At 32.7% G+C, this 72,089-nt stretch overlaps 2 protein-coding genes across 2 annotated transcripts in view; one reads left to right on the top strand and one right to left on the bottom strand.

The window, feature by feature from the left end:
- LOC132279074 (mitochondrial uncoupling protein 5) overlaps positions 1-1,201 on the bottom strand; it is a 1,333-nt gene extending 132 nt beyond the window's left edge. Inside the window, exon 1 of the mRNA XM_059781006.1 lies at positions 1-1,201. This exon is cut by the window's left edge and continues 132 nt beyond it. Within this exon, the coding sequence (XP_059636989.1) occupies positions 42-1,010 (969 nt within the window). The 5' untranslated portion in view covers positions 1,011-1,201 and the 3' untranslated portion in view covers positions 1-41.
- Positions 1,202-56,465: 55,264 nt separating this feature from the next.
- Positions 56,466-58,395, top strand: LOC132279366 (uncharacterized). The gene has a single exon (XM_059781324.1). It carries the CDS (start codon positions 57,012-57,014, stop codon positions 58,242-58,244), a length of 1,233 nt encoding a protein of 410 aa, XP_059637307.1. The 5' UTR covers positions 56,466-57,011; the 3' UTR covers positions 58,245-58,395.
- Positions 58,396-72,089: the final 13,694 nt, after the last annotated feature.

The following is a 72,089-nucleotide window of genomic DNA, read 5'->3' as shown; positions in this document are numbered from 1 at the left end:
TAATTCCTTTATCATCATCATCATCATCAAATGGTTAAAAATCAAAAGTCCTTGAGGACCTTGCGGACCTGTTCAAGGGTCACAAACAGCACCACAGTAAAAGGACCCTGCCTAGAAATTGTAGGGATAAAGCCCTTGTAGAGGGCCATTGGCCCTTCAGACCTCACCGTCTTAAGGGCACAATCCAAAGCCCCGCTGTAAGGTGGAGTCATTCCTGGCTCCACCCTCATGTTCATCACTCTTGTCTTAATTACGTCAATGGGATTTGAGGCCACGGACGCCACGAACCCGGCTGCGAAACTCGCGGTCACGTGGGTCCCGAGTCCATCCTTCATCACACCCTTCTCCAAAATCGCCTCCTTTATCTGATCGTACGATGCCAATTGAGAAGCGGTCACGATCATAGCGCGGTTCACCGTAAGCGATGAGCCGCGCCACAGGCTAGCAACGCCCTCTTGTCTAGACATGCGCGTGATCGCGTCGAGTACGCTCTTATAGTTGCGTCGGTCGGAAGCCGGGAGCCGACCGTCGGCTTGCATTCGGACCATGGCGACGTCGGCTGGGTTGCCCACAGCCGCGCCGATGGCGCCGGCCACCAAGCCGGCGACTATTTTGCGCCCGAGTGGCAGGTTTCCAGTATCCGGGTCGGACCATTTCTGTTTGAAGACTTCATAGAGGCCCATTCGGGTGGTGGAGTAAAGGGTCTGGCGGAGGACGGTGGCGGATACGCCAGAGTACAGGGCGGCGATGCCCTCGGTTTGGAAGATCTTGACCCCGACGGAGACGGGACCCACCTTCGGCGGCGGAGGAGGAGGGATGTGCATGGTGTTTGGGGGGGCGATGGTGGTGCCGTTCAAGGCGAAGGCGGGGCGGAGAGAGTGAATGTGGGGGTTTTGGAGAGGGGTTTCGCCCTGTAATTGCATTCGGACTTTGATGAGGTCGAGCGGGTGGGTCGAACAACCCGCCACGATCGAGGCAATCCCTCCTTCAACGAAACCCTTCAAACCCATCACTGAGTTATGTAATTTGATTACAAAATTGAAGATGTGAGATGGGTTTTAGGGATTGAGAGAGAAAGAGACGGGGCGGCGTTTGGAGATGTCGATGTAGTGGAAGAAGAAGAGTGAGGGACTGTGTAGATGTGTGCTGGTGGTGAATAAAATGTGTTTGGGAGGAGAGATTTTATAGGGGGTGGTGTGGGAAAGAGAGGAAATCGGAAGGAAATCAGATGCTTTACTGGGTCTTGGGTTCAATTCAATACGCGGGATTGGTGGGTCCAACACGAAAAGGGTGGTGGGCAATAGGTTGGGTTTGGACCGGTCTTAGTTGGCATGCAAAAGAAAAATAAAAAATTTAGGAAGGTGTTTTGGTCAATAGGAACCCTAATGTTCCCACCAAAGCTTTCCATTTTGGTTTTTATTTTTATGAATTTCTATTTTGGGAAAATTAAAGTTGCACTAAACAAATACGTGGAATCAAGAAAGTTTATTTTAGTCGTATGGAAATTAATCATTTATTTATATATCTAAAATCCAATTTGCTATGAAAATTAATGTGTTCGTAAAAGGAAGGAAGGAATGATGGAATGTGGAGAGAAAATAGGAAGGAAAAAACGAATTTTTTCAGCAGAGATGATATAAAGAAAGAAAAGAAAATACGAATAATGATATAAGGGAAGAAAGGATGAAAGATAAGTAAACTCTTATAAAAGTTTTAAATTAAATACATACAAGTTTTAAATTACAATATAATAAATATTATTAAATATAATGGTAAAAACAACTAAAACTTTCTTTTTTATTATAAGTTTATTTATTTATTTATTTTTTTCTATCTCACATCTTCTTTAAGAATGTCTTATTCATCGTTATTTTGTCCCTTCATACAATTTTTTTCTTTCCTTTTGAAGAGAACATTAAGGAGTGAACTAAAAGTAATGTATTTATATCAACCAATCTATTACAACATTTTAAATATTCGGCAACAATATCTCACAACATCACACGGTGAGCTATCATAATAGTCCCATGCATTGCTGTGAATTGTAAAAAAAATCTCTAACTTGTGAACAATCACAGCAGTAAATGAAGATGGCATTAAAGAAAACCGTTAAATAGAACAAAACCATTACGTACCTTTAATAAATAATGTCAATGACTTTAAGACCTGTTGTTTGGACCAGGTGTTTGAATGATTTATGATATGAAGCACATTTATGTTAATAAATTATTAAATGATCACTTATTAATATTTTTTATATATAAAAAAAAATATTTATTAACACTTAAATTTTAAATTTGGCACTATAAATCTTTTCTTAATTTTTGAGATCACTTTAGAGTATTTTTTATTTTATTTTTTGAAGAGTAAACTTTAGAGTAATTTTATTTAAGTTTAATCACTAAAATCTATATATTTTTTTTTTGGTTGATAATTTAATATTTGAATTCCTTACTCTTTTTTTCCCTAAATTATTCCTTAGCTTTTGAGTAGAAACTAGTAAGGTAACGCAAATTGCTACTAGTGGACTAAATTGTTTCCTTTAACTTTTCAAAATAGGTTGACGGTTGAAGTACTTGCAACATTAATTCGCAAAAAAAATAATAATTAAATAAATAAAACAAAAGAAGTTTTAATTTGACTACGAGAGTCACGATTCAAATTGTGGAAATAGTCTTTTCAGTATCACTCGACCAAGAGTCGCGCAGGAGAGGAAATAGTCCAATTTGGCATACATCCCATATTAACAGACGAGTTTCCGCGTGATGGTGGGATCGATCTCCTATGTTATTGTTGGTGCCGCCACACGTCTTAAGCGGAGATGTTCTCTTTCTCTTTGTATATATATATATATATATATATATATATTTCAATATTTCACATAGGTTTCCTTTTAAGTTTCATACTTTTATTCACCTCCCTTATTTGTGATAGTTGTCAACTTGATAACAGTAACGTGTTATTTTATTATTTTATTGATAAAATATTTGCTGTTATTTTAGGTATTAGAATTGCAAAATTGATCTTTTATCTATTTTATGCTCACTAACACTAGCAGATTTCATTAGATGCCTAACGGAGAAATCTGTTATATACATAAGAACTTCTGACAAATTTCAGAAGAGGTAAGTGGAAATTATCTAATGAATATGCATAGAGAGAGAATGAGATATTCAAACTGCAAATATGAAAATAATAATAATAATAATAAAATAAAAAAAAATTATTGAAATTAATTTTGTTAGAATTTTTGAATGAAAATTGTTTCATTAGTAATCAATAGATGCCTTTGACTGAATAGGTGTGATCACTTGTTGGTTGTGGAATAAAAATATGTAACTCACAACCAACAGACATAACCTATTTAATGTGAACCATTGCAAATGGTTGTGTCCAGTGATGAATAGATGCATATAAATGGTTGTGTCCAGTGTGAAGAGATACATATAAATGGTGGTATCCAGTGATGAAATGGTTGTGTCTAGTGATGAAGAGACACATATAAATGGTTGTGTTCAATGATGAAAACACGCACCTAATCCGAAAAGGCATTTCTATTTCAATAAATATGAATGGCAGTGTCCAATGATGAAGAGACGGACCTACTTCGAAAAGGCATTTCTGTTTCTATAAATACCCCATGGGCTACCATTTGCAAATCGTTCAATTCAATTTTTTCTCTCTCCCTCTCTAGACTTGAACCCAACCCAAGTGGGTTCAAACCATAGGTCAAGTGGTCCGAGCCACTTAGACCCTAATCCAATTTCATCTAACCATATTAAGATTGGTCCGAACCATTTGGTTCGGATTGCTTCCAATTTAGCATTTATATAGTATAGATACATTTTTTAGTTAGAAAGAGTATTACACGGAGGAGGTTCACCGTATCCACGAGTTTGTAATACTGCTACTGGTGGATGTAAACCGTTATATCTTAGGAGATAGACGCTACTGAGTCCGTTAGCACCATAGCAGGGTGAATTTGTCTTAAGGACATCATATTCAATACTAGCCTCCGTCCAGATTCTTTATTTATTATTTATTTATTTATTACTTTATTTTTCATATTTTATTAAATATATAATTGCATATTTAATTAATCATTTTTTAGCATATTATTAATTATTTCATAGTATATTAGGATAAGGATTGTTATATCTTAAATGTCACATGAAACATATCTTTTTTTATAACAATCTTTAGACAGATTCATTCCTTGCGTAGATTTTATTATATACTTTTATTTAAGATATAAACAAGTAGATATTACACTAATAGTTAAGATATAATAAAATATTGCTATATACATTATTATATGATAATATACTAAATATTGATGTGTTTAATATTATGTGAAATTGAAGCATGTTATATAAGTAAATTATTGATATAATTCAATATTGGTTGGGTTATTTTTGTAATATGATATTATGTAGTTGTAATACCCCTAGATTTGAAAGAATTATTTAATTAAATAAATTGCTTTTAAATGGATTTAATGGATTTACTTGTTTAAATTGATTTATTTGTTTATTTGATTTATTAGAATGATGATTGTACGTGTGTTAGGTGCTTGATTGTTGATTGATTTGTTGATGTGTTGACCTTGGTTGTATAGAATGATTTTGTTGTTGTGATCCTTGTTTGTGTATGTGATGTGTGTAATTAGTTGTATAATTATTTGATTATTTATTTATTTTATTAAATAAACTGGACTTGAAAATGGATTAAAGGATTTGGTAATGGGCTATAATGGGAAGCCTTGAAGGATTTATAAGCTTTAGAGGTCCATGGATTTATGCATGAATATATATATATATATATATATATATATATATATATATATATATATTATGTATAATAGATGGATTGGATTATATAAGTATATATATATGTGTGTATGACGTAAATACATATAATTATCATTATTGTTAGATTTATTATATATATATATTAACTGAAATATATATATATATATATATATATATATATAGTAAGTATATATACATCATATATATTTACGTATCTTTATATTATAATTTAAGGAGGATTTAAATAGTTATATTTATATATATATGTTACGTATATATATATGGGGAGTTATCAGATTAGGGTTAGGAGACTGGGTATATCTCTATATATATACCTATTATATAACCCTTGAAGAGGGTTATTACGTGAGAAAGAAGGAAGCAGTGAGAGAGTTTGCCGAGAGAGAGAAAGAGAGAGAAATCAAGAAGGAGGCCAAGCAAGGAGCAAGGCCGAATCAAGGAGGAGGACGTCGACGACTAGGAAAGCTGTCGGAGACGAGGAAGACAACCGGAGAAGCTTGCGGCGCGTCAGTTTCGTTTTGAAACTTCAGGCAAGTTCTTCTCTACCTCTCCTCTTAGAACCCATGAGTTCTACACCTTGGGTATCATAATCTAAACTTTAATTGCATGCAGATCACCTAGACATAGGGTTAAAAGTATGGAAGGAAATTGGTTATGTGTATATATATATATTGTTTATATATATATTATGTTTGGATGAATTGATTGGAATGAAATTATGTTATATCATGTTTATAATGCGTATTTAGATGCTAAATCATGTATTAGATCATCCAAGAATTAATTAGGATTGTTCTTACACAAATCAGAGGCGAAATAGACAAGTTACAGAGGCCGGAAGCTGCTGTTGCAAGGAGGACGACGACCCAGGCTCAACCGAGTCGACTCAGTTGTAACTGAGCCGACTCGGTTGGGCAGAGAGCCGACTTAATTGGTAACTACGCCTACTCGATTGCCCTGCTACTTGGTTTCAAATTTTGGTTGTCCAGAATTGATCTAAGAGTGTTTTAATGGAGTTTTAGGGATTTAATGGACCTAATTAAATACTGTAACACGTATAAATATTAAGAACGCTAAATAGATTGACAAAGGAATGAGTAAATTAATTCATAAATTAATTTAAAGGAAAGTTTGGATGCTTATATGGCTATTGGTTTTGGAAGCATGTTTAAACAATTTATTAAATTGTTCTATCATATTTATCATGTGTTGATATACTGTAATTGGGATAGAAATCTTAGAGAATTATTTTATATCTTTTTGTATATACTTGTATTATACCTATGTTGCTTATTGTATGCTTTATTGTACTTTTAATTTATGCTTATGGGATATGGTTTATTTGGAAGCATGGATTGTTTGCCGAGGTATGAATATAATTGTTTAATTTATATGGAGAAAACATACTTCAGGAGAAATGGATTATTTGCCAAAGATTTGAATAAGTTGTCATTAACTAAGTATGGACAAAAACATACAATTGGAGGTATGGATTAAATGCCAGGATATAATTGGAATGTCAATTGGTTAAGTATAGATAAATATTATACTTGTGGAGGCATGGATGAGTTGCCAAAGCATAAATAAAATGCTATATGAATTAGATGATTAAATAAACATCTATGGTTATGGTTATGTGAATAGGAGCATATAAAATGCTCTTGGGATTGAGCATAGTATTATTAATGGTTAATTAACCATTTGGATTAATTTTGGGAAAGAGAAGTTTCATGTGATGGGAATGGTTTATGTTAAGGATGGTCATGTGTGTGTGTGTGTGTGTGTGTGTGTGTATATATATATATATATATATATATATATATATATATATATATATATATATAAATATTTATTAATCCATGGTTTGGGATTATGAAGGTATTAATTATTATTGGTGATGTTATGTATTATTACTTATCACTATATATTAAAGGCTAAAATTGGAATTAGGACGGTTGTGGTTAAAGATATATTATTCATCGGTTTTTAGGGGCTTGTTAGAGGGAACTTGTTCTTGGGTTTTGACCCATCTTATTTTATTTTTCAGGTTCGTAGAAGCTCAAGTCTCGAGGTTGAGGATCCGCAGGTTGGAGACTTATCTATCATCTACTCTCATTTATTTCAAAGTAGGATGTTGTTAAGTCATTTGACTTTAGTTTTACTTATGGATTTCAGATTAATGGATGTTGGTTAAGGGGTCCTTAAATTATGGGATTCCCGAGTTGTAACATTTGGAGGATTTTTATTTAATGGAATTATTATTTATTATTTTCTTCAACGGTTTATTTATTCTTTATTATTCATCTTTGTATTCTATGCTTGCTAAATATTAATTGTTTTGATATCCCCTGATTTTATAAGCGTGGACTTGATCAACCCGTGTCTTTGAAGTTAGGGGGTATTACAGTTGGTATTAAAGCACTCCAGGTTCAAGTGTCATTAGGAGTGTCTTTCGTTATGTGACTTCCGCGTTGCGTGTTTTTGTTTAGAGCCTAAGTAATAGGATTCTTTGTATTCCATATTCGGTCCGTTAGTGCGTTCTAATGTTGAATCATTATTGTTTTATCAAAAAATGGTAGGACACCGTTTTGGAAGGTATCAGAGGAGGCAAGAACGTTGGCATCAGAATCGTCTGCAAAACTAAACGGTTGTTCCAGAGCAGCAGGATCAGGATGATGACCAAGGGAGAGAATAAGAGATTTCTCCTAATATGGTTCATATCATCACTCAGGCTATTACTGCAGCCATGGCGGCTTCAATTTAGAATAAGCAATTTCTTTTGTAGGCACCCGCTCCTATACTAGTGGGACAATCAAGTGTTTGGGAGAAAGCGAGGAGTTCCTTTATTAAAGGGAGTCCACCAGAGTTTTTCGGGTCCACAGATGTTAAGACTGCACATCAGTGGAAGAAGGATATCGAGCGTTATCTTCGTATGGTGGAATGCACGGAAACTCAGAAACAGATGCTCGCCACTTTTAAGTTGGTGGGAGATGCGCTACAGTGGTAGGAGTCTATCACCACTACGGAGGAAAGGACCACACTGACATATGATCAATTCCAAGCTTGTTTTAACGACAAATATTTTTCATTTGCGGTTAAAGCAGCTAAAAAGAAAGAGTTCCTTAACATACAACAAGGGGATAGAACAATTCCAGAATATGAGCAGGAGTTTACAAACCTGTCTCTATTTGCATCAGAGGAGGTAAATACAGAGGAAAATAAGATGACTTTCTTTCTAAATGGGTTGACTTAGCCCATTAAAAAGGTTATTTTAGGGAGTCCTGCATACACCACATATTCGTAGGTGGTTGATGCAGCTTTGCAACATTGCCAGGCTAGGAAGGACTACAAGCGATCTAAGGATGAGAATCGGAGTGATAAAGACTCTATTAATCACTCTGTTGAGGGAGATGGAGCCAGAAACAAGGATAAGAACGGATTCCAGGGACCTTAGACGTAGCAAGAGGGCTAGAACGTCTAAATCTTTTGGTCCTGATTTTCTAGCATGTTTATTGGAGAATGAACCATAAAGCTTTAAGGAAACAAAGTCTTCTATTGAATATTATTATTTCTTAGATTAATCATATGATATAATATTAAACTATATTATTTATGTGAGTTCAATATTATTTATATAAGTGCTTACTTTTATTTGAGATTATAATATTGAGCTATGTAGTTGAATTACTTAGTGTGCATAATAATTCAATTTTATAATATAGTTTATTTAATGTGTGATATTATTAATTTTGTATAAGTTCATGACTGCTTTGTGTATTTAATACAACAAATAAAAATTTTAATTTTCCTGATGGTCAAGGGAAAAATATCTATACTAGTGTCTAAGACACATATACCTATGAATGGGCTGAATAAGAGAAGATTTTCCGATAACTCTAAAAAGTTTAATGGAAAATGTTATGGATACACTGTGAGTCATACACAGTAGAATGTACTTAGAAAGTTTTGATTATTTAAAAACAGATCTGTATCTTTTCCAACTTTACTTATTTTAGCAATTAAATAATTAATCATATGCAGATAAAATAAAGCAAAGTATAAAGATAAAATAATTAATCATATGCAGATGACACCAGGATTTTAGCGAGGAAACCCCAGTTGATAAAATACGTCAACTATTATGGGAAAAACCTCGTGAACTATGCAATCCAAAGTAAACCAATCCACTATGCTTGAAACAAATTATACCGAACTTTGACTTTGGCTCATATCCCATCGTTTTACCAAACACCAACTGCTGACAATCCTCTGGCTTTGCGACTCCCTGTCGAACAACAACTTGACATCAGGCTTATGCTTGATATTTGTAGAAGAGTAGCAGGTAGATTAGATAACACTCCACGAATGCTCCAACCCTTTCAAAGTGTGATTGCTTTTACTTATATTCAACTTCTGGATTTGATGTAGAAGTAGATCTGCTTTTGTCTGATCAATGTAGATGCAACTGTATGATCACGATCAGGATTCAAATAACACAACTCTAAACTCAAGTGTTTCTATGTATATGTTCTAGAAAGACAAACAGAAAATTCTCTAAGAATTTCTGAGACAAAAATCTTCCTAAGGTTTTTTGAGAATAACAAACTAATAATGCAAAAGCCGTGAATAAACTAATGTATATGATAAGGTTTATATAGAGTATAGAATGACCTAATCCCTCTGAAAATAAAGAAAAATTCGTGCATATGATTTGGTACAATTCTAGACCAACTGGGAAACAAATCAGGAAAGGAAATTGAAAGTTGTACTATGAACATGACACCTTGAACAGGTTCAGGGAGGCTGAACTGGTTCAATTTTGGCAGCAAGTAAATTCGAGGCTCGCTTGAGTTCTTGAATCGGTTCAGAGGGCTGAATCGGTTCAAGTTGGCCAAAACTTGATACTGGTTATTTTCAGCCTAAAAACATTCTACGGGCAGTTCTGAAAAATATAGAAAGTGTAGAATATTTCCTAACCTATTTAGAATCCTTTATAATGTGTTGTTCTTACCTTTTTCTTCAAAAGATCTTCAATCATGGTAAGTTTGAACAACTTTCCAGTTCTGTAGTCGCTGTCGAACTTGATAACTTGCAGACCAAGTAACTTGAATTACAACTCGACTTGGACTTGTTTTGTTTACGATAATTGCCAAAAATAAAATAATATCTCACATACACTAAGCTAGTATACTGAGACAAGCCAAATTAAGCTAGTTAGCTATAATATACAATTTAGCTAAAAGCTAAAATGTTTCTAAGTTGCAAACTAGTTAGCTTAGCTATAAGCTAAAATGATTAATGAGGTGCACAGAACCTAAGAGGAAGATGAAAATCTGTTAGTTGGTTCTAAATCTCAACTTGGTAGACAAAAAAACAAGAGGATGATGAATAGCCATTTTAGCTATAATCTATTTAAGCTATACATCATAGCTGCTCATGTAGGAGGCAATAATACTACTTGTAAAGTAATAGTTTTTTAAGAATATTCTTCAAAACAAATTACTCTACTACCACGGTAAACTATTTAGTTAAGTGTGTACTACAGTTAAGAGCTACTAGAATTGATAACTAAGCAAATTTAACTTCAAACTAGTGGTAATAGCAGAGAAGTGGGTGCTCATTATAAATTAGTAGTAATTAGTGAGAAGAATGTGTTTAATCTAAGCTAGTTAAAAACTCTTTTCTAATTAGTAATGATAGTTGAGAAATGAGTGTTCACTATGTGGTGATGTATCCAAAGTTTAAATAATAAGTGAGTTATTTGCTTAAATGATTGAGTTATACATGAAAGGTCATGACATGTTAATGTGACTGACTTAACATGAACTAAACATAAATAACTCAAATCATAAATATGAGAAATGTAGAAGCAAATACTAATTAGAGCCCAATCTAATTAATATCTTTAGTATTAATTCACGGTAATGTCGATAAATTATTATAAGAATATGCTAGAAATAAAGTGAGTACATATGCACTAGAGACTGTTATATATGCTTGTTGAGAAGCGAATATGGAACCTTGAAAAGGTAGATGAGGTGAAATATTTAATATATGGTATTTCAAGAGTTGGAAAATCATAATAAATACATCAGAAATAAAATTTCAATATTATCCTAAAGTTGTGGGGAGATATTATCCATAAATAAAATTTGCTACGAGTCACCTTATTTTAAGAGAAATACTTATAAATGTGGGGGGTTTCGAGTCTTAAGAATTTTAGGATAGAACCAAAAATCATTTATAGTATTATAACAATAGTGCATGTTGTCTCCTACGAGGAAAATATTATAGAACAATTAGAAGAGTTCTTTTTCCAACTAAAAAACTGGGTTATTTATTCCAATTAAAAAGTCAAGTGTGTAAGCTAATAAGTCCTTGAGTGGATTAAAGCTACTACCAAGACAATGACATAAATGTGATGCTTAAGTCATTGTATGCCTTAAAAAATTAATGATATACTAATTAGTATATTTGATATGAAAGATTTAACATCTGATAACATAGTATATTATCGATAGAGTAAGACTGAGATAATACTAGTTATGATAACAAAAACCTAACTAACTTTTATAGATGTAAATCTCAAATATAAATACTAGTCAAAGTATCTCACTGGTTGAGATTGCAAGGTATCTTAATAATCGTGTTTAATTACACACTTTCAATCCAAGATAGGATCACTAAGTCGAATATTGCATATATCGAGGTATCTAATTAAATTGGAGGTGTAACAGTGATGCAATCTGGATATGGGATATTAAAGACTTCAAATCCAAGAGTGGATATGTCTTTAATATTAAAGGTGTAGTTGTATATTCTTTTAACGAATCAAAGTTAGAAACTTTGAATAAATCAAATACAAAAGTCAATAAACTTAAGTTAGAGGATATTTTAAAATAAGTCTATACCTGTGCCACTAAAGAAAATGATATTGCTAACAATAAGCAATTTTAGGGCACAAAGTATATAGTTTCTCTCAACTGGAGAAATCTTGGCAGAGTGTAATATTTCTAAACATAACCTTGTGGCCACATATAAAATTGAGAGTTGTGCTAGAGAGCAATTGTACAGATCATCGATGGGAATGGGATTAAAAGCCAAAAGCTAACGAGTCATCTTAATGGAAACCCAACCTAGCTGATTGGAGATCCCAAGATCTAGGTTCAAAGGGACAACAGAAATTTGGAATGACTTACCAGAAACACTGAGAAGATATAAATCTTCTACCCATTTCTATAGTGAGACAGAGCCACCTACAATGAGGATTAGGATAAACTATACTTTTAATGACTCTTATACCGTGAAAATTCAAGTGGAGTATGGTAGGATACTTTTAATAAGAAGTCACCTATATGCGTGTAAAGTGGGGCCGTTTCTATGAGAACTATAAAGGCTAAGTTCTCTTAAGCACTCATTGAATACCAGGAGTTGTTCAGGGCCAAAATGAACACAACAATGAGAACTAACTCTGTAAGGAAGGGAACTGTGTGTTTGCTATTGTCTTGGTTTATATCAACAGCTGAACAGTTCAAGACAACATGTTCACTGGTTAGCCAGTAAATCCGATAGTAATACACTAGGGAAGGTTCAAGGCCAAAAGCTACCTATCCCGATGCAGTAACTTTTCGACTTTACTCTCTCTAGTGTCTATATGATCATCTTTTGTATTTAAGCAGCCAATTTCCATTCATGTGGGGGATTGCTAGAATTTTTGAATGAAAATTGTTTCATTAGTAATCAATAGATGTCTTTGATTAGGGGTGAGCAAATAATCCGTTAATCCGGTCCGAACCAATCCGATCCGAACCAATTCGGTTTTCAGATCTAATGGTTCGGTGATGGTTTGAAAAATCTGCAATCCGATATCCGCGGTTCGGTTAACGGATTGGACTTTGAAAAATCGGATCCGAACAGTTAACCGATCCGAACCGAACCGTTGTCAATCCGAACTGTTAGACAAACCGAACCGAACCGTTACTAAATAATATATTAATATATTATATATATATATACTGTATTTTTTTTTCTTTATTTTTTTTTCTATTAATGTTAACCTAACCCTAACTGAGCCTCGATTATTCATTACTCACTTTACTCCAAGCACCTCCCTCACTAACTCAACCTCTTTTCACCTCTTTAGGTCTCGCCTTTGTCTTCCTCTCGCCTCCCAATCTCTCGTCTCTCAATCCAACACCTCTCAACCATCGTTCACTAGATTCGAAGCAACGGCGACCTCTGCGTATCGAAGCAACGGCGACCTCTTCGACTGGATCTACCTCTTTTCCGGTGATTTTACAAGATTTTTGCATGGATCTTCTTATTCTCCTCTTCTCTGAACCAAATTTTTTGTATAGTTTTATATATATATATATATATATATATATATTACTTAATTTTCTCCAAATTTTGTTGATTTTTCCATTGTACTCCTTACCGGGGTTAATATTTTCAGTAGAATTGTCAAAAATATCATATCACGAGGTAGATCTAGATGGTTTGCTACTTTAACCATGAGCTAAAATTTTTTTGTTCAAAGGATTTTCATCTTGTCAGAGCCTGTTGGGTTCTACACAATCGTTCAACTTCACTTTTTGAAATCCAACTTCTCACTGTTCCACATAATCATATTATTAGGAATTTTGATATAATAATAGAAATGCAAAGGAAACTAATATTATTAGAAATCCACGTATCATGATTTTTTTCTTTTAGGGCTGAATTTTCCACTCCACTGATTTACAAACATGTTTAATTCTCGCTGCAATCTTCCACTAATTTTTGTAACAATTTCTTTTCTTGGCAGATGACAACCGGAGAAGATACTAATGTTTCAATGCCTGAAGCCCACAATCAGCCCAATCCGGGGAACCGATCTGAACTGATCCGTTAACTGACGGATCGGTTTGGTTCGGATTGAATACATCCACGGATCGGTTCGGTTTCAGTTTTAACCAATCCGTGGGGACCGGTTCGGCTTGGGATTTATCCCCAAACCGATCCGAACCGAACCGTGATTAGGCCTATCTTTGATTGAATAGGTGTGATCACTGGTTGGTTGTGGGATGAAAAGATGTAACTCACAACCAACAAACATAACCTATTTAATGTGAGCCATTGCAACCTATTGCAATGGTTATGTCCAGTGATGAATAGACACTTATAAATGGTTGTATCCAGTATGAAGAGACACATATGAATGATTGTGTCCAATGATGAAAAGACACACCCAATCCGAAAAGACATTTCTATTTCTATAAATATGAATGGTTGTGTCCAATGATGAAGAGATGCACCTACTCCGAAAAGGCATTTCTATTTCTATAAATAGCCTCTGGGCTACCATTTGCAAATCGTTCAATTCAATTTTTTCTCTCTCCCTCTCTAGACTTAAACCCAACCCAAGTGGGTTCAAACTATAGGTCAAGTGGTCCGAGTTACTTAAACCCTAATCCAATTTCATCGAACCATATTAAGATTGGTCCAAACCATTTGGTTCGAATTGCATCCAATTTAGCATTTATATAGTATAGATGCATTTTTGAATCAGAAAGAGTATTACACGGAGGAAATTCGCCGTATCCACGAGTTTGTAGTATTGGTGGATGTAGACTGTTGTATCCTGTAAGATAGACGTCACTGAGTCCGTTAGCACCATAGCAGGGGGAATATGTCTTAAGGACATAGTATTCAATACTAGCCTCCATCTAGGTTCTTTATTTATTATTTATTGCTTTATTTTGCATATTTAATTAAATATATAGTTGCATATTTAATTAATCATTTCTTAGCATATTGTTAATTATTTCATAGCATATTAGTATAAGGGTTGTTATATCTTAAATGTCACATGAAGCATATATTTTTTTCTAACAAATTTTAGTTGCCTTGTCAGTCTCTGTTGGTCATATTATTTGCTTCACACAAATGTGATTTAAGGGTCATGCATGTGTGTATACAGGGAAAAAATAGAGTAAATTAATTACACTGATTTTTGCTCAGGTTTTGGTAAATTACATATCAATAGAATATTTGACATTTATTACTTTGATTTCTCTTAAAAGTGTGAAACATCTTTCATACTCTTAGGATCCGTTTGGTATGTGATGTGTTTTAAGCTATATGTTTTTGGTCAATACCAAAATAATCATTTTATTGTAGGAGTGTTTTGAATAGTAATCAGAATCATGTTTAGTAACAAAAATTTGTTTTGGAAAATTCAAAATTTTGGTTTAGTTTTTCCACTATAATACCAAAACACACAATATCACCAATTGGGTAATATGGGTTTGAGCCAAAAAATCTGATATGTTATGAACTATTCCAAACCAATATCAGCCATCCCAAACATGTTATGGACCCAAATTTGAATACCAATATAAAAAAATAATAATATCATAACGCATGTTAAACGGGCCCTAACTAATTTAATAATAATTTAATATAAAAAATATATCAAACAAATACTCTATTACCCATGGGCGGAGCTTTTAATGGGATAACCTGGGCTATAACCCAGTTCCAATTTTTTTAAAAAATTTAGTACTACTATTCTTATCAGCCCAATCTATATGTAATTAATTTTTAGTACTACTTTTTCTCTTCCTATTAGCCCAATTCAGCCCAATCTATATGTGATATGTAATCAATTTTTATTACTCTTCAGCCACTTCCTCTCAACACGCGGTGGTGTTTTCCCTTATTGCCTTAATTGGGAATCTAACAAGAAAATTGCAGAGACTTGAGAGGGGGTCCAATTTCTCATCTTTTTGAACAAATATAGATAAAAAAAAAAAATCAATGAAAAGAATACATAGAAGAAGAAGAAAATCTCTGAGATCAGGAAACTTTATTTACAGTTGATTTTTAATTTTTATCCCCTGAAAAACTTGATTTTGATATATGAGAACATCATCATTTTTTGTGTTCATCTTCAAATTTTCTTATTATCTTTAGCCCTCCCTACTTTGCAATCTTGGCTCCGCCCATGTTATTACCCTTTTTTCCCTTCTTTCAAACACTACATTACCTTACCTATTTTTTCTGGAGGGAAAAAAAAAAAAAATCCATAAAAAGAAATCTAATCAAATGTCATTAACAAATATATATATATGTGTGTGTGTGTGTGTAAAATATAATATTATAAAAATTGATACTTTGCATTTCAATTACATTTCACGACATTTTTGTCATTTCATGTCAAAATATAAGGTTATTGTGGTCTTTTAACATAAGGAAATGATAACTTAGTCATATTTTAAATTTTTGTTAACGACATGGGGTGTCGTTGAGCACACGCTCCAAATCTCGGTGGGTAAAAGTAATAAAGATCAAATGGCTCTACTTGTGTGTAATTTGTCCAATCCTCAGGGGAAGTCAGTATAATTTACCCAAAAAAAGAATTAAGAGGGGTGAAATATTGATATTTATAAAATATTTTAATTATTTTTTAGTTGTTGTTCGTTTTGTAGTTTTATTTATTTATTATTAGTATAACATTGGCGCTTTGAACATGATAATTTTGACATTACTAATTAATCTTTTACCATTAATGATAAAAATTGGAAAAATAATGGCGTGGTTGTATGTTTCATAAGGATTATCAATGTTAGATAATATTATGGTTAGGGTTTCTCATGTACAACAACCATCTTATTTACCTATAGTTACCATGTAGAAGTTTACTTGGGCAACACTTACACACCTACCCGCCATCCTTATCTATATATACCTCTTTGTATTCTTGTATTTTGTATCACATATCAATACAATACATTGCATTACTCTCTCTTTATATACTTCTAACATGGTATCAGAGAAAAATTATTAAACCTCTTTTACTATTCCTTTTATCTTTCCTTTCTTCTATTCATTTCTTTTTCCAGCCACAATTCATCAATTGTTCAAGATCTTCCACTCAGTCTTTTGCATTCTGATCATATCAGACAAAAGAGCCAAAGATACCCTTCCATCACCGGAAAAATCATCCCAAAATGCCTTGCCACGCGGCCTCACGCGCTGTTAGAAGGTGCTGAGTTTCTATCCATTGCGCCACCATCTTCCGCTATGCGCGGCGACACGCCCTCAAGTGCTCTCACGCGCCCTGATTCTTTCTTTTTGCTCCACGTATGTCATATTACGCCAACTTTCCGTCATATCAGTAGACAATCTGTAACTTTTCCACGTCGGTTGCCATGTTAGCATAAATGGTTCCATTTTTGCCATGTAAGCACTCTGCCAGGTCAGCGCCATGTCAGCAGTTTAGCCATATCATCATATCTTGCACATTAACAAATACATCATCAGTCTACATAGCTCAATTCAAACTTTTTTGAAGGCACATTTCTAACCCAGTTTTTCGCACTGATGCTGAATTTGAAGCCTGTTTTTGTATTTGGAATTTCTAAATAGCAAAAAATGAGGTTACTCACCCTATCTTAATTGTCCATGATAATGATAATTTTTTCTTTTGGGGTCAATCTATGCATTATTTTCTCAAAGGTCACAAGTTATAGTCATATGTCACAGTCACTGGGGATCGTGATGTGCCTATTCAGACCAAAGAAAAGACATCAGACGCCTATGCAACAAGTGCTTGACTAAGATACTAACAACCACAAGACCATCACGTAGCGAGAGTAGGTGCTAGTTCTCAAGATGGGGCGAGTATGGTGTGAGGAATGAAAGGGCTTGTTTTAAGCCCAATAAAGAGCAATGAAGAGTAAAAATCAGAGGTTTGTTGCTTAGAGCCAGAAAAGCAATTGATGAGAATGAGCTTGAAGATTAGTGGGTTGTCATGCATGAGTAATTGAGCACTAATGGGAAAAGAGGAAAGAAGATGGAAGAAACGTGATGAAATTTGAGAATATATGGAGATTGCTAGAGTGTTTCTTAATTTCATAATAGTATTTTGTTCGAGGTGGAGAGATCTTCAGTTGAGTTGGAGCTATGAAGAGATCTTTGTTCGAGGTGGAGCTATAAAGGAACACATGAAGACCAAATTTGAGCAAAGGTGAAGATTGTTAGATTTGTGGCTCAATTTGAGTAAAGAATCCCATTTTGGAAAAGCTGAATTGGTTGAACTTTAAGGTGGAACCGGTTGTACTTGCCTGATATGTGCAGGAGATAGTTTCCTAATCCATTTTGGAAGCCAAAAAACTTGTGGAAAAAGACTAAAGATTTGGGAAAGAAGTTGTAACATATTAGGTTGCTATTTTAGAGTTAAACACTGATATGAAAACTCATTGTAGACAAGTTAAGAAATATTTGTCCAGCAAGATATTGGGTTTGACGACTCTATAAATAGAGATGGGTTGAGAGGTGTAAAGAGAGATAAAATATGTAAGGGGTTTAAGGGTGTGTGTGGTGAAGAGAGTGGAGAGTATATGTAATTTTTGAGTGCAAAAATATAGCCTCAAGAATGAGGAGTGAGAGCGAGTGGGGTTTTGGCTTCTGGTTGTATGTTCTCTTCCATGATGCATAGTAGTGAATTCTTTCTCTCCATGGACGTAGTCTTGGAGTTGGGTGAAGCATGTAAAGTATTGTGTTATGTATAATACCCCAATTTTTAGAGTATTTATTTTATTTTATTTTATTACATTTAATTGAATTGTTTGGTTATTTGTCTATTTAATTGTTGAAATTATTAATTATTTAACTGTTCGTCTTTATTTAATTGGTTATTTGATTGTTTATGTAATCATTTGTATTTACTTGTTAGGTTTCATGTGATGTGATTACTTACATTTAGCTAATTTAATTGTTTATTTTTAATTTGTTTAATTACTTAGTTAATTATTTATTTGTTTATGGTTTGGGCTTTAAGTCACTAGGCCATTGGAGTTGGTTTTAAAGTTTAGGGAAAATAGCTAGGACCCATGGGTGTCATCATGTATGAGTATATATATGTATTATAAGTATATATATATACACACGCTTCTATATATATATATATATATCTCTTTCGCGCGTCATTCTTTCTCTCTGTCACGCCTTTTTTCTCTCTCTGTTTAATTTTCTCACGTTTGTAAACCCTCACATAAAACTATAATATGTGTGTGTATATATATATATATACACACACACATATTATAGTTTTATGTGAGGGTTTACAAACGTGAGAAAATTAAACAGAGAGAGAAAAAAGGCGTGACAGAGAGAAAGAATGACGCGCGAAAGAGATATATATATATATATATATATATATATATATATATATATATATATATATATATATATTAAACAGAGAGAAGAGACCAAAACCAAGGAAGGAAGAGAGGAAGGATGTGTGTGGCTAGTAACTGAAGCCAGTAGAGTAGTGACGGCAACCCAAAGGCTGCCGGCATTAAAGAAGAAGATCGGAGACATAGACGCTGGTTTTTTATCCAAAACCCTGAGGCAAGTTATATGTTATACTCTACCCCTAAGTTCCGTTATTAATTCTATACATTGTTAGCTTGGCTTTATGGACTTTAAACAGAGAAGATAAACTTGTTTGCATGTTTTAAATCGGACTATAATTGACATGTATACATGTGTGTGTATATATATATATATGTCTTGTTTAATCTTATAAATTAATGAATCAATCTTTGTTTATCTTGCTTTGATCATGTATAATTGATGGGTATTAATTAATGAAATCAATTGGGACTTAGAATACATGATTAGGATCCTTAATGAAGGAGAACGGTGTGAAAAACAGTGGTCGGAGCTGAGGAAGAAGGCGCTTGGGAGAACTAGTCGACTGGTTTAGAGAACTAGCCGATTGAGTTGCGAACTTAGCCAGTTGAATTATAGTAGAACTCAGCCGACTGAGTTCTGGACTCAGCCGACTGAGTTGGAACCAAGCCGACTGGTTTGGGCTAAGACTTGGTTTGTGACGTTTTGACTTCCAAATTCTGTTTTGGTTCATGATAGTTGACTAAATAAATATTAATAGACTTGGTAAAATCCCAAAATGCATAATATACATATGTATGAATATGAGATGATAATGAATTTAATCAACTAATGTAAATTAGATTTTAGTTTTCGGAGCGATGCGTTTTCAGCGCTGCCCCTTCGACCTCCAAACTCGACCAATAAATAGTTTGTGTAAGGGTCTCATATTAAATGGAAGTTATTAAGGATTAAATCTGCCCATAAGTTGTTATATGATTCATATTATTTTTTTAATTTTTATAACAATTGCAATAAATGTTATTATGATTTTAATCAATCGGCCCCGTTTGGATTGGCTTTTCAAACGCTGTTTTTGGCTGTTTGAGTTTGGAAGCCATTTTGAGTAGTGTTTGGCTAAATTTTTTAAAGAGCTTTTGGATCCTGGAAGAGCGTTTTGGAAAAGCTGATACCCCCTAGCTTCTCCTAAACGCTTTTTTAAAAACTTAAATTGTAATGACCCGGTCATTTTCCTTCTTTTTCTCTTCTTCAAATTTTACGGATAAATTTTTTCCGTTGTCTTTTCTTTTCTGTGTTCAGTTTCTCGTCTCTTGGTGATATCTGGAGTGCTCGAAAATAGTTTATGAGACTCTTTCCTTTGGATTGATAACTTTCTTTAGGGACCGAGTCATTTCCACATTTTTAATTTTTAGACACTATTCACTTTTCGTCTTTTTCCCTGTTTGTCACTTTTTTTTTGTACAACCTCACTTTTCAAACTCGGAGTTGGTTTTTGACTTCACGTACCTTTATTCGAAGTGGTTTTCACGAAATACGTATCTCTACTTTTGTAGAAAAGTACTCTGATTGCTCCCAGTGTCCATAGGGGTATGGATGCAAAGTTCTTTAGAAATATTTTTATTTCTTGGGGTATTTTTCGTAAATATCTTTTGAAGTTATTTTATTTTGGGAGTTTTTAAGAAAATATTTTTAGAAGATATTTTCCTTTCTGTGTCAAATGTGCAGTTATCCTTTCTTGGAGGGGCTAATATGTAATTAACGAAAGTTATTGCAAAATATCTCGTTTTGAACCTAGATTCTCGTACGAGATTCGTTTTCACATTTCGTCAAGTTGTGTACTCTTAGAATTATCTTCCGGTCAATCTCCCCAGTTTTAGGGTTTTCGGCCCCGGTTAGCGCCACACTTGTTTGGGGTATATCTCTCTGCTCGGGACTCAGTTTTCAACGCTGTTTCTTCCGTTATTTATTTCTTCTCATTTTGGTTCTTTTTCGTTCATAAAGTTTCACTGTTTGAGCGCGTCTGCTCAAATTCCACTTTTACGGACCTGGCGGGGCCCGTTCAGGGCACTTTTTGAGTTTTTCTATAAATAGGGGGTCTTAAATGAAAAGATTAGATTTCTCCTTCTCTCTCCCCTCTCTTGGCTGGATTGCATGGCAGCCCAAGGGGCTGTTACCTTTTCTCTCCTCTTTTGAACCTCCTCCCTTTAGTGAAACGCCGTAGTGCCTTAGTATTTAATGTTCGCTTTGGCGAGACCTTCGATTCCAACCGATTGGAATCCCGTTTTGGCCATTTTTCAAGTTTGGGTTTGAAGCCAAGTTAGGTTTTTTGTGTGACTCCCTTGGGGTTTATTGATCACCTTTTGTCCCCGACAAAACCCCGAAATTTTAAAGGATTTAGAGCGGTTTCATTTCGGTGGGAAATTTGAGATTTCATCTCAAAGTGAGGTAGGAGATGTCTTAGATTTATATTAATATTGTATTGATTGTTTTAATTTCTTATACAACTTATATGCATGCCTTTGTCCAATTTTTAGAATTTAATTTAATTTTTTTTCTATGTTTAAGATTTAATTCTCATGGTCGTATACAATTTAGAATTAAATTGTGGCATGCTAGTAAATTAGGCCTTGATATGTTTGTTAACATATATTAAATTGGGATTATTTGAATAAGAATTGCAACTTTTATTTAATATTTTTCTTTTATGAAGTTAAATTCACATGGTTGGAACTTGCATGAAATCAACTTGTAATGTGATATTAAAATAGGCCTTGGTATGTTCTTTAACATATGTTTATTTGAGAGCATTTGGATAAGTTTAAAAATCTAGAGATTTTAATTAAAAGAATTAATTAAAATCTATTTAATAGTTCTATTGGCTTAATTAAGTCTTTAACTTGACATTTGTAATGATTATGACTTGTTTACTAGCATATATTAATTTGGGACCATTTAGAGTTACTTTAGAATCTAGTGATTTAATTATCATGATTTAATTAAATTCTACTTTATTGTTCCAAAGACCTTATTAAGTATTCGAGTTGATAAATGTAAAGACCATGCTATGTTGTTTAACATATATTAATTAGGGATTATTTAGTTGAGATTTGAAATCTAGAGAAATTAATTAGTTTATTTAATTAATTTCTATTTCTATTGCATCAATGATTTAATCATGTATTTGACGTTGGTTGTATGTTTTAATCATGATTTTTGACTTATATTAGATTCATGAGTTAATATTTTCAATATTGAGTGATATTGTTATAACGTGTAACAAATCGCACACTAAAGATTCGACATATGATGTTATTATAGCGTGTAACGAATCGCACTCTAAAAATTCGACATTTGTCATGCGTTAATAGTTGTGGACTTAGAACATGTATTGTATGTGTTTCAAAATTCGGTTATGCATGGTAAATAGTTGATTACCCTGTATATACATGTTGATATATACGTTGTTGCACAATTTGTTGATTTTGGAAACTTGGGACGTCATTGTATGACTACGGCTAGGGCATGGTTCTAGTACGTGGGATTGTCCCCATATAAGTCTAGTGAGCACATAGGGAGGTTACCCGTGGGCTATTAACCTTAAAGTAACCATGTTGTTGGTTTGATCTGGTGTGATGTCCAAGTATCCACCTTGTTTGATTTCGTATTTTATTTCAAGTTGATGACTAAATGATGTTGTAACTTGTAGTTCCTTTTTGGATTTCCCATTTTAAGTTTCAAGATGTTAACTTTGAGAAATCATGCTTTATGCGTTGTATTGGAAGTTCCAATGTTGGTTAAATTGTATTGATATTGTGATTTGTGTTTTATTGTTCTAATGTAACCTAGGATGATTCCTTAGACTCATTTGAAATATAAACGCTAGGTGGTATGAACCACTTTAGTTGATTTCGTATCTTAGATTTCAAGTTAATAATTTTGAGAATCTATATCTGGTTGCGTTGTATAGTATTGATAAGTACACAAAACATATTATTTCATGTACCAAAATAAGCTTTTAATTAGACTTTTATATATTTAAATATTCTTATATGCTTGTTTTGTGTTCTGTAGGTATTAATGTATGAATGAAAAGAAAAAAGTAAAATTCAGCTATATTGTGTATATGTGTGTGCAAGTGAAGAAGAGAAATAAGGAGAGAGAAAGAAGAAAAGAAAAGAAAAAGGAAGAAAGAAGAAAGAAGAAAAGAAGAAAGAAAAGTGTGTGCACGTGAAGCAAGAGAAAAGGAGGAGAGAGAAAGAAGAAAAGAAGAGAAGAAAAGAAAAGTAAAAGAGAATGATGATGAATTAGAAAAGGAGGAGAGAGAAAGAAGAAATCAGAATCAGAAAGTGGGTAAGTCAACAATCAGAGTAAGGAGATGGCGTGAAGAAAGAAAGAAGTCAGAAGTATTGATTAGAAGGCAACAAGTGGGATACACAATTTTGGCTATAAATAGCCGACTCTGGAGCATTCAAAAGAGAGTAGAAAGTTAGAGATAGAAAATAGAGAGTTAGAAATTGTTAAAGTTTTTGAAACTTTAATTTCTTTTGTAATTTTCTTTAAAGTTTTATTTAATTTAATGTAAGTTATTTCCACAAGTTTCATTCTCATTTAATTTCTCATTCAAGTGTTTAATGTTTTATAGTTGTAATTTCATCTACATAGTTCGTGACAAATCTCAAAATCAATATTTTTAAATCTCATGTTCGGAAATAGAAACTCACCTTGAAAGCGTGGTTTGACCCTACTTGCCATTAGACATTTTTAGTTAAATGGTTGTAGGTATTTTACATGTTGAAATGGAGTGTATTTGACAACGATAAGTCCATAAATACACGCCTATCAAATGGCGCCGTTGCCGCTTCAAAGTTGAGTTAAAATTTTTGGACCCATTTTTATTCTATCTTTCACCTATTTTCTATTTTTATTTTGGTCATTTTATTTTTATTTTTTGTTTTCTGTTGCTGGTGTTATTTCGAAAAAAAAAAAAAAAAAGTTGGCCATTGTTATTGGTGTTTTTCAAACCCAGCACATCAACATGCCCATTTTTCAGTTCAAGCATTGCTCAAACTGAAAGTCAATCTAGTGACAGAAAAAAAAAACCCAGTTTGAGAGACATTAATGCAGTGATAAAAAAAAAAATAAAAAAAAAAAAATAAAATTCAAAACCCAGAACAAGAAGCTTGGCTTCTCCTTGCTCGCACCGTTCGCCGTCCACCTTGCTTGCAAGCTCACTGCCTTCTGATCAGCCAAACCAAGTTCATAGCCGTGCTCACCGCCTGTCCGTTCCAGCCGCCATCCACGCCGCCGTAAGCTTCCAAGCTTTCCGGTGCCGCGAGCAGCCGTGAACCAGTCCACAAACCGCAGAGCCATCCACAGCCGGCTCTCCGTTGCCATCTCCGCCGCGAGCTCTCCACCTCCGAGCTCGCCGTGCCCATCACGGCCGAACCACAGTTCAACCACCGTCCGCAGTCAGCCACTGCCCAAGCCCGCCATCACAGCCGCCGTCCTTCCCCATCTCATCCAAGCTCGCTGCCGATTCATCCGCGGCCAAGCAGTCCTTGTCACCACCGCCGCAGGTCCTCCATCGCCGGCCGCTTTCTAAGCTCGCTCCCGCGAGCCACCAGCCAACACCGGTTCGTAGACCCGCTGTCCACCTTACCCGCAGCTCACAGCCAGGTTCACCATCTCCGCCATCTCTCCTCCGGTCAAGCTCGCTGTCGCCGGCTGCCCATCTCATCCTCGCTGAAACTCTTCTGGGTTTGGGTTTGACAAGCCACATATATGACATATGTATGTATTATATATAATATATTATATCTTATATTATATATATATATATATTGAAGGCCCATATCTCTCTGTTTGGCTACAAGTGTAGCACTGTCCTAGTTCAGGACCTGGACAAGAAGCTAAACTGGTTCTGTTGTAAACCAGTTTAACCAAAAAAAAAAAAAAAAAAAAAAAAAAAAAAATTGTCTATTCAAATTGGGGACTTATTTTGGAATATTCAAAAGCTTGGATATTCTCATTGGAGCACACGTGGAAAAAAAACGACAAACGATAATTTTGTCTGTCAAGTAAGTATCTCAAATTTTTATACCGCGAATCTTCCGTTAGCGGTTTCAAATTCTTTTTTTTTTTAAATTAGGAAAACTTAGTTTTTTTAAGGTGATTAACTTTTGCATGCAAATTTTAGGATAGAATAACTTAGAGGTAAACCTTAGGTTCACATTTTTATTTTATTTTATTTTGTTTTTGTATTTCTTTTTCTTAAAAAAAAATAATAATAATAAAAAATAAAAAAATCACACTTTCACTCCCTTTTTATTTTTATTTTTAGGGTAATAGCTGATTTTTATTACCCGGTTGATTTCATTGTTTTAGATACCCAACCTACTCAAGGTACGCAAATTCCTATCATCTTAGGTCGACCATTCTTAGCTACCGCTAATGCTGTGATCAATTGTCGAAATGGTAGTATGACTTTAACCTTTGGGAACATGAAATTGGAAGTCAATGTGTTTAAATTGATGAAGCAACCCCCTGACTTAGATTCCATTGAAGAAATTTGTCTTATTGAGTCATTAGCCGCTCACACCTTTGAGCATTCTTACCCTGAGGATCCACTCCAACAGTGTTTAACACATTTTTGTGATGAGTTTGATGCGGATAGTTATATTGGTGAGGTCAATGCTTTACTCGATTCCACTCCAATCTTTGAACCACCAAAGATTAGGTTTGAACCATTATCTGTTCCCTCTACCACTGCTCTCGAAACTAAGAAGAAGCCACCCAAGGTTGAACTAAAGCCTCTACCTGAGACTTTAAAGTACTTTTACCTAGGTGAGTCCGACACTTTTCCCGTGGTAATTGCTTCAGACTTAACTACCCATCAGGAAACCCAACTTCTTAAGGTTCTTAGGGAAAATCGTGCAGCCATAGGGTGGTCCATTGATGATATTCGCGGCATTAATCCTTTAGTGGTTCAACATCGTATTCATTTAGATAATGATGCAAAAACCTATAAGCAGCCCCAAAGGAGACTTAACCCTAATTTAAAGGAAGTTGTTCGTGCTGAAATTATCAAACTTCTTAATGCCGGTGTCATCAATCCCATTTCTGATAGTCAGTGGGTAAGCCCCATTCATGTTGTCCCAAAAAAATCAGGCATCACTGTCGTATCTAATAGCCATAATGAATTGGTTCCTACTCGTGTCCAAACTGGATGACGAGTTTGCATTGATTATCGAAAGCTCAATACTGTCACTCGAAATGATCATTTCCCTCTGCCTTTCATTGATCAAATGCTAGAAAGATCAGTTAGTCAATCCTTCTATTGCTTCTTAGATGGTTACTCTGGGTATAATCAAATCCCTATCCACGTTGATGACCAAGATAAGACCATTTTCACCTGTCCATTTGGCACATTTGCTTATCGTCGCATGCCTTTTGGTTTATGCAATGCACCTGCTACATTTCAGCGGTATATGATGAGTATTTTCAGTGACATGGTTGAAAAGTTTCTTAAAATCTTCATGGATGACTTCTCTGTCTTTGGTTCATCATTTGAGCAATGTCTTCACCATCTTACTCTTGTTCTTTAGTGTTGTCGTGACACTAACTTGGTTCTTTACTGGGAAAAGTGTCATTTCATGGTTAAAAAAGGAATTGTTCTCGGTCATAATATCTCTGCTGCAGGAATTGAGATAGATCAATCCAAAGTTGACCTTATCTCGAGTTTACCCATTCCCAAAACTATTCGGGATATTAAAGCTTTCCTAGGTCATGCTGGTTTTTACTGTCGTTTCATTAAAGATTTCAACAAGATAGCAAGACCTCTCACCCATCTGTTAGGGAAGGATATACCCTTTGGGCTTACCGATGCCTGCCACTCTGCTTTTGAACAATTAAAGTCAGCTCTCACCACTGCACCCATCATCCGTTCGCCAGATTGGAACTTACCTTTTGAAATCATGTGTGATGCGTCGGATTATGGAGTAGGAGTTGTCTTAGGTCAAAAGGTTGAGAAAGCACGACATGTCATCTATTATGCTAGCAAAACCCTGAATGATGCCCAAACCAACTACTCCACCACGGAGAAAGAGTTGTTAACCGTCGTGTTTTCTTTTGACAAATTTCTCTCCTATTTGATCGGTTCTAAGGTCATTATCTATACCAATCATGCTACATTAAGACATCTTTTGTCCAAAGCAGATGCCAAACCTCGGTTGATCCGTTGGATCCTACTTCTTCAAAAGTTTGACCTTGAGATTCGTGATAAGAAAGGCTCCGATAATGTGGTGGCAGATCATTTGTCCCATCTTGTTGTTAGGTCCATTACTGAATCCATTCCAATCTCAGATGCTTTTCCAGATGAATAATTATTTGCAATAACTCATGCCCCATGGTATGCTGATATTGTCAATTACATTGTGACATGTCAAATTCCTTCCACTTGGTCCGAACAGGAGATAGATAAATTCCTAGCTAAGGTTAAGGAATATTTTTGGGACGACCCCTACTTGTTCAAATATTGTCCTGATCAAATCATCCGTAGGTGTGTCCCTGAGATAGACCAGGAGTCTGTCATTTCTTTCTGTCATGATCAGGCCTGTGGTGGCCACTTTAGCTCTAAAAGAACCGCTGCCAAAATCTTACAGTCAGGATTTTATTGGCCCACCCTTTTCAAGGATACCCACACCTACTGTCTGGCTTGTCATAGATGCCAATTGTTAGGTAAGATTACCAAGTGTAATGAATGGCCCCAACAACCCGTTCTAGTTGTTGAAATTTTTGATGTTTGGGGTATTGATTTCATGGGACCCTTTCCTTCCTCATATGGATGTCTTTACATCCTTCTGGCTGTTGATTATGTATCCAAATGGGTAAAAGCCTTAGCCACCAAGACAGCCGACCATCGAGTTGTGGTGCGTTTCTTCAAAGACTTAATTTTACATAGGTTTGGTACACCTCGAGCCACTATAAGTGATAATGGTTCACATTTTTGCAATAAAGTCTTTGGAAGTTTATTGTCCAAATATGGTATCACTTACAAAGTGGGCCTGTCATATCACCCACAAACCAATGGTCAAGCTGAGGTATCCAATAGAGAAATCAAGCAAATACTGGAAAAAACAGTTAATCCTACACGGAAAGACTGGACCCTTCGGCTTCAGGATGCTTTATGGGCATACCGGACTACTTACAAGACCCCTATAGGAATGTCCCCATACCGTTTGGTTTATGGCAAAGCCTGTCATTTGCCTGTAGAGCTGGAACACCGTGCTTATTGGGCCATTAAGGCCATGAATTTCGACTCTGATAAAGCCGGTGAACATAGGAAACTTCAGCTTGATGAGTTGGAAGAAATTTGAAATGATGCCTATGAGAGTTCCAAAATGTATAAAGCCAAAACAAAGTTGGAACATGATAAACACATTATTCGAAAGGATTTCTCCTCAGGACAAAAAGTTCTTTTGTATAACTTCCGTCTTCAATTGTTTCCCGGGAAGTTACGGTCACGTTGGTCTGGCCCATACTTTGTCAAACATGTGGCAAGTCACGGTGCAATTGAGGTACAAGACCCCACGACTGGGGAATTGTTTAAAGTTAATGCTCATTGCTTAAAGCCTTTCCTTGAGATCGAGTCTCATAAAATTGAGGATATTCTCCTCGTCGATCCTGTCTATTTGGATTAATCTCTCTGGGGGTACTATCCCCCTTGCGTCTGGCTGAAGACATTAAACTTAGCGCTCCTGGGAGGCAACGCAGTTCCTTGTTTCTATTTCTTTAGTTATGCTTATATTTTGTTTGGGGGTACAATCTATCATAATTTCAAAACACTTGGTCTCTCTTTTGCAATGCATATCTGCAGGGATTGTACTTCAGAAGCACCAAATCAATTGAGGTAATTCGTTCCAATTTTTATTTTTCTCCAGCGGTACATTGTCCATTTCATTCACCACTTTTTAGTGTTTTGTTTTTTCAAACACTAGGGACAGTGTTTTATTTTGTTTGGGGGTAGGAAAGATTTATCAAAACATGTACCTCTTTTCAAAAAAAAAAAAAAAAAAAAAAAAATCCTACTTTTCTACTTTGTGAAAGTTAAGAGATATCATTATTCTAGATTGAGATTGAGCTTGTTACTAAGGTGATATAACGATAGGCGTTGCACCATGAGAATTTAGAAGTAGAAATATTTTTGCACAAAGTCGCAGCTTGAAAGAAAGAAGTGAATAATCTCCCAAGAATCTAAAAATCTATTACTGGAGACTTAAAACCATGTGAGTTTTCGTGCCTTTCATCTTTTTAGAGAGTTTTACGCTAACTCCGAGTCATAAAATGGCTCAAATTTCTTGGATAGCGCGATAAAAATTTGTTGTTAGTCTAATAATCCTTCATCTTGGTAGATCATTGAGAATGAAATCACATCGAGTTAAGAGAAACATAAGTCTTCTAGTTTACCATGTATTATCATACTTTCATTACCTTTTGTAATCTTGTTATTTCTCTGAGAAATGTTAGTGATGATTGTATGTTAAAGAAAAAGGGATCAAGAAGTCATTCATATCCTCTTCAAAAAAAAAAAAAAAAAAAAAAGAAAAAAAAAAGAAAAAAATGAAAAAGAAGAGGAAGAAGAGTAAAGTATCCCTTTCAAGTATTTTGAAGACCCCTCATTCTCAGAAACATTTATGTACAAATTGAGCTCAATAATATTTTTAAAAAAGGTATGATAGTGCATAGTAAATAAGAAGGCATTATGGTGGGTAACTCGACATTCTCTCAAAAGTGATCAACATTCCTATCATGAGACTCTTCTATATTATGTATCGGTCCTTCAAATAATTAATATGTGAGCTTGATTTTACTTTAGAAACAGAGTTCCTACTCACATACATTTGAGAGATACAGTTAGCCAAATATTCGAGAAATGTTATTTTAGAGAGATATTTACTGTGAAATTTGAAGTCAAAACATAGTTTTCTAAAGACTTGGGAATTTCATCACTTGGATTTTAAAATGGATTTTTGTTGACTTCGCACACACACTCTCTCTATTTCTAGGTTGTTTATGGGTGAACTTTCTTGAAATATTTGTTTTTATAACACCTTAGTAGCTTGTTGTATATAAAAAAACTTGATATTTTCATCTCTGAAACTTTTCATTTTGTAAATATGTAGGAAAATTCTTTAGAAGTTTGTGGGTACCTTCACTGGAAACTCTCACGAGGCTATAACTCATCCACTAGGAGTAACCTAGTAGTTTAAGGCCTTATTGCATATGGTAAATGCAATCGAAAGTAGCCTGCGAAAGTGGCACATCTTTTTGTTAATAAAAGTAATATTTTTTGTTAACTTATCTATTTTTGCCTTTCTTTGCTAGAGGATTAGTAAAACCTTGTTTGGGGGTAGTTTGATAAGTACACAAAACCTATTATTTCATGCACCAAAATAAGCTTTTAATTAGACTTTTATATATTTAAATATTCTTATATGCTTGTTTTGTGTTCTGTAGGTATTAATGTATGAATGAAAAGAAAAAAATAAAATTCAGCTATATTATGTATATGTGTATGCAAGTGAAGAAGAGAAATAAGGAGAGAGAAAGAAGAAAAGAAAAGAAAAAGGAAGAAAGAAGAAAGAAGAAAAGAAGAAAGAAAAGTGTGTGCACGTGAAACAAGAGAAAAGGAGGAGAGAGAAAGAAGAAAAGAAGAGAAGAAAAGAAAAGTAAAAGAGAATGATGATAAATTAGAAAATGAGGAAAGAGAAAGAAGAAATCAGAATCAGAAAGTAGGTAAGTCAACAATCAGAGTAAGGAGATGGCGTGAAGAAAGAAAGAAGTCAGAAGTATTGATCAGAAGGCAACAAGTGGGATACACAATTTTGGCTATAAATAGCTGACTCTGGAACATTCAAAAGGGAGTAGAAAGTTAGAGATAGAAAATAGAGAGTTAGAAATTGTTATAGTTTTTGAAAGTTTAATTTCTTGTGTAATTTTCTTTAAAGCTTTATTTAGTTTAATGCAAGTTATTTCCAAAAGTTTCATTCTCATTTAATTTCTCATTCAAGTGTTTAATGTTTTATAATTGTAATTTCATCTCCATAGTTCGTGACAAATCTCAAAATCAATATTTTTAAATCTCATGTTCGGAAATAGAAACTCACCTTGAATGCGTGGTTCGACCCTACTTGCCATTAGACATTTTTAGTTAAATGGTTGTAGGTATTTTATATGTTGAAATGGAGTGTATTTGACAGCGATAAGTCCATAAATACACGCCTATCAAGTATGCTTCTATATTGTTTAATTGCATAAATATCGTAGTTTATGCTAGAAATACTTTAAAGTAGTTTAGGATGATCCCTGAGTCTCTCTTTTGACATAGACGTTAGGTAGCATGATCCTTTGAATTGTTTCATGTTAATGTGAAAACCTTGTAAAAAATTAGGTCTATGCATGCTCATTCCCTACATGTGATACCCCTCGATTCTAGAGCAACGGGTGATCAAGTCCGAGCACAGATCCGAGTGATATCAAACAATTAATATTTAAACAAGCATTGGAATACAAGATGAATTAAAAATAAATAGATAAGCTGAAAAGAAAACTAAATAATAATTAAAAAATCCTATACTAAAGTTCTCCAATCCTCTTATACCAGTAATTAATTAAAGCCACAACTCGGGAATCCATATTGTGGACCCCTAATAATATCCTAACTGAAATAACTGAACTGAAATAAAACTAATAATTAAACCATGAAGAAGAGTCCTACGTAGAGTCGGAAGAGTGAATGACTGTCTCTGCTTGGCACGAACAATCTCTAAGACTGGAACTGACGAACACCTGAAAAATAATGGTGGGTCAGAACAAACAAGTTCTAATCTACTACATCCCAAACAGAGACCCGATACACGTACACATCCTAATTAATTCAACAATAACTAAATAGTCCATATGTAGATAGATACACACTAAAGGAACCTCACTAGACTATAGAGTTGTCTCAACCTGAATCTTAAGCAACATACAAAACGCACATATAGTGGGCACGAGTACCTAGACCTACCAGGGTACACAACTACACTATATCTAGCTACACATCCCTGACAATACATACACCCTAACCACTGATCCTGAGACTTAAGCTCATATCATGGCGTATAATTATATATGTAAAATCCGTCCTATCCAACCATCAAAATAAACTATCCAATTATTATTTTAATAATATGTCCTCCAACTGTTCCGTTGACCTGACACGAATAAGTAGGACTTAATACTGTGGTTAATCCGTTCCCTTATTAAAAATAGGTAGGACTTAACTCTTACGTTAATCCATCCCTACTATGCCCCCATCCCATAATGGTGCATTAATCTATATCATAATCAAATAAAAGTTTCAAATCCAATGACAATGTAAATAATATTTACATCTAATAATTCAAATAAATATGATGTAATCATATGGACATCACTTACGTTTAATTGAGCAAAAATAACAATTCTAAGTATCATGCAATTAATTTACCTCATAAAAATTAACATGCATCTCAATAAATTGTACTCTCCCACAAACTGATTAAATTCATTTAAATTCAATTAACTGATTTAAATAATTTAACTCAACCCTATTTAATTAATTTAATATTTTAAATTAAATTTTATATCAGTTACTATTTACAACCTTATGCAAATTAATCCAAACTGATATTAATCATATCAAGAAAAAAAAGCAAAATAAAATTTCATTTAATATTAACTACTGATGCAGCCTTTAACTTTTGTTTTTTTTCTTCTTCATTCGGCGTGCCCATGTGTTCTCACACATACATTAAACTAATCCAAGTATGATTAACCATGTGAAGGAAAAAATAATTAAACAAAGTCTCAATTAATATAATAACTGATGCATGTTTATAAAAGTTTCTCGTTCGGCGTGCATGGAAGGAAAACACACAGAAATTCGTACATGCATATAACTGATGCATGCTCATGCTAATTTGGTTCATACTAAGCTAAAAGAATTCCTCGTGACGCGTGCATGAAGTAAACAAACAGAAATTCTAATTAACATTAAATTACAATCTGTTTGTTTGTTTTTTTAAAAAATCAACTGTCAATGGTTTCCTTGTTCGATGCGTGTGAACCAAATTTAATTCCATCTGAATTATATAAATTACTCCATACTAAACCCATAATATATTACAACATAATTAAAACCCAAACTATAATACAACACATGAAAATTTAATTTATCAAAATATGAAAATTATCTCAAACCCATTATTAAAATACATGAACTGAATTTTTCAAATAAATCCATATAATTAGATTCAATTAATTTATTTAAAGAACTTAGAATTAATCTAGCATGCATAGGGTATAAATCAAAGGAGAAGAGAAGAATTAAAACTTGCCTTTAGGAATTTGATAAAAACCCTAGCCTCCTTCTTCCTTCCTCTTCATTCTTTCTCTCTCTAAAATATAGTACGTGATATATTTTCTAACCTTTTTCACAACTCTATAGTTATATATATTTATAGGCAACTAAAATAACCCTAATCCTTTTTCCATTCCAAGACAAACTAAAATAAAATAAAATTTAAATACTAAAAAGGTAACTTAAATATATGTTACGTATAATCTATGTGTACTCCTTTTTATATATAATATATAAATATATATCAGATTATTATTAAAGGGACTTTCCTTATTTAATATATATATTTATTTATTTATTAAATATACATATACATGGGTAATTATCCGTACCCATTAAACCCCTTATCCAAGTAGTCCATGGAGCCTAATTGATTGGTCAATTACTACTATCCATATCCAATTCCTAAAAAACATAAAAATAAAATAAAATAAAACAATTAAATTCCTAAACAAATACACATCATCACATACAATTCAATTTAAACAAATAATTAAATCAATTAAACAAGGAAACAATTAGTCAAGAAAAATAACTAAATAATTAAATGCAATTAAAACTATTAAAATAATACCGAGACTATCCTTTTTAAATTAGGGGTACTACATTCTTCCTCCCTAATAAAAGGAATTCCGTCCTCGGAATTCGCCCTTACCTTCTTCCATTATATCTGGAAACTGTGAGTGAATGACATCATCTTGTTCCCAAGTAGACTCAGCCTCATTATGGTGATTCTACTGGACACGTACTAACGATATGACTTTATTGCGAAGAACATGATCCTTAAGGTCAATAATGCGACACGGTGGCTCCACATATGTTGCATCTGGCTGCAACTCAATCTCTCCCACATCGATATGCTGATACCGATCTTCATTTCGCAGAAATTTTCGCAACATGGAAACATGAAACACATTGTGCACTCGATCCAAATGATCTGGAAGTGCCAACCGATAAGCTGCAGCTCCAACGCGATCGGTAATCATGAATGGACCAACAAACTATGGTGATAACTTCCCTTTCTTCCCAAAGCGCATTACACCTTTCATAGGAGACACTTTGAGTAGAACCTGATCCCCAACCTGAAACTCCAATGCACGAGTACGACGATCCGCATAACTCTTCTGCCTACTCTGGGTAGTGCGCATGCGATCCCTAATAAGAGCAATCTTCTCAGAAGTATCCTTAATGAACTCAGGACCCAAAAATCGGCTCTCGCCAACCTCCATCCAACAAACAGGAGATCTATATGGTCGGCCATATAATGCCTCAAACGGTGCCATACCAATAGTTTTCTGAAAACTATTGTTATATGCGAACTCCACAAGTGACAAATACTCCTCCCAATGGCCCTTAAAGTCAAGGACACAAGAACGAAGCATATCCTCCATTATCTGATTGACCCTCTCGGTCTGTCCATCAGTCTGAGGATGATAAGCAGTGCTAAGATGCAACTCTGTATCCAAAGCCTGCTGAAAACTCTTCCAAAACCCTGATACAAAGCCCGAATCCCTATCCGATATAATAGATAACGGAATGCCATGCAACTTCACAATCTCTGTAATGTAAAGTCTCACCAACTGTGCTGAAGTGTAATCAGTGCGAATAGGCAAGAAATGAGCTGATTTGGTCAACCTATCAACGATGACCCAAATGGAATTGTGATTCCTGAACAAATTAGGTAATCCCTCCACAAAATCCATAGAAATGCTTTCCCATTTCCACTCCGGTATTGGCAGTGGTTGTAGAGCTTTTGGCGGCCTCTGATGATCAATCTTGACCATCTGACAAGTACTACATCGTGAGACAAATAGAGCAATGTCCCTCTTCATACCTGCCCACCAAAACTGCCGCTTCATATCCTGATACATTTTGTCACCTCCTGGATGAACCGAAAACTCAGAATGGTGAGTCTCAATCATCACATCCTTCCTCAACTCATCAGCAGAAGGTACCACTAATCGTCCTTTGTACCTCAAACCTCCATCAGCCCCAACATAGTAAAATGGAACCTCTCCGGAAGCTATCTCTGCAACTTTATCAATGCACTGCTGATCCATGAGTTGTGCTTTCAAAACTTTGTAAATGATAGAAGGTGTAACTACTATGCAAGCCAGGAAAGCATCCGACAATTCATCCACCCTCTTCAACGCATTCCACTCAGTAGTGAATAGAGCGGAAAGACTACCAACAGGTCGACGACTGAGTGCATCCGCCACCACATTCGCTTTCCCTGGATGATACTGTATAAAAAAATGATAGTCTTTCACAAACTCCAACCACCTGCGCTGTCTCATATTCAGCTCCCGCTGAGTGAACAAATACTGCAGACTCTTGTGATCGCTGAATAATCTGAAGGACTCACCCAACAGATAATGCCTCCAAATACGTAAGGTAAAAACCACAACTGCCAACTCCAAATCATGCGTTGGATAATTAAGCTCGTGAGGCTTAAGCTTCCGAGATCCATACGAAATCGGTCGCTCCTCCTATATCAAAACACATCCAAGACCCTGCAACGAAGTATCTGTGTACACAAGATACTCTATCCCGTTCTGGGGGGTAGACAAAACTGGTGCAGAAGTCAACTTAGTCTTCAGCTCATCAAAAGCTTTCTGACAATGTTCATCCCACACAAACCGTACACCTGTTTTAGTTAAATGAGTGAGTGGTCCGCTATCTTTGAAAACCCCTGGATGAACCTCCTGTAATATCTTGCTAAACCGAGAAAACTCCGAATCTCGGTAGGTGATGTAGGCTGTCCCCACTCAACCACCGCTGAAACCTTGGCTGGATCCACCGCTATTCCCCTTTCTGACACCACGTGACCCAGAAATTTCACTTCCCACTGCCAAAATTCACATTTCTCAAACTTGGCATACAACTGGTGCTCACGAAGTGTCTGTAAGACTATCCGAAGATGTCTAACATGATCGTCCTCTGACCTCGAGTAAATCAAAATGTCATCTATGAAGACAATGATAAATTAATCCAAGTAAGCTCTGAAGACTCTGTTCATTAAATCCATGAAAACCGCTGGTGCATTAGTCAACCCGAACAGCATCACCTGAAACTCATAAGATCCATATCTAGTGAGAAACGCTGTCCTCGGAACATCCTGCTCCCGAACCCGAAGTTGATGATATCCAGACCGCAAATCAATCTTAGAGAAATAAGTAGCTCCCTTCAACTGATCAAACAAGTCATCAATCCTGGGCAAAGGATACTTGTTACGAATAGTAACCTTGTTCAACTCCCTGTAATCTATACACAAGCGGAGCGAACCATCCTTTTTCTTCACAAATAAAACCGGTGCTCCCCAGGGTGAAGTACTCCTGCGAATGAAACCCTGGCTAAGTAGCTGCTGAATCTGATCCCTCAGCTCGCGCATCTCCACTGGTGCCATCCTATACGGTGCCCTAGCAATAGGCGTAGTGCCTGGAGCTAAGTCTATCACAAAGTCGATCTCGCGACTAGGCGGCAACCCTGGAATCTCCTTAAATACATCCGGGTAATCCTGTATAATTGGTATGTTATCCAATAATACAGTAGTCCCCTCCTCCGTTTCCTCTTCCATATGAAATAAAAAGGTACTAGTGACCCCCTTAGAATGCGGCATAACGACGACGTACATGTCCTGACCAGATATGGTGACAACAACTGACCTATCATAACAATCAACTTGGGCATGGTAATGCGATAACCAATCCATCCCAAGTATCACATCATAAGTGTGCATGTCCAGGACCAAAAGATTGGTTAGAAATCTGAGTCTACCAATATCTAGTGTCACAGGCCCATCACTCTCATGAAGAATGGCTGTATTGCCTAACGGTGTAGAAATTCCATGTGGTCTACTGCATATCCGAGTCATCATCCTAGACAAAGCAACAAATAAACTAGCTACAAATGAGTGTGTAGCACCCGTATCAAATAAAACACGTTCAAGTAAACCATGAATAGGAAACTTACCCTCAACAGCCTGAGGTGCCCGAACATCCTGTGGCATGGGGTTGTACACCCTGCCATAGTACAACTGCTGCGGTGCCTGTCCCTGAGGCTGCGGCGGCGCTGGTAAAGCCGGATATGACTGTCCCTGAATCCGTGGAACCTGTGGAGCTGGTAAAGGCACTGGTGCCCTCTGCCCCTGCTGCACATGTTGTCCCTGTCTCTGTCCCTGTCGTACTGTAGGACACTGCCTGGAAGTGTGACCATACTCTCCATAAGTATAGCAACTACCCTGGAAAGTACCAAATGGCCTCCTTTGTTGGTTAGCCTGTGGCTGACCTTGTCCTGCCTGTGGTCCCCCATTTTGCTGAGCATCTGAACCACCCTTGTGCTTCTTCCAAGGCTGATGTCCCTGGAATTTGCCCTTGTCATTCTGTCGGTGTCCGTTCCCATTCCCTTTCTCAGCTGACTGATTAGCAGAGTCTTGATCACCCCGCTTCTCATCCTTAGCTTGTTTGAAGTCCACTGTCAACTGATACTGCTGTAGAGCAGCGTCTACCACCTGAGCATATGTAGTATAAGCTGGACTACCTGTAATAGCTCTCTTGATAGACCACATCAGTCCCTTAACGAAACTGTTGCGCTTCTTCTCTTCTGTATCCACCTCCTCCGGTGCAAAAAGAGATAAGCGCGTGAATTGCTGCTCATACTCTGCCACTGTCATGTTCCCCTATTGCAGATTAAGAAACTCAGTCTTCATGGCTGCCCTGACTGCATAAGGGAAATACTTTTCATCAAAACGTACACTGAACTGATCGTAAGTCAATGACATCCTTTCCTCTGCGGTGGTAATTGACTCCCACCACTATAGTACATCCCCAACTAGCTTGAAGGTAGCAAGCATCTGCTTCTGAACCTCCGTGCACTGAACCAAGTGAAGATGTCGCTCGATGTCCTGTTTCCACTGATGAGCTACTCTCGCATCGGTGGAGCCTGTGAACTCAAGTGGGCTCCCCTTTGTGAAAGAACTCCTAGCCTTCTCCCAAGTATCAATTCAAACAACCGGTGCTGGTAACGGTGCCGGCTGTACTTGAGGCTGATTCCGAAGTGCAGCGGTTACCCCTGCTTCTATAGCCCGAGCAATAAGGTCATTGATGTGAGGACGAAACTCTGGATCTCCTCCCTGATCCGGAGTCTGCTGAACTTCCTCATGCTCCTCATAGAACTGACCCTCATCCTCCTGACGCTGCCTACGAGCCGCCTCCCTTCGTTGCCTGTTTCTCTGATTGTCCCATCTTCTTCTAGCGTTAACCATTCTATTAACATAGAAAGACAGACATTAGTACGATTTAACCGAACCGCAAAGAATACAATGAATCCTAATCTTAGGCTCTAAATAAAAGAATACACTACGCGGAAGTCTTAAAACGATAGATCCCTAGAGACACTTGAACCTGGAGTGCTCTGATACCAACTGTGATGCCCCTCGATTCTAAAGCCACGGGTGATCAAATCCGAGCACAGATCCGAGGGATATCAAACAATTAATATTTAAACAAGCATTGGAATACAAGATGAATTAAAAATAAATAGATAAGCTGAAAAGAAAACTACATAATAATTAAAAAATCCTATACTAAAGTTCTCCAATCCTCTGATACCAGTAATTAATTAAAGCCACAACTCGAGAATCCATATTGTGGACCCCTAATAATATCCTAATTGAAATAACTGAACTGAAATAAAACTAATAATTAAACCATGAAAAAGAGTCCTACGTAGAGTCGGAAGAGTGAATGACTGTCTCTACTTGGCACGAACAATCTCTACGACTGGAACTGACGAACATTTGAAAAATAATGGTGGGTCAGAACAAACAAGTTCTAATCTACTACATCCCAAACAGAGACCCGATACACGTACACATCCTAATTAATTCAACAATAACTAAATAGTCCATACGTAGATATATAAACACTAAAGGAACCTCACTAGACTATAGAGTTGTCTCAACCTGAATAGTAGGCAACATACAAAACGCATATATAGTGGGCACGAGTACCTAGACCTACCAGGGTACACAACTACACTGTATCTAACTACACATCCCTAGCAATATATGCACCCTAACCACTAATCCTGAGACTCAAGCTCATATCATGGCGTATAATTATATACGTAAAATCCGTCCTATCCAACCATCAAAATAAACTATCCAATTATTATTTTAATAATATGTCCTCCAACTATTTCGTTGACCTGACACGAATAAGTAGGACTTAACACTGTGGTTAATCCGTTCCCTTATTAAAAATAGGTAGGACTTAACTCTTACGTTAATCCATCCCTACTATGCCCCCATCCCATAATGGTGCATTAATCTATATCATAATCAAATAAAAGTTTCAAATCCAATGACAATGTAAATAATATTTACATATAATAATTCAAATAAATATGATGTAATCATATGGACATCACTTACGTTTAATTGAGCAAAAATAACAATTCTAAGTATCATGCAATTAATTTACCTCATAAAAATTAACATGCATCTCAATAAATTGTACTCTCCCACAAACTGATTAAATTCATTTAAATTCAATTAACTGATTTAAATAATTTAACTCAACCCTATTTAATTAATTTAATATTTTAAATTAAATTTTATATCAGTTACTATTTACAAACTTATGCAAATTAATCCAAACTAATATTAATCATATCAAGAAAAAAAAAAAAACGAAATTTCATTTAATATTAACTACTGATGCAGCCTTTAACTTTTGTTTTTTTTCTTCTTCATTCGGCGTGCCCATGTGTTCTCACACATACATTAAACTAATCCAAGTATTATTAACCATGTGAAGGAAAAAATAATAAAACAAAGTCTCAATTAATATAACAACTGATGCATGTTCATAAAAGCTTCTCGTTCGGCGTGCATGGAAGGAAAACACACAGAAATTCGTACATGCATATAACTGATGCATGCTCATGCTAATTTGGTTCATACTAAGCTAAAAGAATTCCTCGTGACGCGTGCATGAAGTAAACAAACAAAAATTCTAATTAACATTAAATTACAATCTGTTTGTTTGTTTTTTTTTTTTAAAATCAACTGTCAATGGTTTCCTTGTTCGGTGCGTGTGAACCAAATTTAATTCCATCTAAATTATATAAATTACTCCATACTAAACCCATAATATATTACAACATAATTAAAACCCAAACTATAATACAACACATGAAAATTTAATTTATCAAAATATGAAAATTATCTCAAACCCATTATTAAAATACATGAACTGAATTTTTCAAATAAATCCATATAATTAGATTCAATTAATTTATTTAAAGAACCTAGAATTAATCTAGCATGCATAGGGTATGAATTAAAGGAGAAGAGAAGAATTAAAACTTGCCTTTAGGAATTTGATAAAAACCCTAGCCTCCTTCTTCCTTTTCCTCTTCCTTCTTTCTCTCTTTAAAATATAATACGTGATATATTTTTTAACCTCTTTCACAACTCTATAGTTATATATATTTATAGGCAACTAAAATAACCCTAATCCTTTTTCCATTCCAAGACAAACTAAAATAAAATAAAATTTAAATACTAAAAAGGTAACTTAAATATATGTTACGTATAATCTATGTGTACTCCTTTTTATATATAATATATAAATATATATCAGATTATTATTAAAGGGACTTTCCTTATTTAATATATATTTATTTATTTATTAAATATACATATACATGGGTAATTATCTGTACCCATTAAACCCCTTATCCAAGTAGTCCATGGAGCCTAATTGATTGGTCAATTACTACTATCCATATCCAATTCCTTAAAAATATAAAAATAAAATAAAATAAATAAAAATAAAACAATTAAATTCTTAAACAAATACACATCATCACATACAATTCAATTTAAACAAATAATTAAATCAATTAAAAAAGTAAACAAGTAGTCAAGAAAAACAACTAAATAATTAAATGCAATTAAAACTATTAAAATAATATCGAGACTATCCTTTTTAAATTAGGGGTATTACATTACGAGTAACTTGTTTACTCACCCCAAAGTTATATGTTTGTTTTCAGATACGGATGCCTTGGTTTGGGATGCACAACATCCCTAGGTCGTGTTGATGAATTGAAGTTCTTTAAATGTATTTTCGTTCACATGCAAGTGTTAGCATGTTTGGGTTTTACTTTTTAAGTTAAATTGTATAGTTGGCCAAAATGTCATTTTGCCTTGGAACTTTTAATGTGTGCCTAAACACACTTTTGACATTCATTTTATGTACATGATATGTGGCCAAGGGCCAAACTCCTTTTTAAATCCATGTATATTCATAAATGTAGAATTTTACATTTAATGTAAATAATATGAAAACCAATGGTTTTAGCATGTCATTTATACACCGGAGTGAGCATTGAGTATGAAATTCATTATTTAGCATTCATTTAATATGTATGAAGTGTGTCCAAGGGCCAAACACCATTTTGTTTTATGTTTTGCATTATAGTTCCATATATTGCATTTTTGGGCTAAAATAGAAAATTTCGAGCATTTAAGGGCTCATTTCCAAATCGGGTGGTACAAAGTGTGCACGAGTACATTCACTAGGACTCATTTAATATGCATGAAGTATAGCCAAGGTCCAAACGTCCTTTTGAAAGCATTTAAGTCCGGTTGTTGCATGTTTTGCCTTTAAAGGGCATTTTTCACGCATTGAGATTTGGATATGTCAGATTTTGTATCGGTGGTATTTTTAAGCTATAGATTATTGTAACACGTCTTAATAGGTAAGTTACGCCTGTGTACATAATCGTTTTTGGGAAAAGCCCTTTCCTTGGTGAAATAAGCCTCCTATGGACTCATTTCACATTTTTCTTGCATATTCTGATCTATGACTATTGTGTCATTATTATATATGGCTATGATGAGGATTGATGTATGTATATGATGGGATCATTGAGATAACTAATTAGTCAGGCTCATTGATATTGTATGTCATTGTTAGATACGGCTTTGTTGATGATGATATTATACTTATCTATGAGCTATGATACGAGCTTGAGTTCTCAGGATCAGGATATTGTATATCATTGTTTGATATGGCTTTGTTGATGATGATATTATTCTTATTTCTCAGCCATAATACGAGCTTGAGTTCTTAGGATCAATGGTTGGGACTAGGGCGTATAATGTAATACCCCTAATTTTAAAAAGGATATTCCTGGTATTTCTTTATTATTAAATTTCATTTTGGTTGTTTTATTTGTTTATATTTGTATTAATTGTTGACGTGCATATGTGTTAATTAATTTAATGTTTTCATTGTGGTGATTTAATTGAATTTAATTATTTACTTGCTTTAATTTAATTGATTTAATTATTTAAGTGGTTTAATTTAGATATTTTAATTGAATTAAGTTAATTAAATTTAATTGGTTTTAACGTGACTGTATGGTGGCACACATATAGTTATATTAGGGTTACAGTTTATAGCCGACATAGATTTTAAATGTAGGTTGTTATATGGGCCGACTAAGGTTAATATTAGGGCTCTGTCTCTAATTATACTGGGAATAGGTTTGTATTCACGTCTCTCTCTATATATAGAATAGTACGTTGGTTTAAGTTTACAAACAAAACCCTATTCACTACGGTGAGACAGAGAGAACTTTGAGAAATTTCCAAAGAGGTTCAAGGATAACTGGATGGAGTGCTTCTGGGTTGAACCAAGAGCACCGGAGGTGTAGAACAGGAGTCTCGGACGTGAACGGAAGCCAGAGACGGTGGTTTAGAGTTTCAAAACTGAAACTCAAGGCAAGTCTCTATTATATTCCTTCCCTTTAATTCGTGTTCTGTGCATGCCTAGTTAGAATCCAGGGATTAATTAAGCATTAAAACAGATTAAATTGAAGTTAATATTAATCTTGTAAGCATGTTTGAACCAACTTTTAAATCGTTCCATAAATCTATTTTTGTGTTGAAAGTTGTTCTCGCTTAAGAATCTGTTTGTATTGGTTTTTAATCTTGCTTAACCTTGGTGTATTTGGGATTGGATGCATATTTATAATTAATTCTAGGACATCAATTGAACCTTGAAATAAATTATAAAAACTGTACAGTGACTCTGAACTTCGCCGGAGGCGAAGAAGACGAATAGGTTAGGGGATACGGCTCTCAAAGGAGGAGAGCCGGCTCACTAAAAGAGGGAGCCGACTCTAGGGCTTGTAGAGCCGGCTCTACAAGGGGTAGAGCCGGCTCCATATGAGGTGGAGGCGGCTCCACCAAGGGGAGAGCCGGCTCCTTTAGTTTAGGAGGCGGCTCAACCCTCTTTTCTTTGGTTTTTCGTGTTATGGGTTTGGTTTGGACAGTTGGGGTTGTTTCTAAATGCTTCCAGTTGCTATGAATGAAGAATATTACCTGTTACAGACTTGTAAAAACTCTTGGGAAGCATGTTGAATTTATTATGTCGAAGCATGCAATAATATAAGGTTCAACAATAAACCTGTTTGTGGAACATTGGATGAAGGAATTGAAACTGGATTACTATTTTTACTGTTTTTCCAAAACAATTTGGATACTTTGCATAATTTAAAATCATTAAACATGTCTCAGCTGTGCTACAAGTATATAGTTATTTGTCTGGAAAAATAAGTATGCTTAGTTGGAATTAATTGATGCTTATTAAAACTGTTTGTTTGTATCAATTATGGTACTGTTTGGAGGAGTTAAATGTGTAGTCTTACTTCATTTATATAAAAGATTGGAATGGGATTTCTAAATCTTATATGGGATGCATAATTTGTCATACACATGTTAGACTATATTTATGCTATTTCTGGAATATGGTTGATAAGTATCTATTACTGTTTTGTCAACTTTGTTAACCGGAGGATTGTATGCATCAGTATGGAACGGTGACATACTAGGTATGGACTAGTTCAAACACTAAGTTCTACCTAATTTGGATTAAGGTACGGATTAGCCATATAGGTTAAGTTCATCACCTAATTGTGTCATGTCAACAAAATAGTCGAATGACTTAAAGTGGTTTCAGGATGGATGATTATACATATATCAGACCACTACACAGATGGATGGTATTTTGTATTAGGAGGAGTATGGACTTTATATATTTATTATATGGTGCCGTGGTATGAGCTTGAGTCTCAGGACCATGGTTAGGACTCGTATATCGCCTAGGATGGATAACTGGACATAGGTGTTGTTCCTGGTAGGTCTAGGTACACATGACCACATTATGTGCGATTTGCATGGTATCTCTATTCAGGCTGTAATACCCCTAATTTTAAAAAGATAGTCTCGGTATTTATTTATTTATTTTAATTATATTTTTAATTATTTAATTGATTATTTGACTAATTGTTTATGTGTTTAATTGAATTAGGTATTACTTGATTATTTGATTATGTGTTTATGTATTATTTGTATTTGTCTATGTGTTAATTGTTTAATTAGATTACGTACTTAAGTGGTATTTTGATTAATTGTAAATTAAATGTTTTCGTTTCTTTTATTATTTTATTTTATTTTTCTTTTATGGTTATGGTTAGTGGTAATTGGCCAACCAATTGGGTCCCATGGACTACTTGGATAGGAGGTTGGATGTGTATGGATTATTACCCGTGAATAGTTGTGTATGTATATATATAGATATATATTATATACATATATAAAAAGGAAAGTAATTTATTAATTACTTTTATGGTAACTTGGGTAGTAATATTTAATCTGATGTATATGTTTTATATTTAAATAATAAAAATATACATAGATTTGATACGTGCTCTGTTTCAAGTTACTGTATAATATTATGGTAACTTAAGTATTATTGGATAATCTATTAATAAATAATAGAATGTTTATAATTTATTTATTTAATAAACATATACATAAATTATATACGTAACATATTTTACTTATCTTTTTAATATATATAAAAGGGAAAGTAATTTATTAATTACTTTTATGGTAACTTGGGTAGTAATATTTAATCTGATGTATATGTTTTATATTTAAATAATAAAAATATACATAGATTTGATACGTGCTATGTTTCAAGTTACTGTATAATATTATGGTAACTTAAGTATTATTGGATAATCTATTAATAAATAATAGAATGTTTATAATTTATTTATTTAATAAATATATACATAAATTATATACGTAATATATTTTACTTACCTTTTTAATATATATAAAAGGGAAAGTAATTTATTAATTACTTTTATGGTAATTTGGGTAGTAATATTTAATCTGATGTATATGTTTTATATTTAAATAATAAAAATATACATAGATTTGATACGTGTTATTTTTTAAGTTACTTTATAATATTATGGTAACTTAAGTATTATTGGATAATCCATTAATAAATAATGGGATGTGTATAATTTATTTATTTAATAAAGATATACATAAATTATATACGTAACATATTTTACTTACCTTTTTAATATTTTATTTTTTTAAAGTTGACTTAGATTAGGAAAAGGGTTAGGGTTATTTTATTTAGCCTACAAATATATAGCTACAGGTTGTAAAAGGGGGTTAGAAATATTCACGTGATATATTCTAGAGAGAGAGAGTTAAAGAAGGAAAGAAGGAAGGAGGAGAAAAATTCTGTAGAGAGAAGATCAAGGAAGAAGAAGTTCAACTTTCGATCCGAAAGTTTAAGGCAAGTTCTTCTTCTATCTCTTTCCCTTTGATTCGTGTTTCTGTACATGCCTAGGAAATTCCATGATTTATTAAACACATAAAATTAAATAATTATGCATGTTTAATTGGGTTAGAACATAGGTTTTATGAAATTGGTTCATATTTGTTCTTGTGTTATGAATTGATAAAATGCATGATTTTGATTTAATTTCTTATATGAATTTTTACATGTTTAAATTATGTATTTTTCATATCTGTGGAATGATGGAACGTAGAAACATGCCTAGGATTCTTGAACATTAAATAGGGACTAAGTTTGGGTTTTAATAAATTTAAATAGACTCAATCATAATGATGCTTGCTATTTGAATGTTTTAAACAAATGAATGGATTTAATCTTTTAAAATATTTTAGCAATTAAGATTAAATGTGTAGGATGAATTGGATATAGAGAATCCTTATTTAACAGTATAATAAAATATCATCATGTATAAGATTCAGTTTGCGTAGGACATATGATATAGGAAGTTTAAAGAAATAATAAGTCATTCCTATTATGTGATAACTTGATATCATATTTATCATAGTTATTTATGGAATGTTTGATGTATTTCCTTAATTGTTACACCAATTGTTGGATTGTGTGGTTTAATGCACCGATATGGGACGGTGACATTCTAGGGATGGATTAACTTATCAGTTAAGTCCTACCTATTTTATATAAGGGAATGAATTAACTAAAATGTTAAGTCCTACTTATATTTAAGTCAGGTCAGCTGAACAAGTTGAATGACTTATGGAGGATTAATTTATTATATAAGGGAATGGATTAACTAAAATGTTAAGTCTTACTTATATTCAAGTCAGGTCAGCTGAACAAGTTGAATGACTTATGGAGGATTAATTTATACTGGATAGGATGGTTACTAGATTATATATATATAAGTATAGCGCCATGATATGAGCTTGAGTCTCAGGATCAATGGTTAGGGCACGTATATCGCCAGGGATGTGTAGCTAGATATAGTGTAGTTGTGTACCCTGGTAGGTCTAGGTACTCATGCCCACTGTATGTGCGTTTTGCATGTTGCCTACTATTCAGGTTGAGACAACCTTATAGTCTAGTGAGGTTCTTTTAGTGTGTATATATATATATACGGACTACTAGTTACTATTGGATTGACTAGGATGTATACATGTATCGGATCTCTGCTTGGACTGTAGTATAGTAGAACTTGTTTGTGGGCCTGACCCACCATTATTTTTCAGGTGTTCGTCACGATTAGAGGTTGTTCGTGCTAAGCAGGGATCAGTCTACTTCATTCTTCCGATGCTACATAGGAGTTCCTTTATGATTCAATTTCCTGTTTTAGATTACTATCATTTGTTTAGTTTGGATTTTCTAGGGGTCCACACAGTATGGATTCCCGAGTTGTATTTTGGAGGATCAATTGTATCAGAAGAGTTTATTAATTAATGGAAATATATTATGAGGTTTATTATTAGATTATCATTTTAGTTTCTTGTTAGCATTTTATTTATTCTTTTTTATTCTTTTGTATTATGTGTTCGTTTATTATCAATTTGTTTTGATATCCTCGGGTATTCGGGCGTGGGTCTGGCCAACCCGCATTCGGAAATTCGGGGGTATCACACAGGCTGAGACAGATCTATTGGACTAGCGAGCGTCCTATAGTGTATACTATATATACATATAGACTACTCTAGATATTGTTGGGTTGTCTCAGATGTATCTGCGTATCGCATTACTGTATGGATTGTAGTAGAATATGACTTGCACGTGGGCCAGACCCACTCTCTTATTTTTCAGGTTTTCGTCAGTTCCAGGGTTAGAGCTTGAACGTGTAGTGCAGATATAGACATTCATTCCTCCGACTACGTAGGAATCCTTTCTATGTTTAGCTTTAGATTCTATTTCTGATGTTTTAGTTTCTATTGGGATTTTTAATAAAGGGTCCACTGGATGGATTCCCGAGTTGTTAAACTTATGGAGTTTTGGAGTATCGGATTTTAATACTTATATTTTGAGGATTTTAAATTAGCATTCCTTTAGCTTATTATTTTATTCTTTAAATTTTGTATTCTGTGTTCGCATTAGATATTAATTATTTGATATTCCCTCGGGTTTAGGCCTGGGCCTGATCAACCCGTGTCTCGGATCCGAGGGGTATCACATATAATGCCGAAGATGAGTAGCCTGTATAAGTGACTGGTGGGCCCTAGTAGTATAGGGTCGGGACTCTTAGCCACTTTATATGTGATTTTTCAGGTGATGTCATCTATTAGGTTGAGGCTACCCTATACATGGTAGAAAGTCTGTTTGTGTGTATATATATATCGACTATGTAGTTATTAATTACATGAGTTTGGCTAGAGATGTATCATTTATTGGTTTTCTGGTTGGGTTGTAGTAGAAAGAACTTGTTCGTGGGTCTGATCCACTATTTATTTTTCATGTCCTTGCTAAAACCAGTCTTAGAGGTCGTTTATGCAGATCTGAGATCAGTTAAGTTATCTTCACTCTTCCGAATTATAGACGTAGGATTTTATTTCATGTCTTTATTATTCAGACTTAGACATTTATTTATTATATCAGTTATGAAATTTTATTAGGGGTCCATGAGATACGGATTCCCTAGTTGTACTATTGAAGTTTATTACCTATTTGTTTTATTCAGAGTTTTGGTATCAGAGGAGTTAATGATTATTATTTATTATTTTGGTTTTCCTTTCAGCGATTATTTTTATTTTATTATTTATCCTCTTGTTTTCTGTGCTTGTTAAATATTAATTATTTTGATATCTCCCGATTTCTGGGCACTAACTTGATAAACCTGTGTTCGAAAATTAAGAGATATCACATTGTGCGTGTATATGTATGATTGCTATATGTGATAATGATACTTCTGCTATATGTGATGGAGGATGGAGTTCACTCTCAACAACAACTGACCATTTAATGGGTTAAAATGAGTTAATATTTCCTAGTATGTATGGTAAATGATCTTCAAACTCTTCTTTGTATTGCATAAATGCATTACAAATCTACTGGCTAACAAATTAAAACCTATTCTACCCATGTTGATTGACAAGGCACAAAATACCTTTGTTAAAAAGAGAAAGAGTTGGGATAATATTATCTTAGCACGTGAATTGAAGAATTAGTACCATTAGAATTTATTCTCTCCAAGGTACATTCTTTAATTTGATTTAAATGAAGGCTATGATAGTCTTTATTGGCAATTCCTTATTGATACACTTGAACTCCTGAAATTTTCACAAATTTTCATCTCTTACAAATTGTATCTCAGCAGTTACTTTCTCAATTTTTATCAATATTGGTGAACTGTGTGGATTTTTTCTTAGCATTAAAGGTCTTAGATGTAACAACCATGGATTTTTCAACTCAGTGTGTCTTGTGATGACCCAAACCGGATCCAGGATGCGGAAGTAAAAGAAGCAAAATGACCTCGAGAGATGTACATCATCCGTAGGCACCACGATGACTCCCTATGAAGCCACGAAATTCAAATGAATAAAGTGCGGAAGCAAGACAATGACAAGTCCTTAGAGATGTACATCATCCCTAGGGCACAAGAATGGACTCTCAAAGAGTTTCGAGACTCAACGGAAATAAAATGATGAGAAGGGCATCAAAACCCTACAAGAAAAGAGCCAGGGGTAAAATGGTCATTTTACCCCAAGAGGAAGGAATTTAACTTCAACAAGTCAAATTAGATCTAAAACATCGTAAAACATCCTTTGGTAACTTCACATGAAGTACCAAGGCCAAAGGAAGTGAAATCCCAGATGAACCCTATCCTGATTCAAACTAAATCCGACACCTCTCACTAAAACAAGGATATCTTGAGCTATGAAAAAATTCTGAAACTGAAACTAGTACCATTAGAAATACAACAAAAAATTAATGAAGTTAGACTCAAGAATCACCTGATTCGGAGTCCGGACGGAAAAGATATCAAGTCCCGAAGTCGAAGGAAGGAAAACTCTATCCCGGTTCGAACCAAATCCTGACACTACATTAAAACATGAATAACTTGAGCTACAAATGGAATCTGAAGCTCTAATTGGTACCATTGGAAATCTTATTTCGACGCGGTCAGTTTAGACTCAAGAACGGACCAATTCGGAGTTAAAACGAGTGAGATATGGCCCATTAAAAAAAAATGTTTGGAGCAGGAACAGTGTTCGCGGGCGCTCGCACAAAACCCGCGGGGGCCCGTCAAACATGGCAGATTCTTGTAGGCACCCGCCAGAACACTGCGGGGGCCCGCCAAATGAGGTAGAGGGGTGGTCTGGAACCTCAAAAATTGCAGGAATAGTGTTCTTAGCAGATTTTTGAGTTTGGAGCGCGGTTTATGAGGTCAAGATGACATTTTTCGAAAAAACACGAAAAGGAAACTCCCCCTAAAATCACATTTTCTATATGAAAGAGTTGAGAACGGAATTTATTTCCCAAAAGAAATCCCCAAATTCTTTGCACCAAGCATACATTTGACCCCAAATGCACTTCTAAGCATACATTTTGAGCGTGCGGGAATGGTCCATGGCTCCCGAAAATGGCCAAGTAAAAATCTGACCCCCCAATGGCCAAAAAGACGAAAATGAACCTAAAATGGAAACTTTAAAAACTAAAATCAACAAATGACTTCAAATGACCGTTTGGCCCTTAGCCACACTTCATACATAACTAATGAGATCCTATGGAAGAATCAAAATGGAATTCCCACACCCAATGCAAACATGGTGAAACAAAAACTCAATAATTTTCAATATTTTCATAATATTCCATGAAGTAAAAAATTACATAGTATATGAAATACATGTTATTGGCCTCCAGCCTCATCTCATACATGTCAAATACATTGTAAAGAGTGTACTCATGTACACATTATATATATGGAATCAAATATATACATTTGACATAAAAGATTATAAGTGGCATTCCAAGCCAACCTTTACAAGAGTTAAAAACCTTCAAGTCTAGAATCATCCAAGCATAATGAGAATCTCGAACCTTGATTCTTGTACCTAAAAAATGTCCCCACTACGTGGGTGAGTAACATAAAACTACTCGTAGGAAATGAACATGCATCGACCTAGCATTTTACAATTATATCACCTTAAGGTGAAACATGTTAAAGGGGCTCATGCCACCTAACGTCTATATCAAGTGAGACTCAGTGAGCATCCTAAGCTACTCATGCAATTTAAAGCGAACAACAGCATACAAGTATATATGCTCAAGTATACTAAACAATGTTGAAACATGTTATGCGACATATAAGCATACATCTCCAAGTATACTAAACCATTTTAAGACAAGTCATGCAATGTCTAAGCATATCTACACAAGTATACATTAATATGGAAATCTCATGAATCAAGTACACAACCACAAGTATATTAAGCGAAAAGGATTGCTCATGAGACAAGTATACACGTCACAAGTATACTACATGCAATTTAAACTCACGGAACAAGTATACAAGTTCAAGTATACTAAATAGTATTCAATTACCCCAAACAAACATCAATTCTCAAGCTACAAGTACTCCATAATTAACAACTTGGAATTAAATACAAAAACAACAAATAGTGGAAAGACTAGGACATGCGGTCGCTAAACCAAACAAGTATTTTCGGGTAATTATGACCCATAAGGTACCACCTAGTGCACACTTATGACTTAAAAGACTCTTGTCTCCGTACTAGAGCCAAACCCTAGCCATCATATAATTTATGTCCTCACAAGCTTTCCAAAATCAATAAGTTCAAAACTTATACAAAATCAAATGCAAGTTACCACATTCCATGCACAAGTAAGGTTAATTCCACACAAACCATGTCCTAGAATTTAAGTCTAAATAGCATATGACATGTCATGTCCTCAATATGCAATTTATACATAAAGTAAGAATATTTTACAACAATTGAACCACATTACCATCCTAAGCCACAAGTACTAAATAGGCTACAACTTAGTATCAAGCTTTCAAGGAAATCAATTGTAATATTCTAACAAGTTATATACCTACACAAGATATATATAAACAAGTTATACAAGTCAATGATATTCTATATCATGCTAAGTCCAATTACCATTTCAAGAGGCCACAAGTACTAATTTTACATCTAATTGGTAATATGCTCACAAGTTAATTAATTTCACTACATTTCAAGGGATTTTCAACCTAACATGAAAAGTCTCTAGATTTGAAACCAATCCCTAATAACCTCAAATTAATATATATAAAGTACCAAATCATTGTTATACCATATCTCAAGTCTAAAATGGAATACAAGTAAAATACAATTTACTAGAATTTAAATCAAATTAAATCCATTTAATCTCTAGATTTGAAAACTCATCTAAATCATACCAAATTAATATATATCAAAGATTAACTCATGACCATGCCATTTACCAAGTCTAAAATGATTTATATGCAAGATACGATAAATCACTAATTTCTCAAATTAGCAAAAGACATGCATACAACTTATATAAGCATCAATAGCATGCAAGAAACAAAAATATAACCCTATAACATCCCCTACCTCACTACAGAAGTGTCTCTCTAGAATCTAAGGCAAATCAACACAAAATGGCAAACCCTTCAAGGGTTATGTAGAGGAGGATGAGGGGAACAAAAAGTGTTCCAAGCCTCATGGTCTAAGGCGAGTGGAAGGCCATCAAAAATCAAGGTCAAGGCCAAAGGTTTCAAGTTCCATCTATGGAGGCTAGGGTTATTGGTGAGGAAGGAATGAAATAATGAGAAAATGTGTGAGTGGAGGAAATAAAAATCATCCACTCACTATGTGCTCTTACACCATGGTCAACACACACATCTATGGTTAATTGTACAAAAATCCTTCTTTAAAACCATAATCCCAAAGTGGCCCAAAAAAAATAATTGTAAGACTTAATTTGGAGCATATACTTGTCACTCATCCAAGCATCCATTGTAGGCTTAATCCTAAGCCTACACTTGTCAACCATCCAAACCAACAAATGCACCAATCTTAGGTCAACAAGTGGTTCAATTTTCACCCTCCACATGTCCTCATCCAAAGCCTCAAAGTGTCCCCACACAAATGTCAACAAGTGGACCGATGAGAGTGTGACACTTGTCACACTTTCCGGAAATTGCAAAAAATGTTATTTTTGAAAATATCTTTCAAATTCAATTGCAAAATGGTTCCTAAGACGAAAAATAATTACTTTACAGTAATTACACAAAACCCCAAAAGTTTAGAAAATTACAAAAAGGTTATGCACATATACCCTTTACAAGAAAAGTAAACACTTAGCATGTTTTTCTACAAAAGTGAAAATACACATAGTATGGAATTTAAATATCGCGGATGCATGCAAAACCGGAATCAAATCCGAACACGAAAAGTGGGGTTATGCCAACAAAGTGACAACCGAGAAAAAGACGAAAGGTGAATAGTGCCAAAAAATGAAAATGAGGAAATGACTCGGTCCTCACAAGAAAGTTGTTAATCCAAAGGAAAGAGTCTTGGAAACCATTCCCGAGCACTCGAGACGACACCAAGAGACGAAAAATCGAACTCAGAAAAAGAAAAACAACAGAAAAAAAAATATTCGTAAAATCTGAGAAAAGGAAAGGAAGGAAAATGATCGGGTCGTTACATTAGACATGGGATCCTTTATGTGGCGACCTTGTGAGCGGATGTGCCGTGGGTGGGTGAAAGAGGTACTGGCAGATTACCACACTGAGTGAGCTACAAGTGCAAAATCCCACATCTCCTGGGTGTGGAAAGGGAAAATGCTATATATGGTGTGTCACTCTAATTGGTATGAGGCATTTTGGGGTAAAACCCAAGAGCAAAATCGTGCAAGCAGCTCAGGCCTAAAGCGGACAATATCATACCATGCGGTAAAGTGGATCGTTACAAATTGTTGGGTCATAACAAATGGTATCAGAGAATGACCCAGCCAGAAGTGTGGCCAACGGGGGCATTGGGCTCCAAGAGGGGATGATTGTGCCGACCTTGTAGGTTGTGCAAGAAACACTAGTAGGCTACCACACTGGACGAGTTACAGGTGCACAATCCCATATCGCCTGGGTGTGAAAAGGGAAAGTGTTATATATGGTGTGTCATTCCAATTGGTACGAGGCCTTTTGGGGTAAAGTATAAGAGTAAAACCGTATGGGTTCGGGCCTAAGCGAACAATATAATACCATGTGGTGGAGTGGATCGTTACATTTTACCCCCTGCCTTATTGTGATAGCTATGGATATCTTTTCATCCATAACTAATCAAATAACCTCCATTAATCCTCAGTTCATCCATCATTAGAGATGCAAGACTCTCAAAATCTCTCATCTTTCTTTTGCACATGACATTCTTATGTTTTCCAATGGGTATTTTAACTCTGCATATACTTAATTTAAAGAAGGCTCGATCTTGATACCTTTTCAAACCTTTTAGGAATGAACCCTAACTCCAACAAAAGCCACCTTTTCTTTTGCGCAGTTCCTGTGAACACTAAACAGACCATCACTAACCTTTTTTAGTTTCCAATTGGCTCTCTACCCATTAAATACCTTAGAATTCCCTTAATTACCACAAGGCTCATAAGTGCAGATTGTCTAACTCTTCTGGACGACATTTTAACTAGAATTACTTATTGGATTGCAAGATCACTATCCTATGCAGTGAGGCTGCAACTCATCAAAGCCACCATTTGTAGTATGCAATAATATATATATTTGTAGTATGCAATAAATCTTTAATAGCAATAGATGCAATATATATATATATATATATATTATTGCTATTAAAGATTGCCCCCACAGAAAGAAATTCCTGGCTATGCCATTAGTAGTATGCACATCCTCTAGACCACCCTGTTTATCCTGCCATCTAAAATAATAACTCAAATGAACCAAATCATGCAAAAAAATTCTTGTGGACATGGCTTTGTATGTCAATCTAGGTTCAAAGCCAAAGCCCCATGGGATGTAGTGTGTATAACAAAGAATGAAGGAGGTATTGGAGTTCTTGACCTACGTACAATTATGGAACAAAGCATATATTCTGAGACACATACATATAAACCCTATTGTCATGGGCTTAGAGTTTCAGCACCACTCTAGCTACTCCCGTGCAGCACCAAGACGTTGCTTCTATTCTTGTAAGTACTTAGTCAGCCTAACTTTCATTCCCACCTTAGCCAACGCACTCCGCTCATGCGCTTACTAGTGTTGTAGTGGCCCTCGCCCTCTCCTTACTTGGCTTGCACACTCACACACATTAAGGCATTTAAGTTGGCAAGGAAAGAACACTTCTATTACTTCAAAGAATGCTTAATTTGTACAAGGCTAGCTCTCAAACTCTTTACAAGGCTCTCAATACTCACTCTAAGACTTGATATCTACAAAATGAAGTCCCACTCCTATTTATAGAGATCCCCATCCCTAATGGACGGCTATGATGTATTCTAACCGATGGTAGAGATCAATTCTCTAGAATCTTCTCCCACTTTCTTCACACTTCCATATATATCTACAAGTATCTATAACATTTTAGAACTCTCCATACTACTCCACACAATTTAGGAGAATTCTATAATATATTACACATTTCTATACATATCTAGAATCTTCCACTCAACTTTAGACAGCTCCAGAAGACTCTAAAACTCCACTCGCCATGCAGTGTCCTACTCAGCGCCTACGTGTACCTCCATAGGCGGAGCGTGACACTATGCTCTCCAACAAGTGATAGTTTTGTGGAAGCAATGGACTGTTATGTATCTTATAAAGAAGAAAAGTAATTGGTAGTTGAAAATATAACTGGAACAAAAAGTGAGGAATACCAACCCATTTTATATAATTAATATTAAATATTTCCTATTTAGTTTTCTCATTTAATTTTGCCAACATTGCCTTTTCCTAATCTTTTTCCTTTATTTGCACATTCTTTATGAAATCACATCAAATATATCTAGAACCTTTTCTTTATGTAGAGAGCTTAGCTGACTGCTAGGGTGGAACAAACCCGCTTTTCCAGAAATATTTCAACCCTAATATGGTTCAAATTGATACTAAAACAACAAAAATCTAGGAGACAGTTAAAAACACCCATATATACACACACGCACCAACAAGTATCATCTATATGTATATCTGTATTGTCCCAATAGAGTCAACATGCATGGACAATGCAAATACACATATGTTCATCCTTCTCACAAACAGAACTTCCCGCTTGACCGACCATTTCTTTCTAAATCTCTCTCTCTCCCCTTTCTCTCTCCTCCATGAAATCCTCTCCCTTCGCTCATATCCTAACCCCTCCCATGCCAATTTAAAACCAAAAAAACGTATGCTACACATACCCAAAACAAAATTTCAAAAAATAAGTAGGAAAATAAATTCTCTCATTTTTTTTAATTTTCCCTCCTCCTTCTTTCTCTGAATCGATGGCAACCATTGCCAAACATGTATAGGACATCGATTGAGGTAAGAGCTAGAAGGAAGGGAAATAGGTAGGAAATGGAGGTAGAGAGAATTAAACAATTGATGTTTTTGTGGTCAAGAATACAAAGTACTCGTGTTGCCCTTGTGGGTGGGAATCACACCGCAGCCAGGTTTTGCACTCGCTAGTCATTATATCAATCCCTCCCTCTCCTCGCTTTCGCTTTCGTTCTGTCTGTAATTTTTTTTGGTTTTTTGTTCAGTGTCATATTCTTAATTTGATCTTTTTTAAACCTTTGTAACTACATATTCGACTTTTCTTTGTTTTTGTTTTTCCTTAATTACAGCTATACTTTTCAAACTTGCTCACTTTTCATTTCTTTTCGAGATATAATAACATGGATTTGGTTCATGGGTTTCGAAGCAAACATCACAACAAAGTCAACAACACTCGTTTCCTGAAAAATACTATTAGGTCTCCTCATTTTTGGATTTTGAAAGTGATGGCTCGAGCTCTACTTTTGGCTTTAATTATTGTTTCTATAATTTCCTGGCTCGGATCAACCAAATCATCCTCGTCCAAATCTAAATTCAATGACGAAGCTAATGTTGATTCTTCCTTTGTTGGGATTGATTCCATGAATGCGGAGTTGTTGCCATTACTTTTCCACGATTTGGCCAACGAAGGCCTCCTGAAAGGCGGTGCTAGAGCTCTTCTTGTTAGTGATGGTAACAATGAGGAAATCATGTACAATTCTCAAATTCTGAATGACAATGAGATGGATATGATCTCGTATTCGGATTCAGATAGACAAAGCTTGGTCCCTGATGAGACTTTCGACTTTGCTTTCGCTCATAGCTTCCAATCAGCTTCGGATTTCATTGATAGAACTCTCAAAGTTGGTGGCATTGCGGCTGTGCAGCTCAGTGACGACCCATCATTTTCATTTCCGAAACCAACCAACTACAAGATTGTTTATCTCCGGCGATTCGATCCGACCATTATCGCCATGCGAAAAACCGCCCCTACGGACACAAACATGCCTGCACAAAGAAGGCTATTCGGGATTTCGTCGGAGGCGAAGAAGGAAGCTCTCAAGAACCTGGAGGACGTCCTCTTAGAGCCCCCGAGAGCCAAATCGGGGAAATCCAAGAGGTACCTGAAGAGAACCCGGTACCTGCCGGACCTGACCGGCGACTCCCTCGAGAGCTACCCTCGTAGGGTTTTCATCCACGTGGGGACACCGGGGATGGACAATGATGCCCGATGGTTCGAGAAGCATTATCCAACAAGGAACAAGGATTTTGATATATACAAGATCGAGACGGTGACTGCGGAGGAGCCGGCCGGGAGGGAGTCCGGCGAGGAGGTGCCGGAGATCGGGATGTCGGAGTGGCTGTGGGAGAATGTGAATGAGGATGAGTATGTGGTGATGAAGGCGGAGGCTGAGGTGGTGGAGGAGATGGTGAAGAGCAGAGCTATAGTGTTGGTGGATGAGCTGTTCATGGAGTGTAAGCATCAAGGACTGAGTAAAAAGAGTAAGAACAGCAGGAGAGCTTATTGGGAGTGCTTGGCTTTGTATGGGAAGTTGAGGGATGAGGGTGTTGCCGTGCACCAATGGTGGGGTTGAAATAGACAAAGTTCTGGAGAGAGAGTAACTGAGTAAGAGAGAGAAGTGATGACTACAGAAATTAATTGTCTCGTTTTCTAGCTGTGTTTGGGGTTTATGTACTTGTGAATTGTTTGTTATTTTACTTTTGGGTTGATCTTGTGAAGCTAAATCTCTTGGTATATATATATATATATATTTCAAGTTATATATAAGAAAATGAAAGGGTGTGTGTATCAAGTAAAAGTTGAAGGGTCTTTCATATTATTAGGTGTTATGGGTTCAAATTGTACACCAAATGTTTTGCACACAAAATCATTGAAACCCGTAAATCCGTAGGAATCAAATTGAATCCAACCAAACTGATCCATCAGTTCAGTTTCGTTCTTCTATGGTTGAATTTCGATTTTGATTCCAAAAATAAAAAATTTGTTACTTTACAGTTGGATTCCTATTTAAGATTTTTTAAGACCAAACTGAATAGTGTATATATATATATATATATATGTATGTATTAAGAAAAGGCACGTGCGATGCACGTGGTAAATATTTTGTAACTTATAAAATTTTTGTCTTCATATTGATTAATAAAAATTTATTTTATATTAATAAATAAATACTGAAATATTTTGAAATTGGTGATAGAGTTTAAGTTTCGTAAATTAATAAATTCTTTTATATTTTTATATTAATACTGAAATATGTATATTTTATTTTTTATTAAATAATAATTTTTTATTTTAATAGTGAAATATTTGAGTTTTGCAAAGTAACAATTTTTTTTAGGTAATTTGAATTTTATTAGGTAATTTGTAATTTGAATTTTATTAAATAATTTGAAATTTAGTATAATTTTTAATTTACAACAGAAATTCTTTTATATTAAATTTTAATTAAATTTTAAAATAGAAATTCAATTATACTAATTATACATTAGATTGAAATTGATATAAAAATTTATTATATGGAGTTTGTGGTTTTTGAAAGACCCTAGGTTATGTTTTATTTTCTTTAAATATGTAATTTGTGATAGAATTTTATAGAAAATATTTTATTTTATTTAGATATATCTTTGTAAAATTAGATTTTCTTTTATTAAAAAACTCATAAAAAATAGATAAATACAAGGGTGGTTATATACTTATATGTGATAGAGTTCTCTTTTTATATTAATTAATAAATATTTTTTATATTAAAAAATATTTACTGAAATGTTCAAATTCTTTAACATTTATATTTTATTTATATATATTATTATATTATTATATATTTTCTTTAAATATATCCTTGTCTAATGTGATAGGGTTATAAAAATTGTTTTATTTTCTTTAAATATATCCTTATTTAATTAGATTTTATTTTATTAGAAAACTTATAATAAATAGATAAATACAGGTTATATGTGATAGAGTTTTAAAGAAAATAAAATACTTAATTTGTGGTAAAGTTTTGGTAATTTGTGTTAGAATTTTATAAAAACTATTTAAATATATCCTTATCTAATGTAATAGAGTTTCATTACAAATAAAATAGGTAATTTGTGGTAGAATTTTATATAAATTATTTATTTTCTTTAAACATATATATCCTTGTCTAATTATATTTTCTTTTATTAAAAAACTCATAATAAAAGATAATTTGTGGTAGAGTTTTAGAAAAATTATTTTATTTTTTATACCAATTATTAAATATTTTTTATATTAATAATTTTTGTCTAGTTATATTATATTTTATTAAAAAATTCATAATAAATACATAAATAGGTAATTTTTATTAGAATTTTATATAAACTCTTTTAAAAAAATATTTTATTATCTTTAAATATATCGTTGTTTAATTAGATTTCCTTCATAAAAAAACTCACAATAAATAGATAAAAACAAGTTATCTGATAGAGTTTTAAAGAAAATAAAATAGATAATTTGTGGTAGAGTTTTATAGAAATTATTATATTTTCTAGAAATCTATTTATAATAAATAAATAAATAGGTAATTTGTGTTACAGTTTAATAGAAATTTTTTAAAAAACACTTTTTATATCAATTAATAAATATTTTTTTATATTAATAATTCTTTTTAAATTAGATTTCCTTTTATTAAAAAACTCATAATAAATAGATAAATAGGTAATTTGTGTTAGAGTTTTATAGAAACTCTTTTCAAACCTCTTTTTATATTAATTAATAAATATTTTTTTATCTTAATAATGCTTATCTAATTAGATTTTCTTTTATTAAAAAAACTCATAATAAATAGATAAATAGGTAAAAACTCTTTTAAAAACTCTTTTTGGATCAATTAATAAATAATTATTTATATTAATAATACCTGTCTAATTAGATCTCCTTTTATTAAAAAACACTTAATAAATATATAAATAGAAAATTTGAGTTAAAATTTTATAGAAACACTTTAAATATTATATTTTTATCTATTGTGATAGAGTTTTATTGAAAATAAAATTTATGATTTGTGATAGAGTTTTATAAAATTTATTTTATTTTCTTTAAATATATCCTTGTTTAATTAGATTTAATTTTATTAAGAAACTCATAATAAAAGTTAATTTATGGTAAAGCTTTAGAAAAATTATTTTATTTTATATATCAATTAATAAATATTTTATATATTAATAATTCTAGTCTAATTAGATGTTCTTTTATTAAAAAATTCATAATAATAAATACATAAATTAATTAACTTAAATTTTATTACATAGATTTTAGAGTTTGATTGACATTTTTTTTTTATTTATAAAAACTCTTTGCATATCAATTAATAAATATTTTTTTTATAAAAATAGATAGTTAAATACTGAAACTCTTTGCACATGTAATAATACTATAGATAAAAACTTTTTTTATATCAACTAATAAATATTTTTTTATATAAATAAATAAATACTTAAACACATTGCCACAACTTCTGTATTTTACCAGAAAATTAGGTTTTCTTTTATTAAAAAATTCATAATAATAAATAGGTTAATTTGAATTTTATTAGATAGATTTTACAGTTTTATAGAAGTTTTTTTTCTGTAAAAACTCTTTTCATATCAATTAATAAATATTTTTTTATTTAAATAAATAAATATTGAAATACTGAAACTCATTCCACATTTAATAAATATTTTTTAAATAAATACTGAAACTTTAGATTTACTTTTATTAAAAAATTCATAATAATAATTAGATAAATACTTTAATTTTAATTTTATTAGGTAGATTTTAGAGTTTTATAGAGTTTTTTTTTTTTTTCTTTTATTATTATTTTTTTTTTTTACAAAAACTCTTTTCATATCAATTAATAAATATTTGTTATATAAATAAATAAATACTAAAATAGTTAAACTCTTTGCACATTTAATATTTTATTTTCTTCAAATATATCCTTGTCTAATTAAATTTAATTTTATTAAGAAACTCATAATAAAAGTTAATTTGTGGTAGAGTTTTAGAATAATTATTTTATTTTATATATCAATTAATAATTATTTTTTATATTAATAATTCTTGTCTAATTCAATTTTCTTTTACTAAAAAATTCATAATAATCAATAGATAAATATGTTATTTTAAATTTGGGTTAATTACAATGACACCCCCTAAGGTTTGTCATAATAACAATCATATACAAGTTAACCTCTTTTTGAATAATAAGCTCCCATCAAGTTTGATAACGTTAACAAAGACACCCCAGACAAGCTAAAATGACCTTAATGCCCTTTCACTTGTGAATTAACCCATTTGAATTATAAAATTACCTTTTTAACCTTTCTAATCATTTCAATTGACCAATTTAACCTCAAACCAATTTGTGGTCCCAGACAATCCTAGCCACACATCTAAGAAAATATGACTTCAGCACATCTTCGCCATCTATGTTCTCTCTCCTCCCAACTTCCTCTATACACTCTCATTAGGTTCAAGACTCTGATTCAATCAGCTCTACGATCATGGATTCTCCATAAGACTCTCAGTTCATATCCCCATCGTCGACGACATCAACCTTCCATCATCTCCATCCTCCAAGAACCCCTCAAGCAGCTCCCCCTTAGTCGACGCCCCGACTGCCTCTTCACCGACACATTTCACCGCAGGTCCGGTGGTTCCCCGACATCGTTGGCGCTATCGGCGTCTCGTGAATCATCTTCAACGGTAGTTGTTGCTTCGCTCGTGTTTGCGTGGGCGAAGGTCGAGTTGTTGGCAGCGGCGGTGAACCCCCAAATTGAGGTGCGGTTCCCCACGGCAGATCACGAGGTCATCACGTAGACGAAAGTCATCGCTAAGAGATCCGGTAAGTTCAAGAACGAGATCCTTCCCGACGCTGACCTAACACTGGCTGCAATAACATCGGCAGCCGCTTATCTTGCAACACCGGCGGCCGCCTCGAGTGCATCGGCCTCGGCGGCGCCACCCTCGCCCATACCACAGGTGTATCAATTGACCAAATAATTTTTTCCCTTTCTTCCCAAGTTCTCTCTGTTCTCTCCATCCTCCCAAAAGCACCTACCATACTACCGCTACCCACAGCCACATCCACCACTTCTCTTTATATATATATATATATAACCCTAGATGCCGTCGACGTCGCAAATGCATCACCGCCGTGTCATCCCGCTGCCAGCTAGTCACCATCATCGAAACCCAATCTCGTCGCCGTGGTCGTCACCATCACCGAAGCCCAAGATAAAGACTTGCAAAAGTTCCAAACGATCTAATCTTCTCTCATCTCGAGCGATCTCATGAACTATGAATGTTTCCATCAAAATTTTGAATCCAAAGGTTATGGGTGAAGAAGTGGTGGTCGGGTGGTGGCTGTGATGGTGAGTGTTCCGGTGGGTTTGGGTAGACAAAAGATGACGAGGAAAGAAAAAATTGGGTGGTTGGTATTGATCTCACACAAAGGGCAATTTGGTCTTTAAAAAGTTTTGACATTTTCTCATTAATAGGAATAAAATATTAAAGGACAATTTCGACTTTTCATAACCTTTTAGGGGTTGTTTGGATGCAATTTTTAATAAGGGTGTCATTGTTCAAAAAAGCTCCAACTTGTATATAGCTAGCAATACATCAAACCTCAGGGGGTGTCATTGTAATTAACCCTTTAAATTTTATTAGATAGATTTTAGAGTTTGATAGAGTTTTTTTTTTGTTTTTTTTTAAAAAAATATTTTTCATATCAATTAATAAATATATATTTTTTTATTAATAACTCTTTGCACATTTATTAGTAGTATAGATAAAATCTTTTTTTTATTAATTAATAAATATTTTTTTATATAATTAAATAAATACTGAAACACTTTGGTAGAACTTCTGTATTTTAGTTTGAAAATTAGATTTTATTTTATTAAAAAATTGTAATTTGTAATACGTGTTAGAGTATTATAAAAAATATTTTAAAACTCTTTTTACTTGAATTAATAAATATTTTCATATTTTAATAATTCCAATCTAATTAGATTAGCTTATATTAAAAAAAAAACTCATAATAAAAGGTAATTTGTGGTAGAATTTTAGAAAATTATTTTATTTTTTATATCAATTAAAAATATTTTTTATATTAATAATTCTAGTCTACTTAGATTTTCTTTTATTAAAAAAGTTATAATAAATAAATAGGTAATTTGTGTTAGAGTTCAATATAAACTCTTTTAAAAACTCTTTTTATATCAATTAATAAATATTTTTTATTTTAATAATTATTGTCTAATTACATTTAGTTTCATTAAAAAACTAATAATAAATAGATAAATAGGTAATTTGTGTTAGAGTTTTTTAAAAACTCTTTTAAAACCTCTTTTTGTATCAGTTAATAAATAATTTTTTATATTAATAATACTTGTTTAATTAGGTTTCTTTTTATTAAAAAACTCATAATAAATAGATAAACAAGTAATTTGTGTTAGAATTTTATAAAAACTCTGTCGATAGAGTTTTATAGAAAATAAAATAGGTAATTTGTAATAGAGTTTTACAGAAATTATTTTATTTTCTTTAAATATATGCTTGTCTAATTAGATTTAATTTTATTAAGAAACTCATAGTAAAGTTATATAAAAATTATTTTCTTTGATATATCAATTAATAAATATTTTTTATATTAATAATTCTTGTCTAATTAGATTTATTTTATTAAAAAAAATTGATAATAATAAATAGATAAATAGGTTAATTTAAATTTTATTATGTAGATTTTAGTGTTTTTGTCATATTATTTAATAAATATTTTTTTACATAAATAAATAAATACTGAAACTCTTTACACATCTAATAATAGTATAGATAAAAACTCTTTTTATATCAATTAATAAATATTTTTTTATATAAATAAATAAATATTGAAATACTCAAACTCTTTTACAAGCTTTTGTATTTTACTCTGAAATTCAACTCTTTTTATATCAATTAATAAATATATTTTTTTATTTAAATAAATAAATACTGAAACTCTTTAGCAGAATTTCTGTATTTTACTCTAAAATTCTAAATTTATAGAATTCTCAATTTCTGTACCCCTTCTTCATTCCTCCACGCCTCTATTAAAAGCTTCTTGGATGAATAGGATAATGACATGTGTCCTTTTCTGATACTGACATAATCATAACTGGGCCGGGCCGGTTATATTATGATAATTATCCATAAAAAAATAACAAAAAATAAAAATTTTATATAGAATATGATTGATTTTATTAGGTAATTTTTAGATTTTTATAAAAACTATAATTATACATAAATAAAAAACTAAAAATATGAGTTTTATATAGAATGTGACTGGTTTTATTAGGTAAATTAGATATTCTTTTATTAAAAAACTTGTAATAAATAAATAAATAGGTAATTTGTGTTACAGTTTAATATAAACTCTTTTAAAAACTCTTTTTATATCAATTTATAAATATCTTTTATTTTAATAATACTTGTCTAATTAGATTTACTTTTAGTATAAAAAAAACACAAAATAAATAGATAAATAGGTAATTTGTGTTTTAAAAACTCTTTAAAAACCTCCTTTTGTATCAGTTAATAAATAATTTTTTACATTAATAATACTTGTCTAATTAGGTTTCCTTTTATTAAAAAAAGTCATGATAAATTGGTAATTTGTGTTAGAGTTTTATATAAACTCTTTAAATATATCTTTGTTGATAGAGTTTTATTAATAATAAAATAGGTAATTTGTAATAGAGTTTTATTGAAATTATTTTATTGTCTTTAAATATATACTTGTCTAATTAGTTTTAATTTTATTAAGATACTCATAATAAAAGTTAATTTGTGGTAGAGTTTTATAAAAATTATTTTATTTTATATATCAATTAATAAATATTTTTTATATTAATAAATCTTGTCTAATTAGATTTTCTTTTATTAAAAATGGATAATAATAAATAGATAAATAGGTTAATTTAAATTTTATTATGTAGATTTTAGAGTTTTATAGATTTTTTTTTTGTTTTAGTAAAAACTCTTTTCATATCATATCATTTAATAAATATTTTTTTATATAAATAAATAATGAAACTCTTTACACATCTAATAATAATATAGATAAAAAATCTTTTTATATCAATTAATAAATATTTTTTTATATAAATAAATAAATACTATTTTACTCTAAAATTCAACTCAATTAATAAATATTTTTACATAAATAAATAAATATTGAAATACTGAAACTCTTTGACAGAGCTTCTGTATTTTACTCTGTAATTCTGGATTTCTAAAATCCTCAATTTCTATACCCCTTCCTCCTTCCCCATGCCTCTATTTATAGGCTTCTTGAATGAATAGGATGATGACATGTATCCTTTTCTGATAATGGCATAATCATAATTGGGCCGGGCCGGTTATATTGTGATAATTCTCTATAAAAAATAACTAAAAATAGGAGTTTTTATATAGGATGTGATTGATTTTATTAAGTAATATTTAGAGTTTTATAGAAACTATAATTATCCATAAAAAATAACTAAAATAAGAGTTTTATATAGAATGTGATTGATTTTATTAGATAATTTTTAAAGTTTTATAGAAACTATTTTTACAAAAACTATTTTTATATCAATTAATAAATATTTTTTAATAAATATTTTTATATTTTAATAATTCCTATCTAATTAGATTAGCTTCTATTAAAAAAAACTCATAATAAAAGGTAATTTGTGGTAGAATTTTAGAAAAATTATTTTATTTTTTATATTAGTTAAAAATATTTTTTATATTAATAATTCTTGTCTGCTTAGATTTTCTTTTATTAAAAAAGTTATAATAAATAAATAGGTAATTTGTGTCAGAGTTTAATATAAACTCTTTTAAAAACTCTTTTTATATCAATTAGTAAATATTTTTTATTTTAATAATTATTGTCTAATTACATTTAGTTTCATTAAAAAAACTAATAATAAATAGATAAATAAGTAATTTGTGTTAGAGTTTTTTAAAAACTCTTTTAAAACCTCTTTTTGTATCAGTTAATAAATAATTTTTTATATTAATAATACTTGTTTAATTAGGTTTCTTTTTATTAAAAAACTCATAATAAATAGATAAACATGTAATTTGTGTTAGAGTTTTATAGAAACTCTGTTGATAGGGTTTTATGAAAAATAAAATAGGTAATTTGTAATAGAGTTTTATAAAAATTATTTTATTTTCTTTAAATATATACTTGTCTAATTAGATTTAATTTTATTAAGAAACTCATAGTAGAGTTATATAAAAATTATTTTCTTTTATATATCAATTAATAAATATTTTTTATATGAATAATTGTTGTCTATTTAGATTTATTTTATTAAAAAATTGATAATAATAAATAGATAAATAGGTTAATTTAAATTTTATTATGGAGATTTTAGTGTTTTATCATATTATTTAATAAATATTTTTTGACATAAATAAATACTGAAACTCTTTACACATCTAATAATAGTATAGATAAAAACTCTTTTTATATCAATTAATAAATATTTTTTTTTATAAATAAATAAATATTGAAATACTCAAACTCTTTGACAGAGTTTCTGTATTTTACTCTGGAATTCAACTCTTTTTATATCAATTAATAAATATTTTTTTATATAAATAAATAAATACTGAAACTCTTTGACAGAACTTTTGTATTTTACTTTGGAATTCTAAATTTATAGAATTCTCAATTTTTGTACCCCTTCTTCTTTCTTCCATGCCTCTATTTATAAGTTTCATGGATGAATAGGATAATGACATGTGTCCTTTTCTGATAATAACATAATCATAACTAGGCCGGGCCGGTTATATTGTGATAAAATAAGAGTTTTATATAGAATATGATTGATTTTATTAGGTAATTTTTAGATTTTTATAAAAACTATAATTATCCATAAGAAATAAAAAAACTAAAAATAAGAGTTTTATATAGAATGTGATTAGTTTTATTAAGTAAATTAGATTTTCTTTTATTAAAAAACTTGTAATAAATAAATAAAATGGTAATTTCGGTTAGAGTTTAATATTAACTCTTTTAAAAACTCTTTTTATATCAATTAATAAATATTTTTTATTTTAATAATTCTTGTCTAATTAGATTTACATTTAGTAAAAAAAACTCAAAATAAATAGATAAATAGGTAATTTGTGTTTTAAAAACTCTTTAAAAACCTCCTTTTGTATCAATTAATAAATAATTTTTTATATTAATAATACTTGTCTAATTAGGTTTCTTTTTATTAAAAAAACTAATGATAAATTGATAAATTGGTAATTTGTGTTGGAGTTTTATACAAACTCTTTAAATATATCTTTGTTGATAGAGTTTTATTGATAATAAAATAGGTAATTTATAATAGAGTTTTATTGAAATTATTTTATTTTCTTTAAATATATTCTTGTCTAATTATTTTTTAATTTTATTAAGATACTCATAATAAAAGCTAATTTGTGGTAGAGTTTTACAAAAATTATTTTATTTTATATATCAATTAATAAATATTTTTTATATTAATAAATCTTGTCTAATTAGATTTTCTTTTATTAAAAATGAATAATAATAGATAGATAAATAGGTTAATTTAAATCTTGTCTAATTAGATTTTCTTTTATTAAAAATGAATAATAATAGATAGATAAATAGGTTAATTTAAATTTTATTATGTAGATTTTAGTGTTTTATAGATTTTTTTTTTTTTTTTGTTTTAGTAAAAACTCTTTTCATATCATATCATTTAATAAATATTTTTTTCTATAAATAAATAATGAAACTCTTTACACATCTAATAATAATATAGAGAAAAACTCTTTTTATATTAATTAATAAATATTTTTTTATATAAATAAATAAATACTGAAAACTCTTGACAGAGTTTTTGTATTTTACTCTGAAATTCAACTCAATTAATAAATATTTTTTATATAAATAAATAAATATTGAAATACTAAAACTCTTTGGCAGAGCTTCTGTATTTTACTCTACAATTCTGGATTTCTAAAATTCTCAATTTCTACCCCTTCCTCCTTTCTCCATACCTCTATTTATAGGCTTCTTGGATGGAATATGATGATGACATGTGTCCTTTTCTGATAATGACATAATCATAATTGGGCCGGGCCGGTTATATTGGGATAATTCTCTATAAAAAATAACTAAAAATAATAGTTTTATATAGAATGTGATTGATTTTATTAGGTAATTTTTAGAGTTTTATAGAAATTATAATTATTCATAAAAAATAACTAAAAATAAGAGTTTTATATAGAATGTGATTAATTTTATTAGGTAATTTTTAAAGTTTTATTGAAACTATTGTAAACTAAAAATAAGAGTTTTACATAGAATGTGATTGATTTTATTAGGTAATTTTTAAAGTTTTATATAAACTATTTTTACAAAAACTATTTTTATATCAATTAATAAATATTTTTTATTAGGTAATTTTTAAAGTTTTATATAAACTATTATAAACTAAAAATAAGAGTTTTACATAGAATGTGATTGATTTTATTAGGTAATTTTTAAAGTTTTATAAAAATTATTTTTACAAAAATTATTTTTATATCAATTAATAAATATTTTTTTATATAAATAAATAAATACTGAAATACTGAAACACTTTGCACATTTAATAATAGTATAGATATGATAATATTGTTAATATAAAAAGTAGGGCACATAAAATAAAAAAAATAAATAAATAAAAAATAAAAAAATCATTAACAAACTATTTTGTAGTAGATTGTCCTTTCGATCAAGCTTCTGTTCGAATCTTACCTATAAATGAACACCTGACTGTCACATGACCCACGCTGTTAAATTAAATTACTATAATACCATGATGATGCTGAAAGTACTCCGAATGCGCTTCTTGTGACCGTTACACACTTACATCCAAACAAAGAAAACCATTTCACAAAATCACGAGCACTTGTGGAGATCCATCATCATCATGAGTTGATTCATGCAATAATTGCATCAATGATGCACAAATCAGCCAAATTCACATCTTGATCAAATAAAAAAAAATAATAATAAAAAAAAAAAAGTTCAAACTACTCACGCACTAAAAGCACATATAGACACATATGTATGTGTGCTTCCGTATATAGATATACACTAACATACCCAGGACCAGAGAGCGGTAATATCCATTTCATTTCAACAACACTACAACCAAAATGATTATTTATAGCATTTTATTTACTACGTTTAAGTTTTAAATCTTGTAAAAAAGTTAAAAAAAAAAAAAAAAAAAAAAAAATTTAAAACTAAATTTTATATTAAAAACTAAATATTAGTGTCAAATAATTTTTTAAAAGAAAATTTCATATTTATCGCATTTTCTTCCTTATTTATTGCATTTAATCAACGTGTTTAAGTAATGTTTAATTTTTTAATTTAAATTAAATTAATAAAACACATCACTCACGTTTTTTCCTTCAAAAACCCGTGAACCAAAATCACCCCAGAGATGGTCTTCTTCACCGGAAACCCTAAAAGATTGAGAGTAAATTGATGATTTAGCTTCGATTGATCGTCGTTTTTCTATCATCGATTGTGAAACTACAATCTAGATATGTGGATCTGAGAGTTTGAGTTTTCGAGAAAAGCCTTCTCATTTTCTAAATCCTTTTTTACACGCTGAACAGAAACTGATCAGAATTTGACCAACGAATTTAAACCTAGATCTATGCACTCGTATCTCTGTAAGTTTCTCTCTCTACAAAAACAGCAATGGCGTCCTCGCCCCCTCCCTCCAAACCTCAACTTCTTCGACCTTCAAAAGTTGAATCTCAGCTCTCAAATGTCGTCTACGGTTCTCTCTCTGTCTATATATACAATGTGTATATATACACACACACACACATAACTTCGTTAGCTTCCATTTCTGTTGATCAATTGTTGTGAGAAATTCAATTTCTCTACTCGAACGTAGAATGGGTGTTTGTGAAAATTTTCTAATTAGGAAAGTCTTTAAATATGTATAATGTGGGTATGTGTTTATATATATATATATATTCGTCAAATACTTGAAATTATGATGATTATTTTCTATTAGTTTTTATATTTGATAGGGAAAAATAAACCTAATCTATCTTGACCTAACGATAAAGGTAGCTAAGTGTTGACCAGCAGCCGGACCTCTTCGACTTTCAAACGATGATATTTCCATTGGATAAGAATGATAATATTTCATTATCAAAAATAATGAAAGATAACGTGGTTCAACACGATGATATTTTCATTGGATAAGAATGATAATATTTCATTATCAAGAATAATGAAAGATAACGTGGTTCTACAATTTTCATTATCAAGAATAATGAAAGATAACGTGGTTCAACAGGGTAAGGATAACCTTAGCACAATTTGAGGGAGTCAAAAGGATAAATCATATCCCCGATAAATCTAGCAACAAACGGATCTCCTCTGATCTCGCAAATGAACTGGGAGAGAGCGACTATGATCCTACCCGTCAATAAAGGTACGACAAAAAACGATTATTAAATCTCTGCATTTCTTTTAGACCTCCGGTGACTGACTTGATCACTGGTGCCATCAAAATTGAAACGGTGTCGTATCAAACCGTGTAGATTTCTCCCCCAACAATATTACATCCCCAATCTTTGATGCAAATCTGTATTTACATGTGTGTGTATATATACAAATTCATATGTATATGTATATATCTACAATTTTATATTTACATGCTATGAATCTTCTCTATTATTCTGTTTTTAGAAAATTATTATATACAACAACTTGACTTATATGTTATGTTCTCTTTGCATTGTTTGTTGCATGAAATTGAATTGATTTGAGAATCTTCTCTGTAGTAGAGTATTTGTATGACTTCCAAATGTTCGACAAAATGTCTTTATAATGTTTCACTTTGGTATTTCTATATTGCTTGGCACTTGATATAATATTATATGCAATATAAGTGTTGTTATATTGGTGAAATGGCCCAAAACCATTCCTGGGTTCTTTCTTTCCATCATTTTTTTCCATCAAATTCAAAGTGCTTCAGTTGGACAGCCTCTACCTTTTACATTTTTATTCTTTTAAATATGTAGGCACTCTTTTGTGTACCATTTCTCTCATTTACTTGTTTTGATTACTGCTAATTAGTATTTTAAATTATCTAAATCCTTTAAGGCGCGTATGTATTGGTTAAGAAGGCAATGGATGCCTATAGATTAAGGCTCGTATTTATGGGGACAATGTGTTTGGTTTGTGCATGGCCTTTATTGACAAGATCACTGCAAGGATAGCTCCCTGTAAGGTACTTAGGAGTTCCATTGGTGACAACCATGCTTTGAGCCAATGATTGCAGAGCCCTTATTGACAAAATCACTGCAAGGATAGCTCACTGGACCAGCAAAAATC

The sequence above is a fragment of the Cornus florida genome, unplaced genomic scaffold (assembly GCF_030987335.1).
Source record: "Cornus florida cultivar Cherokee Brave unplaced genomic scaffold, ASM3098733v1 CherokeeBrave_3.0.0_Hap2_Chr10, whole genome shotgun sequence".
Classification (NCBI taxonomy): domain Eukaryota; kingdom Viridiplantae; phylum Streptophyta; class Magnoliopsida; order Cornales; family Cornaceae; genus Cornus; species Cornus florida.
The sequence above is the reverse complement of the archived record's forward strand: the minus strand, read 5'-3'. Positions and strand labels throughout refer to the sequence as shown.

Coding starts and splice junctions, on each gene's coding strand:
- LOC132279366 (XM_059781324.1), top strand. CDS start 57,012: ATGGATTTGGTTCATGGGTTTCGAAGCAAACATCACAACAAAGTCAAC.